This window comes from Clarias gariepinus, chromosome 14, assembly GCF_024256425.1.
Source record: "Clarias gariepinus isolate MV-2021 ecotype Netherlands chromosome 14, CGAR_prim_01v2, whole genome shotgun sequence".
Taxonomy (NCBI): domain Eukaryota; kingdom Metazoa; phylum Chordata; class Actinopteri; order Siluriformes; family Clariidae; genus Clarias; species Clarias gariepinus.
This window is the reverse complement of record NC_071113.1, coordinates 1,692,360-1,764,448: the sequence shown is the minus strand read 5'-3', so window position 1 is coordinate 1,764,448 and position 72,089 is coordinate 1,692,360. Positions and strand designations below refer to the sequence as shown.

At 42.1% G+C, this 72,089-nt stretch overlaps 2 protein-coding genes across 2 annotated transcripts; both read right to left on the bottom strand.

Moving 5' to 3' along the window:
• Positions 1 to 12,418: 12,418 nt before the first annotated feature.
• On the bottom strand, positions 12,419 to 48,874 carry LOC128540805 (SH3 and cysteine-rich domain-containing protein 2-like). Its single transcript, XM_053510786.1, has 11 exons — positions 48,574 to 48,874; positions 39,877 to 40,237; positions 36,366 to 36,460; positions 30,779 to 30,863; positions 30,571 to 30,683; positions 30,385 to 30,454; positions 29,769 to 29,824; positions 27,803 to 27,891; positions 26,302 to 26,353; positions 16,314 to 16,451; positions 12,419 to 14,225 (listed from the first exon to the last, which is right to left on the bottom strand). The coding sequence occupies exons 1-11, from the start codon at positions 48,664 to 48,666 to the stop codon at positions 14,127 to 14,129; spliced, it is 1,251 nt and encodes a 416-aa protein (XP_053366761.1). The 5' UTR covers positions 48,667 to 48,874; the 3' UTR covers positions 12,419 to 14,126.
• A 7,431-nt stretch (positions 48,875 to 56,305) lies between these two features.
• Positions 56,306 to 70,416, bottom strand: med1 (mediator complex subunit 1). The gene is made up of 16 exons (XM_053510777.1): positions 70,330 to 70,416; positions 69,593 to 69,699; positions 68,723 to 68,801; positions 68,543 to 68,597; positions 68,316 to 68,448; positions 67,479 to 67,507; positions 67,262 to 67,333; positions 67,088 to 67,162; positions 66,838 to 67,001; positions 66,340 to 66,451; positions 64,835 to 64,959; positions 64,307 to 64,431; positions 62,132 to 62,333; positions 61,849 to 61,944; positions 61,618 to 61,723; positions 56,306 to 61,430 (listed from the first exon to the last, which is right to left on the bottom strand). The coding sequence occupies exons 1-16, from the start codon at positions 70,409 to 70,411 to the stop codon at positions 57,665 to 57,667; spliced, it is 5,328 nt and encodes a 1,775-aa protein (XP_053366752.1). The 5' UTR covers positions 70,412 to 70,416; the 3' UTR covers positions 56,306 to 57,664.
• Between the last annotated feature and the right edge of the window lie 1,673 nt (positions 70,417 to 72,089).

Genomic DNA, 72,089 nt, shown 5'->3' with positions numbered 1-72,089 from the left:
GACTCAACAGGGAACCCATCCTCATCTGGGTGAAACAGAGAGCAGGGATTGATCTGCAATCATACTGTGTGTTAGGTGGCTGCCAGTTCAGCTATAACAGTTGATGTTAATTGATGTTAATATAAAAATATTTGCACCTACGATCCCCACAAACACACACACACACACACACACACAACCTGTGAGGTTTCTTTTCTCCACGCAAACGCTGAATCACTGCTGAGTCACTAGAGCGAGCTTTTATAACGCTTCCCTGGCTAATTAACTTTATTCATCGCTCCGAATGAAATCACGGTTCAGCCGAATGAAAAGAGCGGTGAGTGTTCGAGGAGTCGCCTGGACCCGCGGGAGTCTTTTAACATCCTCTCTAAAGGATGGAGGCTGTCCGCAGAATGGGCCTCTGTGGTGGAGCGGTTATTAGACGCTGTGCTGAAGAGAGAGAACACTTAAGGCACAGTGTGTGTGTGTGTGTGTGTGTGTTTTAGAAAACAGCAGAGTTGAGTAGCGTTAGTTTTCGAACTAACCAGCGTTTGATGTGTTTGAAAGCACATGGCTATTGTGTGTCCAGCTTTATTTTTATAATAATTTTACACTGACCAATACGCACGATCCACACTGTCTGCTACTGAACGGTGTCTGGGTCATTAAAGCTTAACGAGACTGCAGTTTGTTTGTTTATTTATTTATTTACGAGGTTTTATTTCAGCTGTGTTTGTTTCGGCGCTGTGATGATCCTGTGACAATAATTACCGTCTCGCCGTTCGAGCGCTCAGACTATTAAGCGTGCAATAAAGATGCAAATTTGTCGAGAGACCTGTCTCGTCTTCGTCGCAGATGCTAAACGTCGCTTTAGGAAACTAACTGACCTTGACTCTTTTTAGAAACTCGAGTGAGACGTGAAGTAAAGTGAACAGCCGCGACGCAGCCGAGAAACGCAGCGAGATCATAAAAGAGAACTTTTGCTGTGGAGAACTATAGCGGTTCTCAGAAAAGAAATCAACTGTGTGTGTGTGTGTGTGTGTCTCCTGGGGATTTCATTAATAGTATATAGAAAACAGCAGTGCGCAGACATTATTGAAACGTTAGCCGAGGGAACAGAACAGAAATAAAACTGCTTTTTCCCCTCTTTTGTACAAATATGTAATGTTTCCAGGAGCTCATGCTGCCACCAGCTTATTTATGTAACTCGTGCCCTTTTATTACCTCTTCTCAAGTTGAAAAAATATCAAAGCTTACATAAACTTCCCATGCACTTCATCAGGAACACCTGCACATATAATTAGTCTTTAAGTTTAAGTCTTTTTTGTTCCTAAAATCAGGTCGAGGGTTTCATCTTAATGTTCAACATCAAACATCAGAACCGGAGAGAAACACGACTTCAGTGACTCGATCAGACCCGGATTGAATAACCAGTCAGTGTCTCCGTGGTGAACAGAAAAGCATCTCAGAAAGCACCGGAGCTTCTGGATAAACCCACCATCAGTCATCATCAAAGCTGTTACACAAGGCCCCGCCTCCTACCCTGTACTAAACCAATCGTAACGTTTCTGAGCAGTGCTCCGTGGATGTACAACTGTCAGGTGTGGTGTGGGGGTAGTGCTGGGCGATATCACCTCAAATCAATTCGAGTTGAACATGTTACCCCCATTTAGCTACATCACACGAGAAGGCTATAGCACGGCCGCGACGCAAAGCACTGACGATATCACAGCCGTGCTATAACCAGCAATACAGCACGACCTCGAGTGTGATATCGCTTTTATACAACGGGTCCACAAACATCATTTATTATCAACAGATTAAGATTTGTTTCTTATTCAACCAGTTATTTTGCTCCGCCCACACATACCCTCAGGCACCGGGCAGAACTGACTAACCACCTGGTGGAGCTGAAGAGCGACAGTTTGTGAGCGACAGTTAAACTCTTAGCGGTACTCTGTAGCCATAAGGTGAGGAGAATAAACCTTGGAGCTGGTGGACAGTCCTGGGAAACTCACCAGATTTACTTTATATTTCAGCGTATTTCACTTTAGAATGTCAATAGTGTTAAATGGAAAGCTAGTGCACTATGTAGGGTGTACAATCCCTCTTGTTCCACACTCCAAGTAGTGCCCTTGATCAGGGGTTAGAGAGGGATTTGAGATTCAGCCTTGTGTTAGAGGCTAGTTAGCGTTGTAGCCAAGCGTTAGCCGTGAACAGAACGACGCGGACGGTTCCGAGGCGATTCAGAAGGACTTAGAAGTGATGAGTGCAAAGACGGCGTGTTGTTTAAGACGCCATAACGTTATCAGATGTGTGTTCTTACTGAAAGTGCTTCTGTGACTGGGTGTGAATGTGGGTTTAGTCAGACAGCTGCTCTCTCCTCAGTACTGCGGACCGTACAGACCTACTCTCACCCACGCTGAGACACACAGTTAGTGTCATTAACCACTGGACAACACCTGGGACACGACCACATGTCATAGTGCTGTTACTGTCTAATATCAGCACTCGTGTGGAATAACGCCTCTCGTCCAATCAGATCGCTCGATTTGAACTCACTGTTGTATAATTAGGTTTAATTGGTATTTTTGTTGTTCGTTTGTTGTTCTCCTCCATGTTGCAGACGGGAGGAGTCATATGACTACAGTATTATTAAATTTTGTAAGGGGACATTACATGAACACACAGATTCATAAAAAAGAAAGTATTGATGGAGGAGGGTACGACGTCGATTAGAGGTTCTGACTTTGATGAATGGCCCAGTTTTACGTGAGAGTATAGGGAAGTATCCAGGTTGACTCGGGTTAAAACAATGATAAGTTAATTTCTGATGAAGCAGCACTCCAGAGCCGGTGTTACTTTATGTTTCCTTTTTCTATCTAAAAAGAAAAAAGAAAGCAAGAAAAAGCTTGACGTCGTCTGAGATGAGCGTGCACTCGGCACACGGCGCTGACACAGCGGGAGGCAGCAAACACCTGCACTTTCAATTCATTTGCATAATAACCTTTAAAAATAACGAGCTAAAAGATGTCAGATTTTTTTCTGATTAATGCACTAGATGAACTTCAGCATTTAGGACTTTTTAAGCTCATTTTATTTCATTAAACCTTCATTAGTGTTAATCGGTTTTAGACGTAAAGCTACCTGATATATAATACGTGGATGACGACAAAAAAAATGTTTGTTTTTTTTCATTTCATTCACGCTCACTCGTTTAGCCGATGCTTTTATCTGGAGCAGCTTTTTCCTCTTACGCTCTTACGTAACAAGTTCCCTCTAATGGTTAGCTCTTCTGAGGATTATGAAAACTCTTCCTCAAATCACTGCGTGAATCCAAGCTCACATTTCTCTCCGGTGTTTCAGAGCGTGCAGTTTTTACTGCCACATCTCCATATAAATAAAAAATTCATACAAAGCTGCCTGCGATGAGAAGTGTCGGCTCAGAGCCCGTCATCTCCTCCTGTTCTCCTCTGGGATAATATTTACCTTTAATGGAAAGCAGCAGGAGGTGAAGAGGGGATGAATCCATGTCATGTTGTGAAGAAAAAGAAAAAAGGAGATTAAAAAAAAGGAAATGACAAAGAGCGGTTCAGCACAGTGTAACACATTTATTTGAGAGACAGTTCCACGTCTACAGCACATCAGCTGGTATGAAGACGTTTCGCTGATCTGCAGTGAACCTTTCAATATGTCAAGCGCAGCAGATCCCGAAAGCATAAACCGCTGATTTTTATCTGTGAGAGTCAATCTGTGTCTCTGTCTAGATTTGTATTCAACATTAAAGTGGGCGTGGCTAAAACGAAAACAATTTTGTTGCTGTTGTCGTTTACGAACTCTACCACCAGGGGTGCCAATACAGATTCTGGGCCTCTTGAAAACATAATACACTCACCAGCCATTTCATTAGGTACACTTGTTTGACTCCTCATTAATGCAATTATCTAATTAGCCAATCACATGGCAGCAGCTTGATGCAATGAGGCATGTTGACCCGGTCAAGATCATCGACTTAGGAGCATCAGAATGGAGAAAAAAGGTGATTTAAGTGATGTTGAACATGGTGGGTTGTTGATGACAGACAGACTGGGATACTGGGATTTTTACTTCCAACCATCTCTAGTTTTTACAAAGAATGGTGTAGAAAAACAAGAAATTACCCAGTGAGGGCAGTTCTCTTGGTGAAAATGTCTGGGTAAGAACGGCCAGACTGGTTCGAGCTGATAGAAAGGCAATGGGAACTTAAATAGCATCTTGTTACATCCGAGGTCTGCTGAAGAGCGTCTCTGAACTCATGACACACGGAACCTTGAAGCAGATGTGCTACAGCAGCAGAGGGAGTCGCTCTTGTCAGATAAGAACAGGAAACTGAGGTTTCAGGTCACACAGTCTCACCAAAACTGGACAACAGTAGACTGGAAAAACGTCACCTGTCGAGATTTCTGATGAGCTGGATGGTTGGGTCAGAATTTGCCGTAAATGACACAGAAGCATGGATCCATCCTGCCGTGTATCAGCGGTTCAGGCTGGTGGTGGTGGTGTGATGGTGTGGAGGAGACACTGTTTCCTGGTACACTTTGAGCTCTTTAGTACCATTTGATGATGGTTTAAACCCCACAGCCTACCTGAGTGATGTTGCTGACCGTGTCTATACCTTCATGATCACACACCATGTCACAAAGCTCAAACCATCCCACACTGGTTTCTTGAACATGAACTTTCACCAGATCACACTCCAGTGGAGCACCTTTGGGATGCGGTGGGACGGGAGAATCGCATCATAGACGTGCAGCTGACAAATCTGCAGTGACTACGTGATGCGCTCATGCATGCAATATATGTAGCAAAATCTCTAAGCGATGTTTGCAGCACCAGGTCGCATCTATGCCACAAAGAATAACATTCCCAATGCCCACAGAATGGTCCTTACTTATTCCCCTGCTTTACGTCGCCCCCTGTCTACAGAAAGCAATACCACAACCTGTACAGACCCGCTGATCTAAAGTATCTGCCCTCTTCTGCATACACGAGCTCTCAGACACTCATAACCACAGTTACTCTGACTGACATTGCTGGGAGACGGCTCCGTCCCTTCAGTCCAGATAGTTTGGACAATTCTGCATCAGGATTCAAAGCTTAAGTGGACATTTCTGAAAGGAAAAGCTCAGTATCTGTACAGTAATGTATGATGTTATTGTGCTCCAACAAATCAGCAGGAGACCAATGGTGCAGGACATCTACTCCATGTGATGTCTTTATTCCATAGTAAACTACAGCGTGTTAAATGAATGGATGGTGTTTGTAATTGCGTGTGTCATCTGGAGGTTGTTGACTGTGGAGATTCTGTAAACAGCACAACGTTGACTTGAATATTAATCAGCGTGCTGTACACCATCACGTCACAAAACCTACATTTAATGCTTTTTTTTTCACGTAGTGTTGATGCAAAACTTCACAAGGAACAGAATCTGTCTCGGAGGGAACAAAGAAGGCGGAGCAAATGCTGTTTTTTTTTTTCTCTTTCTCATTCCTTCTCTGATGTTTTGACATTTGAACAGCAAGAACGACAGAATTACTCCCCATGTGACATTTCTCGCCCGTGTTCCTTAGAAACAAGAGACTCGCAGATGATTTTTTTTTTCCCCATACAAAACAAATATATAATGAGAAACATAAGCTGACGGAGGTACAAAGGGGGCAGCGCTAATTGTTTGTCTTTCGCCAGGTGATGTAAAGAATCATTAGAGTGGTTTCAAGAGAGAGTTTTATTTCTGTGGTAATGAAGGCGCGACATGTGGTGGGATGGATACCTGGATACACCTGAAGAGAAGGAAAGACAGAAAAGAAACATTTACAGCTTCATTTAAATACAGCTCACTTTTAGTCATTTGTAGACATTCAGAGAGAAAAAAACAACAAATCCTCCCCGTTTTCCCAATATGACATCATATAAGATGAGCCCCTCCCCAGCTTGTTGCCTCAGTTCTGTTGTTCTCTAGGGGGGGCGGGGCTTGGCAGTAGCTAATTTACATAAATACTGAAATGACGCATTTTGAGGAGGAGTGAAAGAGAGGAATAAAAACATGCATTATTTGAGGGGGCAATTACATCTGAGACTTTAACACACACACACACACACACACACACTTTGAAGAGCTCTGAGAATTGTGTTAACTAAGAAATAGTACCATATGGGACCTTTAAGGCATTCGGATTAAACAGTGCCTATTTACATTCTGCATAAAATTGCAGTCAGTCCATTAGAACCGTTAGAACTTTATGATTGCTGATCCACTGTGATGATGAAATACCCTGGAGAAGGTTAGATCTCCCGCGGTGTAGCCCGGGCCACCCGGGTCACTCGGGGGAACGAGGAGCTTTAATAGTCCACTGGTGTAACTGATCATGTAATTAATACTGCACTGAGAAGTGAAGGTCAATCGGTGCACCTCTCAGTAATTTGCTATAATCACCCTCACATGCGCAGGCCCTGGGTTTTCTGTTCTCACTCACTGCCGGGAAACGTGGAACTTTTCGTCCTGTGTTAATCAAGCCTGTAGAGATCGGGGTGAAAAAAGGTGGCGTGTTCCTTTAAACACCAGACCTCCTCCAAGTGCAGCTCAGGGGAATGGAAAAATGATTAAACCCACGTAATAAATTAATGCGCTGAAGATGACTTTCCTCCGCGCTCTAGTTTCCGACCTTGACTGCTATCCTGACAGGAAAAGCAAATCTTCCAAAACATAATACGACTGATAAGCCCTCATGGGTCGTTTGTTTTTCGAAATGATTTCACGGCGGATGTCGACGCGTTCGTTAAGCTGTAAAGCTTCTGGTTTTACACTTTATATGAAGAATCCTCGTCATCGTCTCCGTACACTTTGCTATTCTCTTTGGTTTGTCACAAACGTATCGCAAGACAACAGATGTTTGATAAGTCTGGAGTGTAGCTCGTTGTTTCTGATGTTCATGCTCAGAGGTTTGTGGAATTATTTGTGCAGCGATCGTGATCTGTATTCCACCATTTCGCCAGAAGTTTGGAAATGTTACTGCTTATTCACTCCTCCATTGTGAACAGGAAGTGACGAACCGGGCTGACGACATCTTTTTCAGGTGACGTTTATTAAAGTTGGCGTTTTTCTGCATTATTGCCACCAACTGGACTGCAGGGCGGACTATTGTTCTCATGATGGTGGAAAAGTCAAGTGGATTTTATTACCGTATCATCCACATAGAGCAGAAGGAGCAGAAAAACTACACAGAACTACAAAAAAACTATAAACAAGGGCTGTCAATATTAGCGTAACAGCACATCTAATCAATGACAAATGGTACCTGCACTCATTCACTCTGGGCGTGTAATAAAACAGAAGAAAGACATTTTGCAGAAGCATGTGCTGGCCAGGGCGGCACGGTGGTGTAGTGGTTAGCACCGTTGCCTTGCACCTTCAGGGTCCAGGCTTGATTGCCATCTCTATGTGCATGGAGTTTGCATGTTCTCCTGTGGTTGGTGGGTTTCCTCCAGGTAGTCCGGTTTCCTTCAACAGTCCAAAGACCTGCAGATTAGGCTAATTGGCGTTCCCAAATTGCCCATAGTGTGTGTGGATGTGTGTGTGCCCTGCAGTGGATTGGCATGTCCAGGGTGTAGCGCGTCATGCCCTAAGTCTCCCGGGATCGGCTCCAGACCCCCCGTGACCCTGTATACAGAATTAAGTGGTATAGTGAGTGATGTGCTAGCCAGTTGCGCTAGTCAAGTTAAAAAGAAGGTAACAAACATGGTCACCACTGCAGGAGCAGACATGGCTCACAATATAGTTACTGTTGCAAGGAGTTTAACATTTGTTAAATATTCATGTTTGAGATATTATAAAACTGTGTAATCTGTTTCCTCTAACTAGTTTCTCGTGCATTTCTTTATTTCAATATTACAAGTTTTTAATACAAATAAATCTGAGTATCTTAAAAAGTTTGATTAATCACAAGCTATGACTAATAAATTAGATTCATTCTTTTAAACCCAATATAAACACAAGACTACATAAAGTGCTTAAGTTCAAGACAGTCCAAACCCACTAAACAAGCACAAACTGCGAAGGAGTTTAGGATGGAGGCGTGCAGTAAAGGGCTGCGCAGAACCACCTGCATGATGGTTTGTATAAGGGAACTCTCACGCAGTCTGGCTGTGTGGGCCAGAATGTTTTGGTACCTCGTTTTTCAGATGGCAGAAGGTTAAAGAGAGTGTGTGGTGTGTGTGGTCATGTGGTCCACGATGCTGGTGACTTTGTGGAGGCAGTGTGTGGTCTAAATGTCTTTGATGGAATGGAGGGAGGAGAAGCTCAGATGATCTTCTCAGTTGTCCTCTGGCCCTGTCCGCTGCAGGATGCTCTCTATGGTCTCTCTGTATAACATGGTGTGGATACGAATAGGGATGTGTGTGTGTGTGTGTGTGTGTGTGTGAAAGAGAGTGTGAGAAAGATAGATAGATGAGCTTTTTTCAGCATTTCAAGTCAAGTTGAAACAACGCTCCTCATACATAAAACATAAAATTAACAAAACTAACTAGCTAAGACATCTAATTAGCTGACTAGCTAAGACAACAAACGAATACCATAAATAAAAAAATCTATCTAAGAACTATAGAAAAAGACAACAAAAATGGCACATGCAAATGTGTGCAAACGAGTTGGCCGAAATTAGAGACGCTGCTAGACTTTCTTTGCTGGTGCTAAGGGAACAGTTGAGGTTCTCCTCCAGAAGAACACAGAGGAATCTGCTGGTGTTTGAGGGTCTGATGATCTCCACATGGGAGCGAGCAGGTTCATCGTTCTGTGAACAACCATCTCCCTTAGTCTTGTTCAGGTCGAGAGACTCTGCACCAGTGTGTTGTGGCGCTGCACCTCCTCATCGTTCCTTCAGATGAGATCCATCACAGTGATGTCATCGATCAACTTAGCGCTGTTCTGCATTAATCCGTTTTTTAAAATGTGTTTATGTATACTTCATCCTTCAAGGCTTGATTGAGATATTTCTCTGACGTATTTGGATATGGTTGAGGAAACACAACACAGAATGATGTTCTGATGGTTCAGATGTCATGCTGAAGGAAGGAAAGTTTCTGGCTCTCGTCTTCTTCTTCTTGGCGTTACGGCACTGAAGGGCACAAAGTGAACAACTCGCAAGTGTGTGTGCCCTGAATTGGGATTAATTCACTCAAATCTAATTAAAGGACTAATAGCTTAATTAAGGTTCATTTAAGGATCAGCAAGCTCTTCTAGATTTTACTAATGAAGAGGCAAATGTGTGACTGCCAAAACACACATCTCTCTCCCTCACACACACACACACACACACACACACACACACACACCACACGTGTATGCTTGTTAAGAAGTAGGAAGTGGGTCACATTAACAGCTCTAAGGCTGTAGAGAAACTTCTCCAGCATTTCAAGTCGAGAAAAACAGAGCCGGGAGCGGTGCTGAAGACGTCTCTCTGGGAAAGAACAACAAACCAGAAAACAAGATGATTCAGAGGAGAAAGTCGCTGACACTCGAGTCTCTTAACATTCTGTAAACGATCAACATGTCTTTACACAAAAGTGTCATGTTTTTGTTTTTCTTTATTACAAACTGTGCTTTTTATGACCTGATTTTAGAGACACGAATTCTCCACCGGGACAGAGATCTGCTCCGTGCGAGGTTCTTCTGCGCTTCTGATCTGTTGCTCTGGCCATAAATAATGGTTATTCCTGGGAGAGAGACACACTGTGTACGAGCGTCGAGCTTATAAATCCGCAAACTGAATCTTTAATGGATAAGTGTGTTATTTATGGATCAGCGTGTGAGGATGTGCCGTGTCTCACTGTGTGGCCGAGGCTTTATGGCAGCCAGATGTTCTGTTTAAAACGAATTGAAACGGTGCTGGTCATCTGTTTTATAGTCGCAGTGTGTGTGTGTCTGTGTGTGTGTTAACACTGTGTTAGAAGAATAGTGTGTGACTGTGTGAAGTGATGAGTCTGCTCCACATGAACCTGCAGGGGGTTTTATTGTATTGTAACTCAACACAATCTTAAATTGACTTGCAAAGTGTCTCATTTTGTGTGATCTCAAAGTGTGTGTACCCGTTCGACCTTATTAAAAAGTTCAATCATTGTGTCTGTGTTACACAGCAATACTGCAGCACGAAGAAAGAAAAAACAATAAAGACAGCAGGGTTCAGCAACCTGTAGTGAAGTGAAGTGGTCAGGGCCTGAACAAAGTGGGTGGGGCCAGATGATGGCTAAATGAAGTGGGTGGAGCCAGGTGATGGATGTCAGAAGTGGGTGGAGCTACTGATAGCTGCAAAGCAACTGACAGCTAAGTGGGTGTGGTAACTGATAACCAAGTGAAGTGGGTGGAGAAACTGATGAATAAGTGAAGTGGGCGGAGTAACTGATAACTAAATAAGGTGGGCAGAGAAAATATTGGCTAAATAAAGTGGGTTGAATAAATGATGCGGGTGAAGTAACTGATGCGGGTGAAGTAACTAATAATTAAATGAAATGGGTGGAGTCACCGAGGATTAATTGAAGTGGACGAAGTAACTGATGATTAAGTAAAGTGGGCGGAGTAACTGATGATTAAGTAAAGTGGGCGGAGTAACTGATGATTAAGTAAAGTGGGCGGAGTAACTGATAATTAAGTGAAATAGGTGGAGTCTCTGATGATTAAGTGAAGGCGGTAGACAAACTGATGATTATGTGGGTGGAGTAACTAATGATTAAGTAAAGTGGGTGGAGCCACTGATGAAAAATTTAAGTGGATGAAGTAACTGATGATTAAGTAAAGTGGGTGGAGCCAGTGATGATTAAGTGAAATGGGTGGAGTCACTGATAATTAAGTGAATTGGGTGAAGCCAGTGATGATTAAGTGAAACGGTAGACAAACTGATGATTAAGTGGGTGGAGTAACTAATGATTAAGTAAAGTGGGTGGAGCCACTGATGAAAATTCAAGTGGATGAAGTAACTGATGATTAAGTAAAGTGGGTGGAGTCACTGATGATTAAGTGAAGTGGGTGGAGTCACTGATGATTAAGTGAAGTGGGTGGAGTCACTGATGATTAAGTAAAGACGGTAGACAAACTGATGATTAAGTGGGTGGAGTAACTAATGATTAAGTAAAGTGGGTGGAGCCACTGATGAAAAATTTAAGTGGATGAAGTAACTGATGATTAAGTAAAGTAGGTGGAGCCAGTGATTATTAAATGAAATGGGTGGAGCCAGTGATTATTAAGTGAAGTGGGTGGAGCCAGTGATGATTAAGTGAAGTGGGTGGAGCCAGTGATGATTAAGTGAAGTGGGTGGAGCCACTGATAAAGTGAAATAGGTGGAGTCACTGATGATTAAGTGAAGTCGGTAGACAAACTGATTATGTGGGTGGAGTAACTAATGATTAAGTAAAGTGGGTGGAGCCACTGATGAAAAATTTAGGTGGATGAAGTAACTGATGATTAAGTAAAGTGGGTGGAGCCAGTGATGATTAAGTGAAGTAGGTGCAGCCACTGATGATTAAATGAAATGGGTGGAGCCACTGATGATTAATTGCAGTGGGTGGAGTCAGTGATCAGGCTGTGATGGTGATAAAGTGTAGCTCCGAGTTGCAATGCTTCTCCCTGCACGTCATGAATGACTCAGCAGTGAAACGGCTCGTGTCAACATGTTCATGCCATTAACAGGAAACTGTGAATTTTTCTACAATGCTAATGCTCTGCAGAAATGTTCTTCTAAATTTAGTGTTTTCAGTCCACAGCTGCATCACCGCCTCAGTCTAACGTTCCCTTTTTTTTAAATTCTCACACTGCCTCGGGCTGTGCCTAACAATTTATCTAACACAAAGCACAGAAATGAAACAGCTGCCTGTCCCTGTGTGTGTCCGTGTATGGCTGTGTGAGTGTCTGAGAATAAGGCTCTCCTTGAGAGGACGAGGAGCTCGGCAGTCTGGAAGCGCGTTACAACAGAGGACTTACTCCTGGGACTCACTAGGAACCAGCTGATGTTTCCTGGGCACCTCACGAGGACCACCACCGGCTGCACCCTGATACAGGTGTTTCTGCAGGAGAAGGTGCAGTCTGTAGCTGATGATAGAAAATTCTAGACTGACCTTCTCAGCCACCAGCAAAGGAAAAATGTCAAGATGAAAGAATAAATAGATCACTTACCTTAGATTAAACACTATCTATTTATCTACTCATCCTTCAAGCAATTCATCAATCTCTATTCATCTAACCTTTAATCTATCTATCTATCCATCCATCCATCCATCTATCTATCCTGATCAGTATCTGACAGATTCTCCTTTGCTGAAGTCATGAACATATTTATACAAGACAAATATAAATAAACACCAGTAAAAAGGAGAAAGCCAGAGTTCAGTGTGTAAAGTTTACGTCTTTTATTCTGCAGTTTGTCTCCAGATGTTCGGTTCAAGCTGAAACTGTAAAGTCAGGAGTAAAAAGACTCCCGTGAGTGGCATCACATTGAGATCCCTAAAGGTTTACACCGAGGTCAGAAAGTCCGGCACCAGCACAGATATAAATTTCAGTGTTTATCACAACCCATACAACAGTGCTGCAGAATTCTGGCTTCTGATTGGTCAGCAGGTGCTGACTGTACAGCTGGAATTCGTATGACAGATGCACACTTAGAATGGAAATGCACATTACGCGATTCATCCTCTTCAAGGCAGAGAAGAAGAAGACAGAGGCTGGAGAGGGAACCAGTGGAACCGGCTGGAACATTAGAACAGAACCTTGTTTTTTAGACGTAATCGCGAATTGCTGTGGCGTAAAACAGCCCGTGCATTCAGTGTACTCTGTGACGTTACAAGCTAGAGAGCTAGCTTGCTAAGATAACTGGCTGCTGAAAAAGAACAGCTAACATTAAAGAATCTAATTCTGATTTTGTGATCTTTTCCCCTGTCAGGCCAGTCGTTCCACTGAAGCTACTTACATGCTTTGGAGGGGTTTTTGCTATAACAGAGATTCAGCTTTTCAATTCTCAAACCACTCCTGTAATGCTAGCAGTTAGCACATAACATTATTGCAAAACAAGAATGCCAAAAACAAACAAACAAACAAACAAACAAACAAACAAACAAACTCCACCACTCATGGTTCACTCAATTTCTGGTAAATTCTACACAGATGACTTTAATGTGCATACGGTTATCTACAGTATATAAAGCGTATAACGGAGACGTTTAAACAGAGACGTTTGAGCCAATCAGCCAGTATACCTGAGGTCGCGTATCAGGCTCCGTTAAAACCATCGTCTAGTTTTCCGTAAGTTTTTTCTTGATCAAAAAGTAGTATTGTTTATTTTTTTTATTTCTCAAAAATCTGTAGTCTTTAGAAAATAGCTAATGCAGTTTAGCAGGAGCCCAAACGTTGGATGATGGTTGTAAGACAGTTGTAACTATGTTGTGATGGTAACACTGCTTTTGAAAGTTACAATAAGTTAAAATGATGTGGAAATCATTATTAATCAAGCATTATTAATACGGTGTTTAAACAGCATCCAGACCGCGTCATGTTCATACTCACAGAACAGATCTCGGTCCTTAAGTGTTGTTGTTGTTTATCCTTATGGTCATGAATTTACTAGCATCAACAGCACGCCCCCTAGTGGTCCCATGGTGGGCACGCGGTGCTCGATCACGCCGTCACTTTCGTTTAAAAAAACTAAAATAAATATGAACCCTATCACTCCTAGGCGTTTATGTTCAGTCTATGTTTTTCACAATGGGCTTCCCTTTAAGCCCCTCCCATTTCATGTTTTCCCATCATGCACCTATTAGTGCAAAAACAGTCCATGTATCTCTCTCTCTCTCTCTATGATGTTCACTCACACATGTGATTTGACGTGGATGCTGTTTGCTACTGTAATGTTACAGTGAACACACACACACATAAACACAAACACATGTCTAATCCAAAACTTGTCACATGCCGCTGAGGTCAGAGGTCAGAGTCAGTTGGTCTCAAAGCCGCGTGAAATGAAGTGAGCGAAGCGAGGGCACTTTCATTCCGGGATGCTTGCTGGTGTGTGAGAGTGTGTCCCTGCCGTTGTTGCGTGCGTGTGTGTGTGTGTCTGCATGGCAGGAAGGTTGTTCATATCTCCACTACACACTTGGAGGGTACGAGTCCTCTCTTCTTACCGCTGGTCAACTTGAAAAAGCCGTCCGTCTCCTCCGCTTTCCCGACGCAGATCTGAAACAGAACAAGTGCAGGTAGAGAGAGGAGGCTTATTGGAGTTCAGCGCACGCTCGTCCCTCACTTCCCCTAGGACAGGCTTCTCATTGTCGTGTCTAATCATTTATCAGCCTAAACATTTAGTGCATTAAGCACCGTTACAGATACTACAGTTACGTGTGCGGATCAGTCTGTTACATCATCATGCATGTCTTACTTTCTAAATAAGGGTATGCAAACTGAAGGAAATAAAGCTACTGTTCTTTCCTTCTGCACGCCAGCGGACGCATGTCGGAGCTGCACTAGCGCATGTTGTTCTCTTTATTCTCTTCATAATGAAAAATGAATAACCTAAAAGTCAAATATCCAAAAATAAGCAAGAGTCTGGAGAGAAACGCTGTGGCTCAGCGGGAAGACCTTCACTGCCACTTTAGGAGTTTTTAAGTGAAATCTCAGGCAGGATTCTGGGAAATCAATTTCAATTGAAAGAAAAACAGGATTATATAAAGGTTCACAGAAAGGCAAGTGTTTTCCTTTTAGCTGAGTTTATATTGTAACTAAATGGATGAATTCAATTGCTTGTACATGAAGAATTAAACACACTTTCTCCATAACTGTGAAAAGGGTTATTTTATTTTAAAAAGCAATGTAATAATTCTGTATAATAACTTAAAAAAATCACAAATTGTTAATATTTGGACCAAATCCCAAACTGTATACGATTGTACTTAACAGTGCATGATCACACCCTGAGTGTTATTGTGTTTTAGGTGAACTACAAGCATATAGCATTGACACCCTCACAGTTGTGAGATTAACCTGCATGGTGGAGACATGTTATAACTTGCAGTAACATTTCTACACCAGAGAGGGCGACATTTCAAAATCATAAGTTCTGTAGCTCTAATGGGAACTCCTTCGATGTTAAAATGCATGATCAAGCCATAGCACACTCGAGGTCGTGCTGAATATCAGCACGGCTATGATCTGGCCGTAGACACGAGGGTGCAGTGCGAGTACTAAAGATATCACAGCCGTGCTGATATTCAGTACAACAGCACGACCTCGAGTGTGATATCGCTTTTATACAACAGTTCCACAAACAATATTTATTACCAACAGATTATGATTTGTTTCTTTATTTAACCAGTTATTTAGCTCCACCCACACATCCTTCCGCACCTGGTGGAACTAACTAACCGCGACTGGCGGAACTGGCGACTGACAATTAGCGAGCAACAGTTAGTGTCATTAACAGGAGGTGAGAGTAGTTTTGAGCTCTTAACAGTACTACAGTCTGGAGCCAAAATAATAAACCATGGAGGTGGTGGACAGTCCTGAGAAACTTATCAGATTTACTTTACATTTCAACTTATTCCACTTTAGAATATGGAAAGCTAGTGCACTATGTAGAGTGTACAATCCCTTGTTCCACACACCAAGTAGTGCCCTTTAGGGGTTAGAGAGGGATTTGGAATTCAGCCTCGTGTTAGAAGCTAGTTAGCTTTGTAGCTAAGCGTTAGCCGTGAACAGAACGACACGGACGGTTCAGAGGCGATTCAGAAGGACTTAGAAGTGATGAGTGCAGAGACGGCGTGTTGTTTAAGACGCCATAACGTTATCAGATGTGTGTTCTTACTGAAAGTGCTTCTGTGACTGGGTGTGAATGTGGGTTTAGTCAGACAGCTGCTCTCTCCTCAGTACTGCGGACCGTACAGACCTACTCTCACCCACGCTGAGACACACAGGTAGTGTCATTAACCACTGGACAACACCTGGAACACGCCCACTCATACATATAGTTACACATCACAGTGCTGTTACTGTCTGTTATCAGCACTCGGAGAATAACGCCTCTCGTCCAATCAGATTACTTATTTAGAACTAATGATAATTAGACATACATTTCGTAATTTAATGTATGTACTTTATTTAGAAATTGATATAAGAGGAAATAGCTGATGCAGTGATGAAATAAAAAGATATTTGCCTCAAACATTAAACAAAGACTATAAGGAGAAAGGGAAAAGAATACCTGTTTAAAATTGTGTGTGTGATTGTGTGTGTATATATACACGTGAGAGAGAGATAAGAGAGAGCGCTCACCTGTAACTCTTTTACAGTCATTTGACCTATCTCACGGTTGCCTTGGAAACCCTGAGTGACCTTCCACACTCGTTCTCCAGGACGCACTCGCTGGACAAAGTTGGCGGGGAAAAATCCGACTTTGTCTCGACTCTTCCCCTGATAACCACGCATGCACGCACACACACACACAGACACACACACACGCACACACAAGATCAAGTAAGTCAGTCACCATAGCAATCCCCACCAGCAAGGTTCAGAGATGTTTTTTTGTTCTCTACACTGTATGAGTCACAACACACTCCGTCAAATTAAATAACCATCAAACAGGTCAGAGGAGCAGAGTTATGTTTTATTTCCGAGCATTTCCCAAGGTGAAGTTTTACTGTGTTTAGCAACATCTACACTTTTAGGGAGAATATTTCTTCGAATCAAATGAAGTAATTCTAATTGGAATAAAAGTAATATGTCTTTGAGAAATTCTAATCCATTCAATAGAAGATGATGAAATGGAGCCATGCTGTGTCATGGGAACAGTAATTGTGTTTCTGCTGCTCTCTCTAATTACCCATCAGGAGATGCTTCCTGCTAAGGGATGCTGGGAGATGAACCTTCCAGCTCTGTGTAAGGGAGTCGAATTTCCCTCACCATGGCTTCTTGGAAGATACAACACTACCCATGGCTCCACATCATGATGTCCTGGCTCACAAGCCTGCATGATTATGGATGGAAAGTCACCCAGAGACACACAAGTCAGGAAGACCTCCGGGAGCAGACACGATTTCCCAATTCAAAAGTAGGCTCAAGACGCATCTCTTTAATCTGGCATACGCGTAACACATCCCATAACCTCATACTCCAGTACACCTATCCTGAATGGCAACTACGCTAATTCTCTGCATCTTTTCTGTATTTTTCTACCCATCCTGAGACATCTGGAGATTGTGCCAGCTTCAGTAGACAAAGGCCAACCCTGCGAGGTTTCTAAAGCATCTTGAGAGGGACCTGCTCCAGCTAGATTCTGCTTTATGATGGCTGGAGCTACACATCCTGCTCCTGTGCTTCCAGTGATCTGACCCCATCTGCCCTCTGCACCTACTGCTGAACTGAATCTACACAACTTCTGATATATTGAACTTTCACCTGCACAACACACTTGATGTTATTTCTATCTGTTATCACCCAGATGAGGATGGGTTCCCTGTTGAGTCTGGTTCCTCTCAAGGTTTCTTCCTATTGCCATCTCAGGGAGTTTTTCCTTGCCACTGTCGCCGTCACCCTTGGCTTGCTCATCAGAGACATTTCATTCATCATTCATTCATTTAATTATTATCTAGACACATTTTTCTCACACATACACACTTCCAAATATTTTCTTTTCTTTTCTTTCTTAAAAAAAAAAAAAAAAAAAAAAATCTTTCATTTTTTTCTTGTGAAGCTGCTTTGGGACAATGACCATTGTTAAAAGCGCTATATAAATAAAATTGAATTAAATTGAATTGAACCTCGTTGAGTTCGTCAGGCTGCTCAAGGTCCCTCTTGAACACCTTTCAGAGGGGGGGGGGGGTCAATCTGGAAACCTCTACAGCCCAGCTCCCTGGAGAGGTCAACATGGCAACCTCCACTGCCTTGCTCCCTGAGGGGTTCCACCTGAGATCCTTCACAGAATTACTTTCTGTGGAGGTCAAGCTTATGAGAACACAATCAATGTTTCAAGTAGAGGTTGTTATGGCAGCCTCCATTTCATTTTTTTCAGGGGATAAATAAATTTACATTTGGGCATTTGGCAGACTTCCAGAGCGACTTACGGAAGTGCTTTGTAGTTTTCATTATTGTATAGATCCTAAATAACTGGCCTCTCCTGCCAGACTCCCACACTATGCACAAGCCACCTTACCATGTCATATTTCACGCAGGTGTCTGCCAGGGCCCCGCAAGGGTGGCTTCCTCAGCAAGATTTCCGCAAGACCCTGACAGTGTGCTCTCTTGTAGCCCATTCCAGCTAGACGTTGAAGAGGTTTCTGCCTTCCCACCCTGCTCTGTCAAAGACATCTTCTCAGTGTTGCCCCTCCATTGCTTCATTAAGAATTTAACTCCCAAGCTCGCCTTCCTATGGACTTTGCTTCCTTCTATGGCAGCCTTGTCATTGGGACAGCTGGCACCATGCTGTATAATGACTGTCTTGGACCACCTTTGGAGTTTGTTTGGTGCCTGAGGACTCATGTTTTAGATGGGAGAGATCAGTCAGATTAGCGCCTGCAGCTCCCAACCCTACAGGTCAGTAACCACTTACTTATGTTCTTTATATTCTGTGTTTTTGTTTGTCCTATATGTCATGATTTATACTGCTTTGGGGTTGGTCTCCTTTCTTTTTACTCTATGTCACTTATGCGCTCATGCTAGTAAGCCCTGTCTGAGTCTCACAGGGTTCACCATGCTGAATAGAATGAAGTTGTGTTTGGCTTGTGTACTTTGGTGTCTATGGGTCAAGTTTAGGATTAAAACATGGCGGTCAACATTGCATCTGAGAGGAGTCCGCTGTTGGGCCACGGCCTTTGTTACTGACCACCACTATCACACACTATTACTCTGGACTGCAATTGTTTCTCATCTTGCTCATCCTCTCAACACGACAGCGAAAATAACACGGCATAGATAAAAGTAAAGATGGCGACTGAAATATAATAGCTTTTTATTACCTTAAACCTTGGTTATAAAACCACAGTCAAGATTGTGAATCTCCCTAATTCTGTGGTTCCTGCCTGTGGTACATACTTTTATTTAAATATTTGTTGTAGGCTGACACATTTATTCCATGTTTCTAGAGCTCTTCATGTTATTCTGTACAAGAGAGAGACGTGGTACTGACTGGACTGTGCCCCTGGCCTGTTCTGTCAATCAACTGTCACTGTCTGTCTGTCTGAAATATCTGAACACGACTGGCATCCTTTATTTTTTGGCTGTATTGTACCTTTTATCAAACACAGGCTCAGTAACTGACACATTTTCTTATGCACAGCATACGACATACGTGGCCACATCATTTTCTATACTTCCGATCCTGCACCGGGTCATGGAAAGACTTGCGTCGGTCACACACACACACACTATGGGTAATTTGTAAATGGCAATTCTAAACATCTAATCTGCATGTCTATAGACTGCGAGAGGAAACCAGAGCACATGGAGGAAGCCCACCAAGCACGGAGAGAACCTACAAACTCCACACACACAAACCCAAAGCAGGAATCGAACCCTCTACCCTGGAGGTGCCAGGGCCCATACCGCCCCACCTAACAATATTTCAGTACATTTACTTTAGTATTGGGGTGGGTCACATTCCCAAACATCACATTGAAAAATGCTGGATGTAAATGCTGACGGGATGTACGGTACTACGAAGCTCTACCGAAGCTCTCTGTTTTTCCTTGTAATGATGTAGAATCATCATTTAAGTAAATAGGAACTTTGGACCAGTTTGTACAAATATACCATATATATCTATTGGAGCTCTGGATTATTTTTTAAAACATTTTAACGAATTTGGATCAAGTCCACATCCTCCCACAAGCTTTCTAAGAAAAATACAGCTGACAAGAAAACAGCACTTCCTATTTTTTTTCTGTATTTATATTTATTTTGTCCGGCATGTTCGTGACGTCTTTTCTGTGTAAAATATTAAATGAAAATAGAGTTGTACAAGGTGAAACACTTGATTTTTACTGAAAACCAGTAAAGTGCTTGTATTTAAGAGATAATAAATTACATTCCAGACTGAGGCAATGACGAAATAATAAATTAAACCCTCCACCATCAGCGCAAAGTCCTTGTAGAGCCGTGAGAGGCGCAAATATTTCCCTTGTTAAAGTCTTCATGAATAACGTGATGGAGGATGAAAAATATTTAAAGTGAAGAAGATATAATAATCTCCATTTAAAAGCAAAAATGTCTTTGTAACGAGTATCTATGAAATCATTTTCATTAAACAATGACAACTTCTGTTCAAATAATAAACTTAAGGAATCGTTTTCAGTACGAAAACCCACACAAGACTGTCAAAAAATCTGAAATCTTGCAGTCAGTATGGGAGTTTAAAATACTAAATACACATACTAAATCCTTAGCCTGACTTTGGAGCATTAATAAGTCAGGATTGACTGCCTTGTACAGTAGATTATTTTTCGGTGTGAAACAGACAGCCAGGTTTGGCCTTAGGGAGAGTTTACATCATGCTGAATGACTCATCTGGTAGTCTTGGTATATTTATAAGTAAAAATGTATTATTAATAATAATAATAATAATAATACTGTCCATCTAGTGAAAATGTGTGGAATTTATTATTTTTATAAAACATTTCATCTTCTGACGTCTTATCTTTTTACAGTTATAATAAAACTCCATAGCAGAAAGTTCCAGGCAGTTTGATTGACAGTTCTACATCTCTGGTGGTGAAAATGCGAATAAGACTTCAGAGACGCTGGATTTTTCCAGCATTAGGACAGGAAAAGTACAACACTGAAAGCTTGGTGGATGGATTTTATACACAGGGCCTGAGTATAAAACACAGAATTAGACTGTGAACATGAGTGTTCCCAAAAACCAACTCATTTAATAAGTACGGTACTGTATCTTGTGTTATATACAGATTATATAATGAGATCGATGCATTAGGAGAAAATAACTCAGTGTGTTGATTCTTTTAATGAGAATCCACACCTTAAAGCCTTTTATCTATTCAAGTTGAAGACAGGCTCATTAATTTTTCATAATGTACAGATTTATTCCTTTATGGTCTTTGTTCATGAATGAGGACTTAAAATACAGCAGAGACGGAGCAAAAGCGAAGAACGGACTCTAAAAGTCTTGCTTAAAACTCATTTTTTTTATATCACCAAAAGCCACCAAGAAGAAGCTGGATGATGACCATGAAAGGGGATTGGGATGAACAGCCCAGCAGGATGGAAACACAGAACACGGAGTAGGAGTGCAGCCTGATCTGCAAAAACCTGGCGAGACGCAGTTGGAGCCAGTAATGACGTCACCTCCAGTGCCAAGAACATTTGCATAGAACAGACATCAGCTCTAGGTAAAGTGGTTAAGTGCTAGCAAGGCGAAGACCTGATCCACATGATGAGAACATGTATAGAATCATTTGGAAGCCAACAGATTTGGAACAGAGGAGAGATCGACCAACAAGACCCCCTTGTAGGTTGAACCAGAGGGCAGCTAAGATCAGCCAACTATGGCGAGAGCTGAGATCACTGAAGTGCCAGCATAAGAGAGCAGGTAAACATGAGCTGAAGGAGTTGTTACATGGCTTTAACAACTACGTCAGTGCCGAGGTTCACTGCCAGTTGGATTTACAAGGGTATAGAGAGGTTTATGATCCGGGCTTGGGTGTGCTTTAAGGTCTCTGGTACTGTAAATCCTCTTCTTCTTTGGTAGGCACTCCAATGCCCAACTTTTTCTCAAATCTATTAATAGTCTAGGCAGAATGGTGGTGCAGTGGTTAGCACTGTCATCTTGCACCTCCAGATTCTGGGTTCGATTCCCACCTCAGGGTCTGCGTGCATGGGGTTTCTCCCTGTGCTTGGTGGGTTTACTCAGGATACTCAGGTTTCCTTCTACGGTCCAAAGACATGCAGGTTAGGCTAATTGGCGTTCTTGAAACTAGCCATAGTGTGTGATTGAGTGTGTGAGTGTGTGTTTGCCCTACAATGGACAGGCACCCTGTCCAAGGTGTACCCGGGTGTCCAAGGTGTATAAAACATCCGAGCACCTCATCCCCCCAACACTGTTCTCATACACCACAACACTCAAGGCCAGGTGCGGTAATGAGAACTTCTGTTTCAGAAATGAGAATTTAAACACAGTGTGTCTGATTTTTTAAGTATCTTTTATGAATTTAATATTAATTTAAAATGTACTAACTGTTGATATTTTGCTTAGTGGTTAGCACTGTCGCCTTGCACTTCCAGGGTCCGGGTTCGATTCCCGTCTCTGTGTGCATGGAGTTGGCATGTTCTCCCCGTGCTTGGTGGGTTTCCTCCGGGTACTCCGGGTTCCTGAATTCCCAAATTGCCCGTACTGTGCGAATGAGTGTGAGTGTATGTGTGTGTGCCCTGTGATGAATTGGCACCCTGTCCAGGGTGTACCCTGCCTCATGCCCTAAGCCTCCTGGGATAGGCTCCAAGCCCACTGCAACACTGAATACAGGATAAATCGGTAGACAGTGAGTGAGAGTGTGAGGGTGATATTTTGTTTTATGATTTGTTTCATTGTAGACAGTCAGCAAGTGAGAAAAAAAGCTTTAGCGAAGGCCAGATTAAATTATACAGCAGCCCAGAACTGCTTGAGGAGAACAGAAGGAAGAACCTGAGCAAATAATCAACAAACCCCCTACAGTGTTAAATTCATCATCTCTCTCCACCTGTCCCTATCTTCTGCATACTCAACACATGCACTCACTAGCCTCATATCTTCAGTTATTACTGTACATCCATATAAAGGCTCCCCGAGACCCTGCATACAGGATAAAGCAGAATAGATGATGAGTGAGTGAGTGAGTATTAATAGTGTTAATTGAATTGCTCCCTGAGGAACACTGTATCCGTTCAGCCATGACTGTAGTTTCTGGTCCCAGTGGACAAATCAAGTATGCCAGAGAAGTTCAAAGTTTGGATTTACCAGCATAGCATCCCATCACATTTCTTGCTGTCTGTGCTTGTGTACAGTTGAGAGCTTTAAGAAGGACCACTACTTCTTAGGGCACCCCTGCATAACAACAAATCCAACAACCCAAAAAAAGTTCAAATCAGCATCAAAGTGAGGACCAAGATCAAGTGGACAGGAAAGGAGCCAGTAGAACCGGTGAAGTTAGAAACAAGACAGTAGTTTGATCAGTTGTTTTAGACAGGGCTGGTCTCGGTAGCATCTCAATACCATGCTAGGGCAAGGAGAGCTGCAGGTTCCTAGGAGGAGGACCAGAAAAGGGATGGGCAAGGAGGAAGACAGCATGAAAGATGGACAAGAGTACACAGTCTAAACTCTGGCTGGCCAATACCCAATCCATATAGATCCTAGTCCAGTCTTAGCTGGTATACTGGGAGCAAAATGAAATGTAGACCAACTCAGGCTTTCTAAATACATTGCCATAACAGGAGCTTTATTTTCCAGAAAACAATGCTTAGGCTAGAAATGAGTCTCTGTCAGAAACAAACCAAATAGTCAGGCGAGAGCTGACGTCCTACATCCATAAAGGAAGATAATGAGCAAACCAGAGCAAACCAGTCTTGGTTCTTAAGTGCAGGGCTGAAGGACTTAATTTGGGTAAACAAACCTGACCGGGTCACCTGGATGGTATTTGATGCTGACCACAGGGGACATCAATAACAGCTCCTCTAACTGCATAAGAACTGTCATAGTTACACCACTTCGGACGCTGCTCCTATTTGATGTGCCACTGATTATGTCACTCTATCTCCTTGCTCAGCCAGAAACATCGCTCCTTCCCTACCATGCCAGAACCCCCTACCGCAAACTCCTCAGAGGACATCTCTCCTCCTTCTGGCGTTGCTATGCATGTTCCTCCTCCTCTGGTTCTGCCGTGGTGACCAACACTCTGCTCTCAGACTTCTTTCACTGACTTCCATACTGCAGGAAACTTCTCTTATTATTCCTGTGTACAGTGGTGTGAAAAACTATTTGCCCCTTTCCTGATTTCTTATTCTTTTGCATGTTTGTCACACAAAATGTTTCTGATCATCAAACACATTTAACTATTAGTCATAGATAACACAAGTAAACACAAAATGCAGTTTTTAAATGATGGTGTTTATTATTTAGGGAGAAAAAAAATCCAAACCTACATGGCCCTGTGTGAAAAAGTAATTGCCCCCTGAACCTAATAACTGGTTGGGCCACCCTTAGCAGCAATAACTGCAATCAAGCGTTTGCGATAACTTGCAACGAGTCTTTTACACCGCTCTGGAGGAATTTTGGCCCACTCATCTTTGCAGAATTGTTGTAATTTAGCTTTATTTGAGGGTTTTCTAGCATGAACCGCCTTTTTAAGGTCATGCCACAACATCTCAATAGGACTCAGGTCAGGACTTTGACTAGGCCACTCCAAAGTCTTCATTTTGTTTTTCTTCAGCCATTCAGAGGTGGATTTGCTGGTGTGTTTTGGGTCATTGTCCTGCTGCAGCACCCAAGATCGCTTCAGCTTGAGTTGACGAACAGATGGCCGGACATTCTCCTTCAGGATTTTTTGGTAGACAGTAGAATTCATGGTTCTATCTATTACAGCAAGCCTTCCAGGTCCTGAAGCAGCAAAACAACCCCAGACCATCACACTACCACCACCATATTTTACTGTTGGTATGATGTTCTTTTTCTGAAATGCTGTGTTACTTTTACGCCAGATGTAACGGGACACGCACCTTCCAAAAAGTTCAACTTTTGTCTCGTCGGTCCACAAGGTATTTTCCCAAAAGTCTTGGCAATCATTGAGATGTTTTTTAGCAAAATTGAGACGAGCCTTAATGTTCTTTTTGCTTAAAAGTGGTTTGGCCTTGAAAATCTGCCATGCAGGCCGTTTTTGCCCAGTCTCTTTCTTATGGTGGAGTCGTGAACACTGACCTTAATTGAGGCAAGTGAGGCCTGCAGTTCTTTAGATGTTGTCCTGGGGTCTTTTGTGGCCTCTCGGATGAGTTGTCTCTGCGCTCTTGGGGTAATTTTGGTCGGCCGGCCACTCCTGGGAAGGTTCACCACTGTTCCATGTTTTTGCCATTTGTGGATAATGGCTCTCACTGTGGTTCGCTGGAGTCCCAAAGCTTTAGAAATGGCTTTATAACCTTTACCAGACTGATAGATCTCAATTACTTTTGTTCTCATTTGTTCCTGAATTTCTTTGGATCTTGGCATGATGTCTAGCTTTTGAGGTGCTTTTGGTCTACTTCTCTGTGTCAGGTAGCTCCTATTTAAGTGATTTCTTAATTGAAACAGGTGTGGCAGTAATCAGGCCTGGGGGTGACTACAGAAATTGAACTCAGGTGTGATAAACCACAGTTAAGTTATTTTTTAACAAGGGGGGTAATCACTTTTTCACACAGGGCCATGTAGATTTGGAGTTTTTTTTCTCTCTTAATAACGTAAACCTTCATTTAAAAACTGCATTTTGTGTTCAATTATGTTATCTTTGACTAATAGTAAACGGTTTTTGATGAGCAGAAACATTTAAGTGTGACAAACATGCAAAAGAATAAGAAATCAGGAAGGGGGCAAATAGTTTTTCACACCACTGTATATAAATTGGCACTAGAGTAACAGACATGTTTACCGCTTTTGTGTTTTACGATTGTTTTAATGGCACCAGGACTGACCATTTTCATGCATACCTTGCAACCACGTCTAACAGAATAAACAAATTAATTAATAGATAACAGAAGATGTCATGGTAAAACTTTGTAGTTCTGAAAGTTTCTTCCAGAACACACAGGCTTTCTAAAGACGTCATCAGCTCCTGGGAATTAAAGCACTCTGGGAGTTGGCTCTGAAAATTCACTTCTCTATCGTCTAGTAATTACCATGGAACGTTTTTCTTTTTTTCTTTATTTCAAACCTCCAATAAGATTATACTAAATATTGAGAAAATGAGCTGCTTTTGGACCGATAATATCATGAAGTTTATTTTGGTCACGTTTGTGACTTTGAATGTTTGAAGTTTTTTCTTGTTAAAAGTAGAAAGATGGTGCTCTGGGAATTGAGCTCAGTGCGTTATGCTTATGTTCATTGCTTTAGTCCCCATGGCCCCTAGACAGTCTGTGTGACCTTTAAAATAATGGAGGAACAGAAATGGTCTCTTCGCTGTTGAGATCCTGAGGAAATCCTGCGAGTCCAACATGTTCACGTTGTGCTGTGAAAAGTTGTGACACCTTCAAAACAAGAGTTTTAAACACGGCATGTCAGTGGTGTTGAGACGAAGCTGTCTTGTGCTGGGCTTACCTTCCACCAGTCCTCGTTTGAGTCGTCGAGGACCTGGACACGATCGCCCGGCCTTTACGCAAACATCGAGAGAAAAGAGGAGGTATGTTTAAACATTACAGGAAAAATTATTACATCATAATTATAATTATAGTAATAAAAAAACTGATAGGAAAGATAGAAATCTGCAAAAATGCCCAAACACCAGTTGAAATGTGGGCGTGGTCTAATATTATACAAAAGTATTCGCACCCCTTGAACTTTCCCACATTTTATTACGTTACAACCACAAACGTAAAAGTGTTTTATTTTGGTTTTATGTGACAGACCAACACAAAGTGGCTCATAATTGTGAAAATGAAATAAAATGATAAATAGTTTTTTAAATGTTTTACGAATAAAAATCTGAAAAGTGTGACTAGCGTTGTGTTCAGCCCCCTTTACTCTGAGACCCCTAAATCCCGTTTGCAGTTTGTGACGAGCCATGTGGAACCACAAACTGGACTTCTTATGGCTTTCTTCTCGTCGCTCTTCCATGAAGGCCAGACTTGTGGAGGTCAGGACTAATAGTTGTGCTGTGGACAGATTGTCCCACCTGAGCTGTGGATCTCTGCAGCTCCTCCAGAGTTCCCATGAGCCTCTTGACTGCTCCTCTGATTAATGCTCTCCTTGCCCGGCCTGTCAGTTTAGGTGGACGTCCATGTCTTGGTAGGTTTGCAGTTGTGCCGTACTCTTTCTATTTTTGGATGATGGATTGAACGGCGCTCTGTGAGATGTTCAAAGCTTGGGATATTTTTTACAACCGAACCCTGCTTTAAACTTCTTCACACTTCATCCCTGACCTGTCTGGTGTGTTCCTTGGGCTTCATGATGCTGCTTGTTCACTAATGTTCTCTAACAAACCTCTGAGAGCTTCACAGAACAGCTGTGTTTATACTCAGGTTAAATTACTCACAGATGGACTCTAGTTACTAATTCGGTGACTTCTGAAGGTGATTGCTTCCACGGGATGTTAGTCAGGGGTGTCAGAATAAAGGGGGTGAATTCCATGTTGGTGGCTGTAACCTGACGAGATGTGGAGAAGTTTCTGTACACCGACTCTGTCCCTAATGACACCTTTGATTCACTCTGTGCAGGACGTTAACCGGATTTCATGAAGGAACTAAAGGAAAACACATTTAACAGTGAATACGTGTGATTTGGTGCCAACTGAGATGGTTCACAGGGTCTGATCATGTTGTGTTTTAGCAAAAGAGTTGAAGCCTGAAATGATGCGACGGTATTTTCGATGCAGAGCAGAAACACAGAAGAAGATCTTGTGGGATTTCAGTTGCTCTTTATTCCCTCATCAAAATTTCATAGTGCAGTGAGACCTGATAATGACTGTGTGTGTGTGTGTGTGTGTCAGTAACAGGAGGTGAAAACTAATCCACACAAGGACAGACAAAAAGACCACACACACCCACACACGCGCACACACACACACACACACACACACACACACACACACACAGTTACTTACTGAAGCTCGAGGTCGTTTTTCTCTTGAGGCAGGAACTTGTACAACACGACATAGGTGTGAATGGCTCGAAGCTCAACACGCTTGGGGGGCTGAAAACACACACACACACACACACACACACACACACACACACACACAGATATCTGTTGTATTTGTCTGTATGTAATGTCGAGTACACTCTACAAAAATCTCCCCTGCTCAGCTGTTGTAATCGCTCGTGTCGCATGAGTGGGTCAGTCCACGACTTTACGTCCGCGAGGTCTCTGTCTCTCTCACTGTCTCTCTCACTGTCTCCCTCACTGTCTCCCTCACTGTCTCTCTGTCCCTGTCTCTCTCTCTCACTGTCTCTCTGTCTCTCTCTTTCTCACTGTCTCTCTCTCACTGTCTCTCTCTTTCTCTGTCTTTCTCTCTGTCTCTTTCTCACTGTCTCTGTCTCTCTCTGTCTTTCTCACTGTCTCTCTCTCTCACTGTCTCTCTCTTTCTCTGTCTTTCTCTCTGTCTCTTTCTCACTGTCTCTGTCTCTCACTGTCTCTGTCTTTCTCACTGTCTCTCTCTCTCTTACTGTCTCTCTCACTGTCTCTCTCTCTCCCTCCCTATCTCTCTCACTGTCTCTCCTTTCTCTGTCTTTCTCTCTGTCTCTGTCTCTCTGTCTGTCTCTGTCTCTCTCAGTGTCTCTCTCTCTCTCTGGCTGAAGTTCTGGTATTTTCGAGTACGGTTGAGATTCTTGCCAATCAATCATCTAGCGGGCGGCACCTCTATGCCAATGCGGCACCTCTCCCCCTCTGCCGCTCCCTGACCCCACGTGTCCTGCCCCCAATCCTGCCGGGTGTGTGTGAGATCCTCAGGAGACTCTCTGCATGATATTAATATGTTTTACAAAATGCTCCTGATTAAGGCTGCATCAAACTACTAGTACATGTTTCTTGGTATTTCCTGAAACTGATTTAGACTTTGACTCTGAAATGAGTGACGTCACCACATGACTACAGCAGTGTCCTGGGTGTCTTCACAGTCTTCATGGGCAGCAAACGTGTGTGTTCATGCACTGAGGCTACATCTCTTAAAAAGCACAAAATCTTACAGTCATCACCTTGTGAAGTGACTAAAACTCACAGACTTACAGAACAAATCTCGGCCCCGAACAATCAAGACCCTGTCAATGATGATCCTGTCCTTCTTTATCCATTTGTTTTTCTTCTCTTTCACTGGACTGTTTGTTCTTTGGCTTTCCCATGATCAAAATGAAATGAATTATAATTAAACAAATAAATTATAATTCAATTTTGAAAATTAAATTTCGTTTGAATGCATTTTTAATACTTTGCACTCAAGTTACACTGCTGTTTCACCAGAACATAATAAATACACACACACACACACACACATATATACAGCTGTTTGAGTCAAACTGGGACTTCTGATGAGAAATCTGGAGAATTAAGTCGAGAAAGTGTTTGACATTAAAATAAAACTTCTTAGCTGCAGTAAAACATCTGGACGGCGCAAAAACGTCAGTGACTAGCGATCGCGGCCGAGGCGGCTCGGAGCTCATCACAGTCGTTCACGTGAACATTCAGCACCTGATCCCTGAAAACTGTACACACACATTCACCCACACCACTCGCACGTTACAGGAACCCTGGGAGGTATCGTCACGTCCCCCGTACAGTCTCTCGCTCCAAGACACTTTATCGTGAAGTTCCTGGGAGGCCAGCGTTTCAGACATAAAGCTGCAATCCAAAAAGAAAACGTTCTACCTCGATGGTGTCCGAACACTAGTCACACACTGGGATAAGTGCATTAGTGTAGCAGGGGATTATATAGAGAGATAATCAGAAAGTCAAAAGTCAAAATCAAGTCCCGGTTTGACTTGAACGCCCCTTGTGTTCGTGTTTTATATATACCTATAAAATAATCCCTGACTTTTTGACAAAGTAGATTATTTACACACAAAAAAAACTCTCACCTGTAAACTGAGCTTGTCCTCTGTCTCACTCTTCTCACTCTCAGTCAGAGACACAACTGCAGAGACAGAGAGAGACAGAGAGAGACAGAGAAAGGGGGAAAGACAGAGAGAGACAGAAAGAGACAGAGAGACAGGAAGAGAGAAAGAAAGCGAGAGAAAGACAGAGACAGAGAGATAGAAAGAGAGCGAAAGACAGACAGAGAGACAGAAAGAGAGCAAAAGAGAGAAAGAGACAGAGAGACAGAAAGAGAGCGAGAGAGACAGAAAGAGACAGAGAGAGAAAAAAACAGAGAGACAGAAAAAGACAGAGAGAGCGAGAGAAAGACAGACAGAGAGACAGAAAGAGAGCGAGAGAAAGACAGAGACAGAGAGACATAAAGAGAGCGAGAGAGACAGAAAGAGAGCGAGAGAGACAGAAAGAGACAGAGACACAGAGACAGGGGAGAGACAGACAGAAAGAGAGTAAGAGAGACAGAAAGAGACAGAGAGACAAAAAGAGAGTAAGAGAGACAGAAAGAAACAGGGACAGAGAGGGAAACAGAAAGTGGTCTCTGTGTTAACGAGGTTCTCTGAGTTCTGTGCGGTTCTGTGTGACTGGGTCATGTCGTTCCTTTACCCTCGGACTCAGGAGCACACTCTGCTTCAGCAACAGCTTCACTGTTTAACTTCTCCTGTCCCTCTTCAATCTGGACCAGACAGAGACATTTCATTACATCTAGTTTCCATTATTACAAAAATATTGTGATTGTAAAAATAATAAATATAAAACGTTGTTTATCTGCAGTTTGAAGGAGAATCTCACCTGTTGACCCGGCGTCTCTGAGATGCTGCTGAAATTCGTTCGGCTCATCTGCGCGAGAGACGTCCCGTATCGCAGCGCTTCATACACAGGGTCCACTGTACCTTTTCCCTGTTCTACACACACACACACACACACACAATTATAATCAATTTTTTATACACATGAAGAGAGCAGCGGTCAGGGACATCAGCAGTTAAAGATCTCTCACCTTGAGTGGGCGGGGCTTCTTTAACGACCGCAAACATCTCGTTAGTAAGCAGTGGAGAGCTGAAGTTCCGCTTGAATGCCCCGGACTGACAGAACAAATAGAGGACAGAGAGGATGTCAAGGGACGAGGAGGGACAGAGTGATAAAGAGACAGAAAGAGGACGCAATAAATAATAAATTCTGTATATTTTAGTGTGTGTGTGTGTGTGTGTTTCAGTCCAATTCTAGGCAGGTGTAATAAAGTACACACGCATCTGCATCAAGGATATACACCTGTTATTTTATTATGCAATTTTTTTAATATATTATAAACTCATCTTTATGCAGATAAACTCTCCACTTCCATTTCACAGTAAAGGGGCAGAACCGTCCGTGTCGTTCTCATCACGGCTAACGCTTAGCTACAACGCTAACCAGCTTCTAACACAAGGCTGAATCCCAAATCCCTCTCTAAGCCCTAATCAATGGCACTACTCACTGTACACCCTACATAGTGCACTAGCTTTCCATTTAACACTACTTGGGATTCGACCCCAGAACCCTGAAGTTAGCGGAGCTGATGAGTGTAAATATACAGTAAATCTGGTGAGTTTCTCAGGACTGTCCACCACCTCCATGGTTTCTTCTACAGAGTACTGTAGAATCACACTCGGGCTGCACCCTGGTGCCTACGACCGCATCACAGCCGCGTCATTTTGCTCAAGTAAGTTAACGTGTGACGGTGAATCACAGCAAAGATCCATCGGTATAGAGGAACATGACGTGGGCCGAATCTAAACAGGAACAAAAAAAACCCACAATTCCATTAAACGAATGAAGAACTTCTCTGGTGAGAAATAACAGCAGTGTTAGTGTACGCTCATCTAGAAACACACACACACACACACACACACACACTCTCTGGATTATCAGCACATGCACATGATTACTCAGCGGGTTACAGAAACAGTGTGAAATGATCTGGTGTAATAAGGGAAGAGAGAGAACGAGAGAGTAATAATAATAAGCGAGTGCGTAATATTGGAGCTCCGACCCTCACGTGTAAAGAAATAACGTCCGCGAGGGACGAGGGAAAAAAACAAGAAAAAAAAACACGAGGTGAGGTCAGCAGTGGTGTATTACTGCTGATACCTAGAAAAAAAAGTGTTTCGCAAAGCAGAAGAGAGAGAGAGAGAGAGAGAGAGATGTTTCTAGAAGCTCTTACTCAGCTCATTATAATCCTCACACTCGACAGCGTGAAAAATAACTTGTGCTCACTCGCTCGGTCCACGACTGCAGACTCCCTCACCGCGGTATTAGACTTAATACTCAAAACGTGTAGGACACGTCACTGTCAGATGAGCATAAAAACCAGGGACATGGACCGGCAATCAGGAGCGCGTGACACGCGGTGCTACACAAGTCAGGACGTCTGTGCGGTAGTGCTCGAACCGCCACCGCGTGATCCAGGTGCGCTCGATCCCGCACGTGCCTCACGTCACTGCTGCTGCTGGTTCAGTCGTGTGCCATCAATTTTATGTCTGTCTCTTCCACAACTAATTGCCTCCCTGGGAATAAACACATTTATTTAATTTAATACAATCGGACATGTTAATTTATGAATGTGGGCCATCTGTGAATTACAAGTGATACTGGAGACACTCTGTGCTGATAATGAGACAAGGAGAGAAAGGACACGGAGAGAGAGAGAGAGAGAGAGAAAGAGAGAGAGAGAGAGGGGTGAAAAAAGAGCATCAGAAACAGAGCCTCATTATCTGCCGTCTAACCTGCACCCGTCTGTCAGTCTCCTCTCAAACTCCTGCTCATTTCGGGGAATTCTATTCTTTTTTCCCTTCTTGCTGCCACTCTCCTGCTCCCTCTCTCTCTCTCTCTCTCTTTTATCTCACAAACATTGCATTGCACTGACTACATCATATATATATATATATATATGTGTGTGTGTAAGGGATTACACCATAATCAATGAGACAGTTTAAATCCTGCAGGTTTGTGTTTCCACACGCCAGCTCCATGTCTGTAAGTCCTCGTACGATCCTCATATGAGAAGACGGGATTCTTTCGCCACGCAAAGTTCATCGCAATCGGCTGCTTATAAAGAGAAACAGTGAGGAAAATCACACACCAATGTACACAACAGTAGAGTTCAGGTGTTAATGGGCTGTAAATCGATCGTTTAATCTGTTCATAATGTGAAGTTTCATATTGCGAGACAAATTGTCCCATAGGAAATAATGTAAATGCAGATAATTCGTGCCAGGCAACCAGAAATATTACCAATATTACCAGTTTCCAACACTAAATTCATATTTTTGCGTATTAAAAACAACCAAAACATGTATAAAAGTCATGTAAATGAAGTGAAATCTGAAATAAATAGACATTAAACCTCTCTTAACCCTAATCCATGATTCCTCTCGGCAGCGGCTGCTTTAAAAAACAAACTGAAAGCGGCTCCCTTTTCTTCTCACTACCGTCCTAGATGACATTATCGGGACCCGCGGTGCGACGTCTCACTAAATCTCGCACGAAATGTAAAAAAGTGAACTCTCTTCGCCCTGTCGTAAACTAGTTTTGATCGGCTCCTGGACGTACGTGTGACTTCAGTCACCTTTAATGCTGACATAAACATTTTCAGTTTTTAACGTGAAAATTCTTGGTGCTGTAATTGAGCTTAACAGCCACTAACACAAATCAACAGCTCAACAAAGACAATGCAGAATCAGGAGCGTCCACTGCATTAAGGCACTTAGGGAGCACTGAAGTGAGGTTCACACCAGTACACAGGTGACTAACCAGTACACTAACCAGTACACTAACCAGTACACTAACCAGATAAAATGCTCAATCCATGAAGGCACTGGTTGTGTGCACACTTGAGAAACACACAAAGGACTCAACAATGAAAAACAAAGAAAGGATTTAAATAGTCTGACAAATCAGGAACATGTCCAAATAATGAAGATGTTTAACACAAAAGCGGAATGTCTGCATTTTTCTCTCCATATTTCCTCCAGGTCTGACATCCAACAGGGTTTTAGGATTTCCTAGAAGAGAATCAGATCTGGAGGATTGGAAACGTGCTGAGGGCGGCAGCAGGTCTGAGCGCATCACATTAGTCCCGTTAACAGATGACAGCTTTATTCTGATTTTTTTACTTTATCAAGTCTTTGAGCTAGCATTTGTAATTTTTTTTTAGCTCAAAATCTTTGTAGCCTGATGTGAGAAGTGCTACGCTCCCTCCCCTAAACATGAGACACACTTTCTCAGCTTCTTTGTAAATGTCACTATGGATCTCTGGCATTATGGTTGCACTCTGTAAACACAGGATAACTGCGACCTTTACACTTCGGGCTTTTGGGAATCATTTTATCTTTGATTTAGGTCATGTTTCCCTTTATTCCCACCGGGACAAAAGCCCCATGTTAACTTTTTTTTTTTAGACATAAACTACCATTGTGAGATGCGAGGGTGGGGGGTAGGGGGGTTCAGGGGGCAAAGGAATCGTTTACATAATTCATGACAAATCTTTCTGCATTTTCTTGACTTTGGGGATGGCTTTGGGTTTCGTCAGGCCGAAGGGAAGGCGAGCTTGAAGAGACTTCTGCAGTTTTTATAAAGGATTAAATCATCAAACGTCAGACATTTCCTCTTAGAGCGGCAGCGTTAAGAAAAGCTGAATTTGAATCAAGTTGAATTTTTAGATAAACGAAGGTTCCCGCTATACTGAAAACACTGCTCCAGGTGCTGTTCCCCCTGAACTGCAGTGAACCATTCAAACACGGCGGCGCAAAACACGCAAATCCCGTCGTGTTCACCAAAGCGTTAGTGCATTCACCATCTGCTGCATGAATCCTAGCCGTGTCAGCCTGCTTTCATTTTTTAAATATAAATAAATCCTGTGATTTTGACTCTCGGTCCTGAATTCCGGATGCTGATTGGTCAGATGGTAGTAATTGTTTTGGTATTACTATGTTCTTAAGGTTTGATTTAGTTTGTTGACCCAGTTAGGTAGTAACCAATTTTCTTCTTTGACTCCTAATAAAGTCTTAGAAGCACACACACACATACTACACACACATACTGGTTATTGCAGCATCCATCTAAAATGGTGTTTCTAAAGACAAATAAAACACCAGTGTAGCGTAGTCAAGAAAAGAAGTGCGGCTCTGGAAACAGAATGCTGTTATTAATCATGCTATTTTAGGAGAGGGTGGAATATTAACATAAGAGACACGGAAAATAGACTGTTTCATGCATGAATGGGTGTGTGTGTGTGTGTGTGTGTGTGTGTGCCAGGAGTAAACCACTCTGGAGGATAATTTACTGTCAGTGCACAGAATAGAAGATGCTGATAAGGTCAAAAAGAGAGAAAGAGAGAGAGTCTTCATGGGAATGAAAAAATTCCCACATGGAGAGGGCATTAAATGTTCTAGACAGGCTTCATGCTTATTTTTAGATCCCTATTAGAACTATAAATAAACTTGCATTTTATACCCAATGCATTGAGATAAATAGACGTTTATATTCTGTTCATACGTACTCCAATCAGCCATGACATTACAACACAAAACATTAAGCCCAGTATTGTATAGGTTCTGCTTGTGCCACCTGGGTAGGTCTAGCCCCTTGGGGCATGAATCCATAAGACCACTAGGAGGTACTAAGCAGATCCTTTGGGTGCTGTGCGTTGCAGGGTGGGGCCGTAGTGGATCAGACTTGTTTGTCTAGTGTATCTCATTGCGCTCGACTGGATTGTAATCTGGTGTGTTTGGAGGCTGGGTCTGCGGCAAGAAGTGGGCAAATGTAAAGATCTAAACGTTTAGGAACGGCTCCAAAAAAATGAGTTCAATGTGACTCGGCCTCCAAATTCTCCAGATCTCAATCTGATTGACATGTCTTTGGGTTGTGCTGGACAAAGTAGTCCGATCCATAAAGGCTCCATCTTGGCCCTGTTAGAACTTAAAGGATTTGCTGCTGACGACTTGGTGCCAGATACCACACACACACACACACACACTCACACACACACCTAAAGAGGTCTATTGGACTCTTCAATGGTCAGGGATGTTTGGGCACTACAAGGAGACACATTTAATATTTAGGAGGTGGTTTTAAGGTTACAATTTGTTTATCTTCCTGATACTGGAACATAAGGAACTAATGAGGTGTCTCTTAAACAAGGTCAGTAAATATGACGGGAAAAAATGCATGTAAAGGCGAGAAAAGAACAAGAGAAAACATAAGCTTTCTGAGCTCGTGAACCGCTGAGCGAGTCCGCTCGAAAAGGTGGCCTCCCACAGTATGGCGTAATCGTGCACGGATCGAACCAGATGTGGAAGCAAAGTGTACCTGAACACGAAAATGTTTAGACATTTCTTCTGACATATCAATAATATTACACATGCATGAAGGATGAAGTTCTTGTTCTCTTCTTCTCTTTGTGTTTACTGGAGGCACACAAACCAACAAGGTGCATACTGCAAACCTGCTGTGTTAAATACCAGTGTGAGAGCAGGGAGGGAGGATCAATTGTTCCTGGGCATGGTATTAACCCATCATACATAGTGTGAAAACTCTCAGAGACTCACCTTTCCATTGCACACCTGCTGTGAAAGTTCCGACGAGCACCACAGATGAGCCGCTATTTTACACGTCCTGCACCGCAAACCCTGCTTTGAATTCCCTAAAACAGAGACAGAAAGAATGGTGTGGGGTTTACTTCCAGATGCCCCCTCCATTTTTCTCCCCAATTTAGTCATGTCTAATTCCTCCCCGTCACTAGGGGGCTCCCACATAAAGGCTTCTACTACAACTCAGTCGGAAGGGCTTTCCCGTGTTTCCTCTGAACCATGTGAAGCCAGCTGACCGCATCTTTTCAAACTGCTCGCTCACGCATTGTTGGGGACGGCGTAACACACTCGGAGGACAGCGCTATCCGCTCCTTCTGCTTACGTGAGCTCACAGACGCCCCTGATTGGCTGTAGAGCCGTGATTGATGTGGGAGCACAAAGTACCTCTCATCCCTCCCCTCTGAGAGCGATCACCAGCGATCTCCAGATGATAGTGCAAGCCCTTTACCACTGCGCCACTCGCTTCCAGATGATTAACAAACTTAAAATAGCAATCATATTCAAATGTTGAAATATTTTGAAGATATTTAGTTAAACACGCTTTCAGGACTGGGTTTATTTTAGATTGTGTTCATCAGGACTATCCAAATTGCCTTTTTTATTTTTATTACTCAAAGAACAAAGAATAGGAGAGGTGTGCACCGCAGCTTTAGTATTTTTTTGTGTCTTCTATTACTTTGGAGGGTTTTCTACTTTCAGTATCCTTCTCACAACGTGAAATACATGTTTAACTGGGTTACGGTCAGAGATCTCCAGGTTTCGAATCCTTCGCCACGGGTCTCTTGTTTCTATTGACATTTAAATTATAATGTTTCTGCTTTTTTTATCAACAGGCTGTGTGCTTTCACTTTGTTTTAGCATCTTTCATTTTCCCCTCCTGCCATGTTTTCATTTTAGTTTGTGAAAGAATGCATGAGTTTCTCAGTCTAAAGACATCAAGCGCAATCCATCCACCGCAGATCCTTCTGGAATAATATCATCAAAACCCCAAATTAAAGCAAATGTTCAGCTCGTTCAGTGTGTGGCGTGTAGAATGTTTAGTCACTTTTCCTTTGTCGTTAGTAATAACTTTATCTGTGATAGGTCCATAAATTTCGGAACAAATGTAAATGTTTTGGCATTTGTCCTCTATACACGACCACCATTGAATTTGAAATGAAACACTCACGATATGAGCCAAGATGAGTCAAGACTTTCAGCTTTAATTCATTGTGGTGGTGTACAGAGGACAAATATCTAAGAACCTATCTTTGTTCCAAAATTTCTGGGCCTGGCTGTATATTGGCTGGCACTCTGACAGAGAAGATTGTAGCACTGGAGCGCAGCCAGACTTCAGGGAGGGTTAAAGCGAGTAATAGCAGTGTAACTTCTGTAAGGAAAAGTAGGGCCCTCACAGCAGGGCGAGTGGGTGACGGTACAGCTACAGTTAAATGAGCCGCATCATACTGGTAGACCAGGTGCAGCAAGTATTAATAATGATAATCTAACCATCACACAAAAACACAGACACAAATTTAATGCATTCAAGGTTCTAATACTGAAGCAAAATGATCTAGGAATAAGACCAGCACAGACACATGGACATCAATAACATGTAGCAGTGATGCCCTTATGATTTTTTTTCCTTGTGCCATTGTACCTAAGTAAACTGAATCTTCGATCAGAAGGTGCAGACTATTTGTTGGTGCCTTATACAATAAAATAAACAAACACATTTATACAAAGTTTAACCATCCCGATGTTTAGGTCCTTACTGTTGTTTCACTTTCTCTCTCTCTCCATCAAGCTAAATTTGATGCTATTGAGCTCCCAACCCCTTCTGCCTTCCACCCAGTCTGGTGCATCCTGGTGCCCAACTTCTGGTTGGAGTTCTCATCACACAAACAGTGTCTGCTGCTTCCTCATGCCTCATCTCTGGTTGCATAGTATACATTTATGATGAATTGCATTGATACAAACTATTTCACTATGATGACTTATGACTGCAATCGCTTGGCTTATACAGTTATTTTAGACAGTTAGCGTTATAAACGTGAACAAGCGGATGAAGTTGCTGTGGTGTTGGTAGTGAATGTAGGCTTTGAGGTTCTTGGGTGAGAATGCGTCAGCTATAGGAGGGGTGTTTGGTCAGGTCTGTGGTCTCAACATTGAATTCCAAAAGGACTGGACAGACACAGATGAAGCCATTCCATTTCTATTGAGCTTGGAGAAACATGCTTACCTCATATTCACATGCTGAGAAACAAACTCTTGTTGCCACAGAGACTCTTTTTTGTGTCTGACACACTGGGGGAAAACGGTTTGTCTTTGCTAGTTTTAAAAACTGGTTATGATATTGTAATATAAAAGAATCAGTAAGAGACTGAATAAAGGCTTTTTAAAGTAATGTTTGTGTGTTTTAAGTGTTGGAGTGTTGTTAGGCCAACAATAATATACCAACTTCATCAATGGGCTACAATGGAAAACAACTTACTGTTTTGAGTTAAGAGAAAGTTGGGGTAAGTCAAAGGTGGAGAAATCTAATTAATTGAGCCTGACTTAAAAATTTTAATTACAAGTTGAGTCAACTTAAGATTTTGAACTGGATACATGTTGTGTCAACTAAACAGCATTATAAAATATTTAGTTTGGCCAGCACATTCCTCTAAAAGTTGAGTAAATTAAAAAATAAATTATTGTTCTTCAATTGTACTTTCAACCTCAGAACTTGGCCGGTCTTTCCACAAATGAAGTGTATTTGGATAGTTGTCTTGCTGCATGACGAAGTACCAATTCTTACTGCTAATTATTTATTTGTATCTTTGTGTTATTTTGTCTATATTTTTGCTCTTGAGGTTTTTTAAATTGAAAAATTTAACCCCCGGCGTTAAAATCGAGCATTTTTCTTGCGTTCGTAGCGTCCGGTGAGCGCGGATCAAGCGCAGAGTGTTTTCTACACATAGGAGTCAATGAGAGTGTTCACACGGGCTTTGGTGATGTGCGTTTGTCTGGCTGCTTGTTTATACGGCATTAAAAAAACGTTGCATGCAGCTTTTTCATGGCGTTCAAAACCCAACGAACGCAAGGAAACCGCTTCTAGTGCGTTTTCCTAACATTAATTTTACGCTTCCTTTAATCCGACGTTGTGCAGTCAAAGAGTGAACCCAGTAGCGGCGGGCTTTCATATCCAGTTCCCGACACACTGCCCCCACAGGTTAAAACACAAACTACAATTTGGGCTGCAGGCTGACGTTAGACAGAGACAAACGAACGCCGGTGTAAAAGTCAATCAAGCGCCTACAAAACGCAACATAAACGTCTAGGACGTCCAGAGCACGTCCGTTTATCCAAAAATTTAACGCCCGCTTAATGTAATACAATTTGAGTATACGTTACACATTATGATAAAATACGATATTTTTCTCAGTGATGATGTTTAGTATTTTTTAATGTAATTGTCAATTTTACTGTAAATAGTAAGCATGTATACCTGTTATCATTTGCTTGCACTGCTGACAGACAGTGGGTCGGCGAAACACATATTCCAGAAAACAGTGTGTTTTCTGTACGCGTGGCTGAGGAGGAGGCGGAGTGTTGGAGTTAGCTGACAGGGATGGGCTTGAGGAAGGTGAAAGCGAAGTCAGAGACAAGTTCGGACTGATGGATGGGGACCGGTCGAGGGTCAGAGTGCAGTCACAGAAGGGAGACTCAATGATTGAGGAAGGATCCTCAGTAGTGATGACACTGTCATCAGGGGGCAGGATCTCGATGTTTGACCGCTGGAAGAAGTTCTCCACGCTTTTGCTCCGCATCATTGTCTTGAATGACAGGGAGCGCTTCAGTTTCTGGAGCTGGAGAAAGATGGAGAGAGACAGAGAGATAGAGATTTGAAAATGCATTAATAAACTGTTCTATAGTAACAAGACAGTGCTGGATAAGGTAAGAAACGCCCAGCTACTGGCTCTGAGTTGAGTCTAAGGCTTGGTTAATGAAAAAGTTCAGGTCCTGATGGTTATTAGTTCGTAACTGGTAATAATGTCATCTTCGTGGTTCCACAGGTGTCTCCTTTAGGTCCATTGCTTTTTCCAAATAAATACTACATTAGGTTGTTATCCATTTTTCCATCTAGGAACTTTAAGGCCAGTGGTTAGCATTTTATTTATTCCTATTTCAGACTGTGGTATGACCTCAGTAAGAACATTCACACACACACACACACACATTAGGGGCAATTTGGGAACAGAAATTCAGCTAATCTGTATGAAACCCACCAAACAAACAAGATGTACCCCGAGGTGGGAATTGAACACGGACCCTGGTGGTGGAAGGCGATAGCACTAACCTCTACACAACCATAATCAAATATTTTTTTGTGTGTGTGTGTGTGTGTCCCAGTACACCCTGTTTATTAATTCCGCTTATAAAGTGACAAAAGAGAGAGAGAGGCAAAATCCTGAAATACAAGCTGCAAATCAGTTTCATTACAGGTTTTTTTAATACCAAAACAATTATTCCAAGCCCATGTGCACGTATAAGCACACACACACACACACACACACACGCGTTGTTTGCAGCTGCTTTTAAAACAGAAGCTCTAAAAATAGAGTCAGAGATGCACAGATAAATTAATGATAGCGTGGCAGGCTTTTTAAATTGTGCACGTGCACACAGAAGCACACACACACACACACACACACAGAGAAGTGTATGTAAAAGGAGTTCGAAAAAGATTAAGCTTTAATCCACTCTAATCCTCTTCTATGATCCTGAAATATAAAAACAGCTGAAGGAGGTTTTCATCCTAAACTCAGTGTGACACCACGAAGATGTGGAGGTCTCTCTCACACACACACACACACACACACACACACACACACACACTGTCTCCCTCAGACATAAACGTTTAAAAATCTACAGTAAAATAAACCAGAGGTTCTCAGATGGCAAACGTGTAAATAAAAACTCCACTCTCATGCGAAAAGAAAGCAAGATGTTTCAGAGTCTCTGTAGAAAGAAGGAGTGTGTGTGAGTGTGTGTGGATACTGAAGGGTTCGAAGCTTCGTATAAAGCGCTCTTACTGAAAGGAGCATTTCACTCTGGATGAGAAACTCTTGGTGTTCTAAAGAGGCACGCATTAGAGAACCCTTAAAAAAGTGAAACACGTGAAACTAAATCAGCTGCCTCGTGAGGTCGCGCAGCTACAACCGGGTCGCTAACGTGTAGCAGCTCCTCCGCACAGAACTTAGCATTCGAGCGCATTAATTACACTGTAGGAATTTAATGAACAAATTTATTCTGACTCAAGGTCGCATGCTGGGTTAAGCTACACTAATTACCCCAAATCCCTGCAAATTACACAATATAACAGACTACAATAGAACTTCTCCAAACAACTTATAAGATACTAACTATTACACAAACATGATGAAATGATCATGTTTAAAGGTGCAGTAGGTGAGTTTATTATAATAACAGATATTAAATGTCTCCTTTTGCTCTGCGAGCTTTCTGCGTCCTATCCTGGGACATGGACATGAGTCATGGACATGAGCTGTCTCTGTATATGGGAATCAAACATCGAAAAAAAATTACACTGTACAGTACATGTGACAAATAACTGAATATTATTTGTTATTAAATACATATACACAAACACGACGTTGTCGAGTCCAGTCCTCCGGTGTGGCGTAAAAACCCTGAACTGGTGCAGAACGACTCCCTGAGTATCCTTCCTAAAAGATGAGTGTGATTATCAATCATTACATCATACAGGTGTGGAAAAGTGAAGACGTTTACTGAGTGTGTTGGGAGGATGATTTATACGAGCGAGTCTGGAATTCCTGCACTCACTCCTGGGACGTCCTGTACAGCTCGACACCCCTGTGTGTGTTCCGGTGTCAGTGGGAGGTCCCGGCACCCGGCCACCGGCCACCGATGGAGTAGGTATAGGGGTGCCAACACTTTGTGAAACATAACAAATGGGTTGAAATCAATATGTGTACACACAGAAAAGTGACCCGTATGTCAGGTGCGGATTTGTTTCAGTGTGTAATGGCCGTCATTACTTTATCTGTGTGTGTGTGTGTGTGTGTGTGTGTGTGTCGGGTTACATCTCGGCTGAAACAACAACATCAGTTACCATCATTCAGGCTGGCAGGAGCTGTGTATGGTTGTGTGTGTGTGTGTGTGTGTGTGTATGAGTGTGTGTGTGTGTGTGTGTGTGAAAGTGAGGGAGATTTTGTGGGTAACGTTAAATGTGTATTTTTGTACAATATGGTGAAGGATAAAACAACTGTGTTATTAAAACTGGGATCCACATTATTCTGATTGTTGATTATTTTCCGTAAAGGAATCAGATGTCACGAGTAAAACGTCACAATATCTTCATGAGGAAATGAACATTGGAGAGTGGTTTCATGTTTCAGTAATTCCACCTAAATCCATAACCTGCATGTGGAGAAACAGACCAGATAAAAGAGACGAGCACAGTTTCCCTAAAAAAAATCGGGGCTGTAAATATAAATACATGTCACAGATGAGACAATAAATCCTCCCATCAGCCCCCCGAGAGACATCGGATTTGATTAGATAAGATTTCTTTTCCCTGGAGCTCCAGTCTGATTTCTTCATTATCACTGAAGAAAAAAGAAAGGAACCTTGCAACAAGGACGAAAACAATGATGAAAAAAAAAGAGGATTATAAAGGACATGAAATGTCACCCAGTCGCAGGGGAACAAAAGATATCACTCCATCCGTCTCCGTCTGCTGTCCAGATTATTCGGTGTCTGAAACTGTGCTGTGAACAAAACACTCGCTCTGGTTGCATCACCCAGTGTCCCGACCTTAACGGCTTTTATTATACCAACCAAATGAATAAGCTGCTGAACGACCTTTATCGTACCGCTTTTCTTTCACTGCATATTAGGAGTATGCTGATTATTGAATCATACTCACTATTAATTATAATAAAAAAGAATTTCATTCATATTTCATCATAAAACCACTACAACAACCGTCTGTACGTTTCGCGGCGTCTCTGTGACTTATATGGTAAGGACTTTTGTTCTTTTGACCAAAAGCTTACATATACTCTCACTTTGCTGATAAGAAACAGAGAACTTTAAATTCACCATGCATGTGTGTGTGTGTGGTGTGTGTGTGTCAGTGTATCGAGGTATAAACTGTTAAACTAAATAAAATGGGAGAGTTGCATCAGGAAGAGCACCGGTGTAAAACCTGAGCCAAGTTGTTGTGCGGATCAAATGGTCCGCTTTAGACAACACCAACAACAACAACAACACCAGCAAACCAAGGACAGGATCATGGGCACCCGAGGCACACCCATGCCCGTGAGGACCAAAGATCAGACCCTCAAGTCTCATTCCACAGAAAAGCCAATGCGGCACCAATCACCAAAAAATCCTCAGTGCTGCCTATGATAGTAAGCCACCACGCAAGGGGCGGGGCAGGCACATGTTGCTCACCCAGCTTCCAAACACCTGAGATCCCAATCTGATGGAGCATCCATAGGATACACCGGAAAAACAAGTCACAGAGGGCCCAGACTGCAACCCAAAGCACCCATATAACTGGCTGCCAGTGTCCTCGTGCTGGACACCAGTGATGTTGTGGATCTTTGTTGTAGCAGTTTCTGGCTTTGAACTGCTGAAGTGAAACCTGATGATGAAACATGTTTCTGGTCCAAATGGATGGTGGTGTGAAAGGGATCTTCTGCTGCGATGATAATTAAACTTACTCATTTAAAACTCTTATTTTATTTGTTTTAGAAGTTGTTAGAACATGAAAATATATCTACGGTCATGTACATATAATTGTCATATAATAATATAAGCTTGAAAAAAGGGTTCGGAGTCTTGCACTGTGTAGTACACTCGTAGATATATACTGATCCATATTACAGTCGTGAAACCTCCAGTGTAGTTGTGAAAATCAATACAATGCACAAACTGACAGATTTTCAACCATAGTCATGAAATACCGAAGCTGCTGCTGAAATAGGGCTTGGCCGCTCCAAATCAGCACTTCTCTGTAGCACGCTCATAGAAAAAATCTTGTGTTGTGCAAGAAATAAATAACCGAAGCGTACACTCGCAAATCCTCTATCATCCTCTTGTCACCATGTCTGAAAGGTTTTCTAGGGGAAACACAGGAGGTCTGTGGCTTCACGCGCAGATCATTGTGCAGCTTGGTTACTTGATTATTCCCACAGTAGACATAAACACAATTCAGATGTCTGTATACAACACGAATTAGCACAATTTTGTTCCCGGAGTGGCCGCGGTGTGCCGGTACCATGCCCTCTTGTACGTTAGCAATTTTTATCAAAAAGGGTTAGACTGATATTAAGTGGGGTTTAGAAAGTCGATGCGGTACCTATCAGTCCGACGCTTCATGTTGATGAACTGCTTGATGGGTTGGACTTAATCAAATGGTATCGGCTAATTCCCTCCACTCCAATGTCTCACACAAAACAGACAGAAACTCCCAATCCATTTGGGTAGCGCTTAGTTATCACTCTTAAATTTGGGTTGTTTGGCACTTCAAAGACGTAGTGGTTTGCACTGGGGCCTCGTGCATCCAGGGTATGAGGTACCCTGCCTCGAATAGTCTCCAGACCCCCAGCGACCCGGTACAGGATAAGCGGTTTAGAAGATGAATGTATGAATCAATGCTGTTGCTTATTTAGGTGACATGACTGTTTATAGTAATAATTGGTAGCAGCATTTAGGGCTATCCTGAGATAGAAGGGACTCACAGCAAACCCAATAAAATGTGCAACTGGAGGGGTGGACATTTGGAATCTGGGCTCCACATGGGCCATGGACAGATGTGTCCACAAACAGAAACAATTAGCACCTGCTCTAAACCCAAAGCCAAAAAAGCGCGTGAGGTGGATGAGAATTGGAGATCCACTGTGGTATTCTCCTGACTTTTATTTCCCTTTTTTTTCTGCATACTGATAAACGAGGCGGGACAAACCAGCAGACAGTGTACGACGATTCTCAAAGATGTCCTTGTCCTGCACCCATACTCATTTGTGTCTCTTTGTGCTTTCAGGGACTCCAGTAACCAGCGAGTCAGAGATCGATCCTCGATCCACCAGTTCCTTGGTAAATCATGGCCTTCCATGGTGTTTAAGAACAATTTCAGTAGACTGATAATGAAAGCTGGTGCATAATGTTAGACTGCCTGATGGTCTCCAAGCTCCTTCACTAAAGTGCCGTTACAGTTCTGCTGATTTCATGATGATCTAGGGACAATATGATAAACATCTTTTATTGTACTGTAGCAAGGATCCAGTTTTCACATCTGCAGCTGGACACAAGATTAACGGTTTATAGTTTTCCTGCACTTGGAGAAGTTTGCGTGGTTGAAATCACCCAGAATAATGATAGGAGAGTTAAGGTGGTAATTTACCAGCTGTGTGACTTGATCAGACAGCTGCTGGTGTGCTTCTGAGGAGCAATGTACACACACATACACACACAAACACCAGCTACAATTACAGGAGAGACCTTTCAAGGAGAGAAGGATGGAATACAAACTGATGGCGTGGACCTGCTGGCCATCAGAGCTTCATTGTGGACCAATTACTGTTCACATGGAAAACACACTCCACTATATTTTGACTTGTTTGTGAATCTCTCTCATCTTAAACAAGTGTAGTCCTGGTAGATCCAGCAAACAACACAGGGCTTTCAGGAATCAGCCATGTCGCGACAATTCAGATAGAAGAGGAACGTTAAACTCCTGCTTTGTCTGGAGGACTGTTCGGAGTATTTGGTCGCTTTCTTTGACAGACCCGTTCTTTCCTCTTTACATTTGTTTTGTACTGGTTCTGCTCATTGCTTGTACCACGGCTCCTGTACAATACCACGTTCTCTCTTTTATTCTCTTCAATTGGTCTTGCGCGGCTTCGACAGACAGCTGCATGTTGGTTTATCATGAACGGCAAAAAGGTATAACAAAAATATTTAAATGTTCACCCGCGTACAGGTTTTGTCAGGAACACCAGCACACACTCTGAAGCCCCGTGACTAGACATTGCTCTATTCATGGTTTTTTTTATGTCTGTTCCACAAAACCCTTCATATCTCAGCACAGAGCAAACCGACAATCACTTCTGAGATCTCTGTCACAGTGTTTTATTCAGTTCAATCTATAAATAATATTATTCTCTTCCAGATTCTGTGCACGACTTTCTTTCAAGGCACATAACACACACACACACACTCACACAAAATAAAAACCTTTCCATTAAAATACACATGAAAATGACACACAATTCGTTTTCTTTAAGGTATTCCTGAATCATGTTCTTCCTTTAATTCTTCAATCTCTTAATCCCTGATTCTTTCTTGCAGTTTTTTTCTTGCCGTCCTGCTTCCTTCCCTACGTCACCTTCAGCTCAATCTAGTTCTGTACTTCTGTACACTAGCTGTGTTTACATGCACCATACTTCTTCCATCTGATATACATCTCTCTGATTAGAGATTCTGATGTGTATTTTCATGCTGAAAGCATTTAATCAGAATATAACAGCGGTTTCATTCGTGTTTAATCTGTCAGAAATATAAAGGAACAGCAGACAAGTTTCTCCCGACTTTGAGTTGAAGTTGTCTGTACTCGTATTGTAACTTGCACACGGTTATATTTCACATCTTTACCAGCATTATGGCTGATTAAGAGAATCAGCGCTTATCTGTGACTGAAATGTACATAAACTGTGAGCTAATCAGTAGGAATGGGAATCGCCAGGGATCACACAATATGTAATTTACAAATATTCTGATTAAATATTTAACTTTTTTTTTTTAGATTTCATTTTAATTCTAAAAAAATTTAGCAAATAATTTGCTTCAAGATGCTGTGCTGCCAGCCAATGGGTGAAATGTAGATTATAGAGGAAGTATGTGAATTGCCACATGAAAGAATTGTGATATATAACTGTAACGATTTTTTCCCATCTCTACTAATCAGCCCTCCTTCCTCTTCTAAAATCTCATGTAGCAGAACTGGCTGGTTTTCAGTGCGATTGGCCGTGAACGGTGATCAGATGATCAGCCACAGATATAAACCGTTCTGTACCGGAGCTTCAGAGTGACGCAACAGAGACACATTGTTATGGCGTTACATCATCAAGGAATTGTGTGCACTAAAAGCCTCCGATCTGCCTTTATCTCCAAACTCTGTGAGCGAATTAGTCTCAAACCCACGTATTACACACACTTACACCAGCAAGAGCGCTAATTAATCTTAAATTTAATCGGAGAGTTTTGAGACTTTAGGGGCGTTCGAGGGATTAAATAACCACCTCGTCACAATTTCTTCATAATCCTGCAGTGGATTTATGAATCTTGTTTATAATCCATTTCCCTCCCGTGTGGAAGGAGTGAATTATTTGCTAAGTTTGTTTAGAAATAATAATGATGGTGGAAGTTTTGTGTTGAATTTTATGACAAGTTAAATGTTAAACTCTTGTATTTGAAGTTAGTGTTTAAATGCTGCGCTTGGGTTTTAAGTGGAAAAAACTAATGATATAATGTTAATTACACATTAAACTTGTTTAAAGGATATAATCGAGGGAAATTTAATATTGCATTGGGATATTTATAAAATCGTGATATAGAATTGAAATTTTAATGGAATCAGCAGCGAGGTATCGCGATAATATCGTATCAGGAGGTGATTCCCGTCCCTGAGAGTTATTTGACAGGTTTCCAGCTGGAGGTTCAGTGCGATCGGGCCGGATCGGGTCAGACTGATCGAGGTGGGTACAGGACACACTTCTCTTCACACTGCACTATTGTTCTCATTATTTCGACCACATTGTCTTATTGCTGGTCAGGTCAGTCGGTGCTGCAGTCCATCAGTGCAGCCTCACACACTGACTGTTCTGCTCCTGATCTAACACTCAGACACAAAAGATAAAAAGATCTAATTCACATCTTATTCAGTCAAGAAAGTAAATTGTAAAAATAAAATAACTGATGCTCCATGGTGTAAACCATCAACACCACACACACACACACACACACACAGGTCTAACTGAATGAAACCCTTACATTTTTATCAGTATTTATTTTAACGTGAAAACGACACTGTCGCGTCTTAACGAGTCCCGGTTCGTAAAGGCGCGCTCTCCCGCCCGCGCGCTCTCCTTACCTTGGACTCGGGCCGGTCGGTACCGGAGCCCGGGGAGCGCTGCGGGACCCGGTGCTGCTGCTGCTCGCTCTCCTTCTCTCCGTTCTCCGTCATCTTTATTCTTCTTCTTCCCGAACGCGAGACGACGCGTTCCTTTTTCTGTTGAATTAACGGAAAGAGCGCGCGCTCTGACGCAGTTTCACCTCCTAACGTCACCGGGCTGCGCGCGAGACTCGCTTTAAACACAAAGCCAAAGCGCCATAAAGTCCGTTAATAGGGGAAGATCAAAGTCTTCGTGACGTCATCGGAGATAAATACATGTGTCTCTTTAATGCTTCATTGTAGCGGCTGCTTTAAAAAAACAAACAAACAAACAAACAAACAATTATTCCGTCCTTTGATGAGACCAACTGCTAAAATATTTCGCGTTAAAGAGGCAAAGTGCACACACACACACACACACACACACACCACTACTCTACTCGCCTCTCGCGCTCTCAGAACTTTCAGCACGCGCCCTTCGCTGGTAATTGGACACAGTAATGTGATGACGTCAGAAAACGAGGCGGGGCTTCGCTTCCAAACCGCACGCGCTGCTAATATACTGCACGTCCATCCATCTGAAACCCTTCTGTAGTCTAGAGACCGTGCTGCTGATGGGGATGATTGTATTTATTCACATCTTTTCACCACCGTTCCATCAACACACACACACTACCAGAAATTTGGAAACAGCAGTTAGACTAACCTGTCTGTTTTTGGACTGTTGGAGAAAACCTGAGTACCCGAAGGAAACCCGAGGAGAACACGCAAACTCCATGCACACAGACCCCCAGGCAGGAATCGAACCCTCAACCCTGGAGGTGCAAGATGACAGTGCTAAGCACGTCGCAACCACGCCGCCAATATGCAGCGCTAGCTCGGGAAAAATTAAGGCTAAGTGAGGTTTAATATCTATTTATTTCATATTTTACTTCATTTACATGTCTTTTCTAAATGTTTTGCTTGTTTTAACATGCAAAAATACGATTATAGTGTTGGGAATTGGTAATATTGGTAATAATTTTGGGTGGCTGGAACGGATTATCTGCATTTACATTGTTTCCGATGGGACAATCCGCTTCACAATACGATATTTCACCTTAATATATTTCACCTCTGGAATGGATTCAATTTGTATGCTGAGGTACCGCTGTAACTACATAACACAAAAATGGGTTACATCATAAAATGGGTTATGTGCTAAAGTCCCAACCCACCTGTCTCACCCTAACCTGCTGTCAGGCCCTGGTGGCTGAGAGGGTTTGTAGCCCCCCGAGACACCCCCCAAACACCCCTCCAAACAAAGTCTCACAATGAAACTGTATTAACTGTGTGCGTCACCAGCGAGAAACATATCAGTGTCTCTCAGGACACACAAAGGTGACCTGTCTCTCTCTGAGCCAGAAAACACAACAATATTTTTATTATGAGATGACCAAATCACTTAAGCCTACGTGAGCATAAACACACAAGTCAGTCTAATCACTTTAATAGCAACCACACACACATACACACACACATTAACTTATATATTAAAGGACTAGCCGAGGTGATTATAAAACCAAGATGCGTGAAAGTTTGATTCCAGTCTGTCTGCAGAAACACTAATAATAACAGCACACAAGACAACACATCAAAAGAATAGCTTCATCTCTGTCCCCAGTGGACCCTGTGAATCACACACACACACACACACACACACACACACACACACACACACACAAACATCTCATCTTCTCCAGCTCCTCCAGGTAATGTTCCCCCTGTCTCCCCTTCTATTTTCTCTCCATAGCGAGTGGAACCCAACGTACTTGTCTCCGAGGCCCCGTGACCGGGGGTGACCTCACCGTAGCAAAAATGTATGGCTCTGCCTCCACCGTCCTTCACATTTACAGCTTCTGATTCTTTTTTTTTCTTTAACCAATTCCGAACCACAAAGCTCCTTCTCATGTAACATTTACCTTGTATGAGCATCATTATCACTTCATCTTTTCTGACTCTGTCTCTTCACAACAATTATTTCCATCCAGAGTTACATCAATTTTTGGCTGGGATCTTGTATTAATGATGAGAGGTCAAACCACTTTTCCAACATCCCAAAGACTTCCAGTGTGGTTAACGTCCAAACCCATGAAAATGATTCCTCATGCTCACAGAAGCACTCTTTCACTGTCTAGGAATATGTTCGTTTCATCAGAGGAAAAAAAAAACCCCAGATAACCTGGTGATTCAGTACATTCAGGTGGTCAGCTGACTTAATTTCATAGCCACATCACGGTGCTGAGTCTAGACCCGAGCGCCTGAAGCAACCCCAGATCATAACACTGTCTCAAGAGGCTTGTACAGACATCTAATCAGGAAGAGGTTTTGTTTCAGTATACTGTATTCTTCTGTAGATTTGTTTGTTTTATTTAATTACTCTGATACGGTCATAGGATGAAGCGGTGCATCATTAACCTTATTTAAAAAAAAAAAACCTCATCTGGCCTGTGAGTGTATGATTATACCAATTATTCTCACATGAGCGATTAAAACCCAAGAGACAGGTTGTGTAATTCATGTCTAGGATTCATGTCTGTTAGTGTTCTGACTAGGACCATTTTAATGAGCGTCCCAAATGCTAATCGCATCAAATCCCTTCTAGCAAGACCAAGGTGGCTGAGCGTATTCACCATAATTCATTGCAAACGTATATCACAGCTCTTTGATTCTGGCGCTCTATATTCCCAGGGACGTACACTAGATGCTATTATTTAAAGGAACATGGGTCGGCTCACGAGTGCTGCAACAGGAAAGTGTTTGCCTGATTGTAGAGAGAGGATAGCGCGGCCATCCGTGCACGCAAAACCAGAAGGGGCGGCGGGTATACTCTGTCCTACGATCAATCACTGTTACACCTGCACATCGTGGGCATCTATTTTTTCGATGTGGTAGAGGGCAGATAATGCTTTCCTCTGGGTGTGTTGTGCTGCCCTGTGATGCAGCATTTGGACAAGATGTCATAAAGGTTGCCTGGCTTCGTGTGTCTCAGAGAAAGCATGTGAAAGGCAGTTGATAGCAGTTCTGTGAGACGGGATAGGGACAGATGATTAGATTTGGGAAAAAAAAAAAAAAACAGAGTTCATGATCAAAATCTATACTTATTTGATACACATTGATGTTGGGAGATACTTTAGTCATTTGTGAGGTTGTAACATTGGGAGCCGGGATAATTTGGATTTATTATTTTATAGCCCATGGAGGTTATAGTTCCCTAGAAACTGTGACTTCGGGAACATTGAAGTCTAACACCAGACGAAGTAATACAAATCTGCAGCTTTTAATGTAACAATAAATATCCCACTAAAGCAATATTACATTGGTGGGAAGTTAGTACAGTTTTGAAAGCTGAAGCATTTGCACCTTCCCACAAACTTAACAGATCCCTAATAGCCCTAATTTATTGCATTTGTTGAATTATTACATTAAAAGCTGCGGATTTATCACGAGTGAGTTTTCAGGTCCTGCGTCAAACAAGAAAAACAAATTAGTGAAATTATTAGAATTGGGTTAAGAACCGATAACACATTGTTACAGCCTGGAAGGATGGTGCAGAACCATCAGCTTTGTGGTTGGAAAAAATGTAAACATAAATGGATCACTTAAATGCTTGATGAAATTGCATCGTAGAAAATGGACAAGCAGGACTATGTTTAATGGACATGAGAAAACCACTTGTTAGTGAGACTCAGCAGAAAAAAGGGCTTCAGTTTGATAGAGAGAGCACAGACTGGACTTTGGAGTGATGGAGAAAGGTCATGTGACCTGATGAGTCCAGACTGACCCTATCCCAGAGTGATGGGCGTGTCAGGGTGAGAAGGGAGGGACATGAAGCGATGCTCCCATCATGCATAGTGTCCACTGTACAAGCCTCTGGAGACAGTGTTATGATCTGGGGTTGATCAGTTACTCAGGTCGAGACTCAGTAACGTTATGGGGCAATAAAATGAAGTCAGCTGACCACCTGAATGTACTGAATCACCAGAGGATCACATCTATGGAGGGTTTCTTCTGTATTCCAGAACTTTAAGTGTGAAAAAGTGCTTGTGAGTGTGTGATTATTATTATCGTTGGCCAGGTGGTGTTTCTTATCCTATATATAAGGTACAGTATATAATCATGTAAAACAAGGTGATCTAGGGAGTTCAAAATATGCAAAACAATTTACTGATCAACAATTAGCCACAATCTGCTTCCACAACATGTATGTCCTCTAAATCACGCTGTATACCTGTAACTCACTTCAAATCTCATGAACATCTTCCATTAAGCTAGTGCAGATAAATGAATTAATGAATATGAAGCAAACAAATCAAGCTGTTAGTAATGTAGTCGACACAGCGTTAATATAAAATGCTAATTTCAGGCGTTGATTTGGGTCGGGGGAGGGGGTGGGGGTGATGATGGGGAGGTGGGGTGGATTTGAGAGGAGCCTTTGTGACGAGCAGCACTTTTGCTCTTTGTGATGAATTGCCTGTTTGTTCACCATCTGATTAATTTAACATTTGTATACAGGTCACGCTAATCAGGTTTATTTTCAGCATTCGCGCAGCATCAGGACTCGCACACGGCCGTGACGGATGTGTTTAGTGCTGTTTGGAGGGAAAAAGGTCAGCGTTAATCCAGCGCATCATTAAAGCCATCACAAGTGTTTTAGCATGGCCTCGTCCGTGTCCCCTCCGGCAGGACGGTCCACTTCATTACACCACCGTGCAATCAAGACTTTTTTTCAGCAGGAGCACACTCGACTGAGACACATCCCTGCTTCACACAACCTCACTTCCTGATGTAGACAGAAAAGGTACTAAAGACAAATGAAGAGTGGCAGAGAAGGAAACAAACAGCGTAGCAGAGAAAGTGAGAGTAAAGAAAAAAGAGACGAGTGGAGAGAGAGAGAGAGAGAGAGAGAGAGGAGGCATTATGCAAATTCGACAAAAAAATTGAAGATCAGGTGATTTCAGTGCTGAGCTGAGAGCCTAATCCACCATGCACCTGCCCCCACACACACACACACACATGCACGCACACACAACTCCTTCAGACATAACAGAAGACTGCTTCTCTTGGTAAGCTGATCATCTCTCATGAGTGTTTGTGTGTGTGTGTGTGTGTGGTGGTGGTTGGGGGGTGAAAAAGGGATTAAAAGAAACTAAATCCCATCCAGTAGGCTATGCTGCATGACACACACATACACTCACACATCAGGCTAATATGAATAAGAGATCTTACAAAATTGTTCATGTAAAACAGGTCTGTGTGTGTGTGTGTGTGTGTGTGTGTATATTTACATATATATATATATATATATATATAGCGTCAGCCAAATGTATACACACTTCGGGAAAATATATTTAAAAAAAATATTTTTTATATTTAAACACTAAATTTGTTGTTATACATTTTACATAGTATAACAGTATATATACAGCCGTGCTGATATTCAGCACAACAGCAAGCGTGATATTGCTTTCATAGAACAAACATCTTTTATTATCAATTGATTATGATTTGTTTTTTTAATTTAAAACACACACCCTTCTGCGCCTGGCGGAACCAACTAACCATGACTGGCGAAGCTGGTGAGCGACAGTTAGCGAGCGACAGTTAGCTCCACTATGTTCCATGGGGTTGAATCCCAAATATAAATGTGCACTATGTAGGGTGTACAATTCGTTTTACACACAAAGTAGTGCGCTTGATCAAGGCATTTGGGATTCAGCCTTGAGTCCAGACCTTAACCCTATTGTCCGACTCTCTCATCATCTATACAAGATCTTGGAGAGAAATTAGTGTGATTCTGGATGGGAATAAATGATGTGTCTCTGCATAGGGGACCAAACGGACAGCACATGATTAAAATATGATTATAAATAGTTTAATAGCTGAGAATTCTGGCTTTGTGAAACATAAAAAACAAAATGGAATCATTTCGTAGCTTGCATTTCTAAAACATAAACCAGCACCTGATATAGTCTGCAGGTAAATGTTAACAAGACGCCCATAATTTAAGTTAATTGAAGGGGAAAATTGTTCAGTCGCCAGTTTAAGCATTTGAAAGAATAAGAACTTCTTTCAAAAAAAGGAAATCCAGCACAGACTTTTTGGTTTTTCCAGTGAGTAGGAAGAAGGAAGGTTTAAAAGAAAAATATACTGTAGGTGGACAAAGAAGAGAAAACAAAGCAATATTCCTCGAAAATAGAAAACGCAGAACAAAACAATTGAAAAACAAAAGGGGTAAAAAACAGGCATCAATGTTTAGGACAGAACTGTAGGAAATCAGCAGAATGAAATGGGATGCACATACACTCTAAATAAACCGAATGGAAACCAGCACTGACACATCAACAGAAGAAAACACTGCGACACTGGGCTGAAGGGAAGCAATCAAGGAGTGCTGGATGAAAGTGATATCCAGTGATAAACCAGGAATCTGCATTAGCTGAGGAGATGATGCTGGAGCTGTGGTCTGGTGCTGTTCTAATGAACCATGTAAAAGCGACTGCCTGAGGAAAACAATCAAATTCTCCCACTCGTTTATGGTATGGGTTGGCGTGGCAGGTAAACGAGCAGGGGGACGGCAATCAGTACCTCAACAGCCAATGCACAATTTAATTTCGTACACTTTGTTTATTCCGTTACTATATATAAAAAAAAGTTTTTGTGATGATGAAGTCATTTCTCAGTGTTAAAGCTTTTCTTCAGGAAACGCAGATCGACTCAATGTCATGGGCAGCGAACAGCCCGGATTCCATCTGATTAAAAATTTATTGTGAAAAAATGAAGGTCAATGACAAGCTGCCTTTGTGCAAAGCTGATCTGTTAAACACTGAGAAGACTGAGGAGGATTGTTTTATCAATAGCAAAATCCGTGGCTGGAAAAGCCAGAGAAGGAGCAAACAACAACAACAACAACAAAAAGAAAGTACAAATTGTTGGTTATTTTTCCTTGACATGAAGTGATTCCATAGATTTGGAATTCCCTCTACTTGATCCGGACAAAAATATTGCATTAAGTAAAATACATTTGTTTATAGTAAATTTATAAACTGGTGAACAGCCTGTAAATGTGGTGATTTCATCATTTTTGCCACGGGTTGTAGAAATTTTATTGTGATATCATCTAAGATCTGTATTCAGAGCTGATGGGTTAGGTAAAAAAAAAAAAAGCAAATGTTTTTGAAAAGAAAACTAGTAACACGTTTATTTTCTACATCCTAGAACGATACTGGATTTTTTCAAAACTATTAAATAACATGGCATCATATTAAATAACAGCAACAATTTTACAACACAAAGGTCAGCTGTTCTGGAACAGTTTTAGTAAGAACTGTCTCTCCTCTGGCTCTCATTCAGACCTTCCCAGGAAAGCAAGACCAAAACTGAGCTCTGCTACAGAGGAGAAGTTCATTTAGAGTCACCAGCCTCAGAAATCACCAATTAACAACCAGCACCTCAGATTAGAGGCGTTATGAAGCTTTACAGAGCAGAAGGAGCAGATATACCTCTCAATATCAACTGTTCAGAGGAGATTATTGTGTATTTTGAAAAAATGCCTTCAGTATTGTTAAGTAGAAGGAAATATAAATCAGAAAAGACTATGGAGTTAGAAGGCATGTTCACATTTTAATTGGTAGTGAAAAGGCAAGAGAATAATACAAACATTATCTCACAGAAATGCCGATGCAGCAAAGCCGAAAAAAAAAAGCAGCTGAAATAAAGCAAATGCTGCCCACAGTAGAAGGTATCAGAACACTCAGCGCACCACGTGCTATGCCATGCACCGGGGCCCAGCAGGGTAAAGAACCCAAAGCTGCCGACCCGGCCTTCGAATTCCCCAGACCCCAATCTGATTGAGAAACCATGGGATCCACGGAGGCCCCGCCCACTAAACACCACGATGGCTTACCGGTGGTACAAGGGGAACATAAAACCTAGATGGCTATAATGTTAATGCTTTTTAAATGTTATTACAGATTGGACTATACTGCTGTATTGATCTCTTTAAATGTCTCCCACCTTCATTATCCAGCCCATCATATTATTTTGCACTGTATTATATTTTACATTGCTAATTGGAACAACTTAAGCCTGTACTTACTTTTGAATACACTACTAGTGCTTCCAACCAGTGACAATGTAGCAGGTGGTGTAAAAACAGTTTATAATGAACAGTGTTGTAATTAGTTTCTTAAATGAAGGTGCAAGTTATTTTAATTACAGCATCGAAGAACGTTCAAGCTTTAGGGGGCTGTTTGACACACTGGGTGTGCAAATATCTTTTATTTTACATATATTAGGCTGTGGTGTGCCAATGTATAACCACATAATATAACCACACAACTGTACAACAGTACAGTACAACTATAAGGTCTGATATTGTTAATTACTGAAAGACTTTCAGGTTTCCTCACTAGGCAGCGTTATTGAAGTGCTTGAGTACTTGAGTAATATTGGCATAAAGACCATACTGACCCCTATTGGTGGAGCGGTCTAACACTTCCAAAGACACATGTTTCATATTTAAAATGAAAGTTTAATTCACCAGTAAAGTTTATGTTAATTAATCATGTATAATGAACAACATTGTACAAATATTTACATATGATTAGGGAAATTTTAACCAGCTAAAAGCAAGTGACATAATGAATAAAATATTTTAATAAAATGTTTTAAGAAAATAACAACGCTTACAAAAAACATGATTTCAGCAAACAAGCGCTTCAAGAGAAAATACTTTTTTTTTTTAACACATCATCTTTTAAAAACAGCACATTTCTCTTTAGTTACATAATAAAAACAAAATGAAACTTAAAAGTTATGAAATAATTTAGATCCTTTTAGACAAGTTACAAATATAAACCGTAATGCGTAACGTGTCACCTCACTATTCTAAAAGTAGGGTCTCCATCTGATCTTAAAAATCTTCATTTAAAAAGAATGGAGCAATACATTTTACATGATAAAACCATGACAGAGGTACCAAAAAACAAACAAACCAGTGAAAAAGATGGTAAAAACGTGTGGGACAATCTTACTTGAACGGTTCCAAGTTAGAGCCGGTTAGAGCAGAGTCCATCAGATCATCGTCCTCAGTGTGCATGTAGGGAGGACTCTGTCGTAAGGTACGCTCAGAGCTGTGCAAAGATATAGAGGGTTCTGAAGATGACATTGGAGACCTGGACCAGCTCTCTGCCTTCATTTGGTGTGAAGAAGGACCGCAGGACATTGCAGATTTTTTCTTCTCCTTCTCTCGATCCCTGTCCCTATCTCGATCCCTTTCCCGCTCTCTTTCTTTCTGCTTTTTCTTTTCTTTCTTGTGCTTCTTGTGTTTCTCTCCCAAGCTGACCGACATGTAGTCCTGTGGCGGTTGCAGCGGCCTCATAGTCTGATCGTCATCAGAGCTGGGGCTGTTCTGGTGAGATTTCTCTGCCACTGAACTACTACCAGATTCGCTCCCACTGTCCTGGAGCAGAGGTGTATATCCAGGCGAGCGGCTGTGGCTTGGGGAACTGCGATCATGCTTTGGTGTTGAGCCACTGAAAAGAGGAGATGCTTTTAAGCTTGAATGCTGGGAGCGCATGGAACCTTCAGATGAGCCATCACCAGCTTTCTGGAGAGTTACTTTGGACTTGATGCTTGGAGAACCTCCGTCTGGTTTGCTTATGATAATCTTAGCCACACCAGTACTGCTCACACCACTACCTTTACTGTCCATCATCTTTTTATCCCCCGAATTTCCTGTTGAAAGAGATCCTTTAGATTTTCCTTCTTTTTCAACCTTGTCTCGCTTTGGAGGACCAACATTTGAAGGTACTGCTCCACCTCCAGTCCCTGCATTGCTGCCAGGACCACCCGCTCCTCCACCTCCTTCACATTCCTCTCCACCAATGCTACCACCTACACTCTTCAGCTTGTCTATGACTGCTGTAAGGGAAGGTTTTTTGTTTCGGCTAGGAGACTTTCCTTTGGCATTAGGGTTGTTCCCCCCACCTCCTCCACTGCCTCCTCCACCGCCACCACCCCCACTTCCTCCATATTGTGACTGACCACCAGAGGAAAATGACATAGAGCCTGATGAAGAGGAGGAGCTAGCAGATGAAGTGGAAGAGGAGGAAGAACCAGAGGAAGAGCCACTACTTAACTGTTTCTGGGAACTCATTCCACTGCCAGAGGAGGACTTTGAGCCCCCGGAACTCCCACTTCCAGAACCAATTGGCGACTTAGCTTTTGAGGACGGTGGGGTACCTGGAACCTGACCTTGCCCAAGCTTCATCGGGGAGGAAAGTTTGTCAGAACTCCCAGAACGAGAGTGTGAAGGAGAGATGTTAGGCTTAATGCTAGGGTTTATCAGTGATCCAGGGGGCTTGCCTCCTTGAGGCCTTATTTTATTCCCACTAATTGACCCACTGCTGCCACTGCTACCTGAACCCGACATACCATGCTTGGTAATGGGGGAAGAGCCTGGTTTACCTGAACCTATCCCAAGGGAAGAGCTTTTGGACTGAGGGGGCATGCCACTACCACTTCCGCCAGTACTTTGTTGCTTAGAACTGTTACCTTGTCCCATGGAGCCTTCCATCTTACTGGTCTTTATTTTTCCTGACAACGAAGAAGAGTGAGAATGGTGGCTTTTGCTGCTGCTCGTGCCACTTGCACCACCAGTACTTCCAGCTGCTGAACTGCTTGACGTATAACCTCCAAGAGATGATGTTTTTCCTTTGGGAAGCTGTATTGTGATTTTAGGTATGGGAGGGGTGGCACCTCCTGGTGGGGTCTGAGAACGACCTGAGCTGCCTGGGGATTTAGACCCACCTCCACTTATTGAACCTCCTGAACTGACACTTCCACTTGGAGGGGTATAAGGTCGACCCCCAGAGCTGTGTGAGGGAGACTTGCCGTCTGGATCGAGCTTTTTACGCTTAGGTGGCTTTTCTTTTGATTTTCCCTCACTAGAAGGTGTGCGACTACGTTTTATCTGCTTTCCTTCAGCAGAGCCTGTTCCTCCCATCATCATCCCAGAGTTACCTCCCCCATTATCCTCCTTTGGTCGCATCTGCTGCTGTTTGACCTTTACTTCACTACTTTTAAAATCACTGCTAAGTCCTGCAATGCCCATTGTGAGTGGACTCTGACTGCCACCTCCATGAGAATGTGAATCACCCAAATCTGGCCCTGGGCCTAGCAATGGTTTTCCTCCTCCACTGTTCCCACTAAAAACCATGCTAACATCAAACGGATCCTTTAGAGGGGCATCAGGTGTGCTACGACCATGCGAAGTTGGATTCTGAGGGGTGCCTGAAGGCGTGTTCTGTTGACTTCCCCCACTGAAACTCTTAACAAGGTCAATATCTGGCTCTGAACTAGGTGAACTGTCAAAGTAATTTGCATGTGCAAAGGTTCCCTGTTCATGCAGCAATTCATGGCCAAAGTCTGCATCTGTATAAAAATTATTCATTGACCCATCACTATTTGGAGTTGCTGCAGTAGCGGCCTCTGCAATCAGATCTGCTGGATCAGTGTAAGTGTTTTCATTGCTGTTGGTGTTAAAAAGGTCAGCCTCGAATACTGCACTACCCTGACCTGAGCTAGAAGAATCCCTTAGTGGAGTGTCTAGGGAACCTCCTTCTTCCCCACCCATGTGATGCTGCCCATGGCTGCCGCCACTCCCTTTGGTGGCTGGATCAGGAATATCAGAGAGAATGTCATGTATATCCGTAGGAATGCTTTCAGAGCTAGAGAGCCGCCCCATACGAGATATAGACCCTGGTGGTTGCGCCTGAATTTGCGTCTGAGACTGACCGTGTGACTGTGGATGGTAAGACATTCCAGAACCAGGTGGTGGGGTCCCGCATTGACTTGGAGCTGGGGTGATACTGTGAGGAGTGTCTAACCCATCACCTGGAAGATTGATATCAAAAATGGGATTCTGAGAGGCATCAGCATCCATGGAAAAGAGGGCACGATGGAAATCATCTTCAGGGGCAGGGTGTGTGTGATGGTGCTGGTGGCTTACGCCTCCCAACTGCTGTTGTTGGGCCTGCTGTTTCATTCCCATCCCTCCTCCTGTTCCCATTATACCCTTATCAGTGCCCCTTGGCCGTTTCTTCTTGCCTTTGGTGCTTCCCCCAGGACAGGGTTGACCCTGGCTGTCCGTTCGGGGAGAACCAGAGGAATTTTGTCTTTCTAGAGGGCTGCTACCATAAAGGGCTGCAAAGTCCTGTGAAGGGTTGTCCTTTAACAAGTTCATCAGCATGGGATGGTTTTTGGTATTGCTAGCAGGTGAGGTGGTTGGTGGTGGGGTCTGGTGTGGCTGTGAACCAGCAGAACCCTGGGGAGTGGGACTAGATCCTACACTTCCTGTTATCTTCAGAAGGCTCGTGAGTATCGGGTTCTGAGTCACCTTGCTAAAATCATCCGAACCATGGCTGTGCTGTGGTTGGAGCTGCTGCTGTAGCTGTTGCGGCTGACTTCCCATCTGTCCCATAGTTTCTACAACAGAACCTCCCTGGTGGTTCATGCTGAAAAGTGAGCCTTGGAAAGGCCCACCTGCACCCAAATTTCCAGCGGTACTGCCTCCTGTAGGTGTAGCAGCTTCCCCGACACATGGTAGCCCCACTGTGTTGCTCCCATCAGGTCCCGCACCCATCCCCAGGTAACCAGGGCTACCTGTTGGGGGAAGGTTCTTTTTTACCATTATCTCCACAGTTTCAGCTATTAGGGATAAGGCTGGGGTGTCCGCCTGTATCGTTTCTGCTTTGCGACGAATTGCACGCATTGTCACAGGGATAGACATGCATCTGTGGATGTAAAAGTTGCAAAAAATATTGTGTTTTTGATATTCGTTCCTGTACAAACATTTATCATCTCTCTGATGAACAGCAAATCATGTTCCAAGTATGTCATGTTTATACAAATACTTGCAGGTTATTTGTTTAGAAAGTATGACAAGGTTAAAATCCAACAGGGGTATACTACTGGACTTACCTCTGAACCACCTTGGTAATGAACTCATCTGTGCAAATCAAAGCATCAGACAAACCCTTATACAGCTTACACGCAATCTGCCGTGAGTCGATTACGTCCATTACAACTGAGAGACAGAAGAAGACAGACGGACCGGGAGAAAGAAAGGCCAACAAAATAGTTTAAGTTGAGTTCAAGTAAAGGGGTCAATTTAAATCTAATCTTTGAAATTTCATTAAAATCGACCCTTACCACATACGAGAGACTCATTGACAGGATGCTGGAAGGACACGCTGAAGCTGGAGTCCGTCAACGGACAGACCTCGAACTGCAGCAGCCCAGGGGCATCTATAGAAACAACAGTACCACTTAACATAACTTTGCTTAAATGGGGTAATTAACCCCATATGAACCATATTATGTAGAATTTGCAGAATTTTCCGAATGTTCGGCAACGCGTTGACCAATCCAGGTCAGGGGTTAACTCATTAAACGCACAAGTTTTTCTTAAATACTTGGGAGGCGTCAGACTCACCTTCCTTTATGTAGGTCTTTTTTACACAGCTTCCAATCAGTGTGTTATAAGCTGCCTGGTGACGTATTATATCCAGCAGAGCGGGCACATGAGCAGGGTGTCGAAATGGGATTTTGGACACCAGTGCCCCCTGCAGAGAGTTCCCATCCTGCACTGGGGCATCTCCGTTCAGAAAGTAGCAGTGCTGCTGTCCAGGCAGAGACTTAAGAAAACAAAGCGACGTAAACTGTTAAACATTAAAGTACAAAGACACGTAGTTGTAATAACCTAAAAGACCAAATGTACGACTTGGAACAGAAAGGAGTGTGGACTCTCACATCAGGGACAAGGTGTCCAGCATGTTTAAAGGCCACCATAGGCCGAATCACCCAGCTGTTTTTAAATGAGAGCACCCATTGTGCTCAATAAGTCACGGGTAAGATGACCACTTGCCAAGTAGTTCAAATAGTTCCTTCAGGCTTGTACGGCACATGTCCTGCAGATAGCCAGGCAGGTTCACAGGACATTACCTGGTTTACAAATTTAGCTTTCATCTATTTTGTTTTAGCTACCTACTAAAGACATTTAGGTTTGAACTTAAAATAATAATACGAGAAAGATCAGGACAAATTTGAATACTTGAATCTACACATGTTAAACAACTTATAACATAGTGGCTTTTGTTGAAACACAAATATTGGAACACACGCCTGACTGGTGCTTTCTATTGCCCAGGAGCGGCCCTGTTAGACCGAATGTTTAACTGGATGATTTCCCTGAAGGTCTGCTCTTGGTCTAGGCATTCTCTTGTGAAAACTGCATGTTGTTAAAAAGGATAAACCAACGTAAAGACCTGAAAGCAGTATTAAAGAAAATCAAGCCATTTTAAAGCAAAGAAAATAGAGAGAGAAAGAAAATCTATCCAAGCCATTAACAAGCATTTGGCCTGACAGCAATTTAAAAAGGTCCAGAACAAGAAGGAAACCCCCGTCTTACCAACAACCAAACATAAAACAGATTGGGTAGCGAAATCATCTGCAGTAGGTGACAACACTGACAAAAATAAAAAAATAAAATAATGGCTTGATGTGTATATTGCAAAAAAGCAAAACATTACAATTAAATATTAAGATTTTTGTTCTTACTTTAATATTGTCTGTTCATTTAATTTCACATCTAAAAAATTAAATGGTCTGACACTGGAGGTGTAATGTTCAGTTTAACTTGAAAATATCAGGAAATTAACGCTAAAATTCTGATCCATCGTCTAGCCACCTGATCTTAAACCCAAATGTCTCTAATGCAGAACACAAAGTACCAAAGTCTCACCATTCAGTACTTTCAGAGTAGAATGTTTTTTTTATTTTAGATAAAATAAAGGCACTAAACAGTGTTTTTCTGCATCTGAAGTTTATCCGTTAGAGTTATATTTCATGAAAAGTCAGGTCCATAGGGATGTGGACAAATTTCAGTTTTTTTTGTGCGATTGTTTCCAACAAAGTGCCTCCAATCATACCAGCTCGAAAGATTTAAAACAGATTAAAAGAGATAAAATAATTTCTTTTTTCAATATAAAATTAAATATTAAAAAAGACAAAAAACATTTCTTTTGTGAACATTTGTTTCCAAAACCCAAAAAAAACAACTCTTATTTAATTTCAGATTTTAGTGCTCAAATCAATAATAAAATAAAACAAAACACTTATTCAGTCCAGAGGCAGGACCTGAACCATCCACCCTGGAGGTGCGAGGCCACGGTCCTCACCACTGTGCCACAATTTTTGTCTTACTGAAGGGAGAGAAATAGGAGCTCGAGGGAGAAAACTTGCATTTGGTGATGTCTGTGGGTTTCAGACTTCAGGCAGTTAATAACTGCAAAGGATTTATTATAATTATATATTATATATTATATATTAGTATTATATTAAATATAATATTATATTATATACTATATAATTATTTTATGAATCACTTATTCATGTAAAAAACAGCGTAATTTATAAATATTCTATTCACTGCTCGCTTGCTGAATCAACCAATAATCGCTCTCCGTAACTTAAAGAAAATAACGTATTGTGGATAATTACATCACTGACAGCGGCGACCTCACCAGTCTGCGAACTCGGTCAAATCTCAGGCATGTTGTGTTAGATGGAAATCTCAGATTAATTCATTTACATTTCACATGTTACTCACTGCGTAAAATCTCATGGATCGGGCCGATGCTAAGGCGCTGTTTCCGTCTTCTTCACCGAGCTGGCTCTTAATGATGAGGTCATAGAGGGTGGACAGGGCAGGAACTGACTCAAACACTGGGATACCTATAACACCGGACACGCACATCAGTTTCTCCTTGTCGTACATGTGATGTGTTGTTAATACGTGCTTGGAGACATTATAAGCACAGGTAAAGTACAGTGTACTTGCAGCGTACGTAAGCCACTAACATTAACACTGGTACACCACCCTTCAAAACTTGTAAATTGGACTTTTTTGTGCCCTCAGTTTCATTGTTTTTCGAATAAAGAAAGAGAGACGTTCTTTCCACGGAGTTACTGTTTTGTTTTTTATTTTTTAAATGATGTATGTTTAAGCTATTTTTTTTTGTTTATTGCCTTGCGTTACTAATTTGTTGAGATTGTACGACTATAACTATTCAAAAAAAAAAAAAAAGTGCATCTAGACATTGCTAAGCATTAAGCCAAGTGTGTCTCTCAGTCTCACCTGTAATGTTGCCCATTCTGTGGATGAAGGACAGCGAGAAGGGAATGGGCCGCTTCATCTTTAGGAAGAAACACGCTGGCAGGTCTACGCAGTTAGAGCTCGACGCTGGGGAAAACGTCGGCGTCCTGAAATGGAAAACATGAAAACGATGGATTTAACAAAGACACGCCACATTCCTTCACAAAGTGTAGACGAGATTACAGTCACAGACATTGTATTAAAAGGCCCCTATTGTGCAAATTTTACTTTATACTCATGTTTAGACATCCAGATGGAACTCTGCTCCATGTGAACAAACACACAGACACACACACAGAACAAAACAAAAAACAAGCATAAAAAAAATTCCCTGCTGCTTGATCTTTTTTTTTTTACTTGTTTTTATTATGTTTGTATTGGCCAGGGCTTTAAAACCTTCAGGGGTCGACGATGCCAATCACTTTCTTTTTCTCTTTGCAAGTGTTTTTTGTCAATTAAACTACATTGTGTCACACATAAAACAAATCTGTGCATAAACAATAGACAAGTCTCTTTCCGAAAAATTTATTTACCCAAAAAATGTGAGATTAAATTAATGTAAAAAAACAAAAGAGCACATGTCAGATTCTCGTCTCCACACGCGTCCGAGACTCCATTCACTTGCAAGATTTATGTAAACAACTCTATTTAGATGCGAGTGAATGCTAATTGCTTTGTTGTTTTGTGTGTGTGTGTGTGTGTGGGTGGAGGGGGTAATCTGATGTTTTTGTCCAACAGAACAGGAAGGGCTTGTATGAAGAAACAAAAAAAAAAAAAGTTAAATATTTTCACGTAAATATTCTTATCTGCACGGAAGAATCTTGTCTTGACAACATACAATAATAATCATGTTTTTTGCTGTTTGTATCCAGCATTGAATAATCATTGGACCACAAATGGTTGTTAATTTATGACTGAAATAAAGCTGCTTAGTCGGCACCACATCAGTCACTTTACCCCAAATAAAAGGTCTTTCTGGGTGTTATAAGTTTCTGAGTATATTTCTGAGTTTTTGTTGTTTTGCTGTGGACAAACACCTAAGAATTCATGAACTCAGTTTGTTTATTCTCCATTTCCACTCATTTCCTGCTAGAGTTTAAAATAATTTTTTTGGGTGTATTTCGACACAAGTTTCAAAGTTGCATCTGATGTATTTACATCAGACACATTATGAAAGTCCAGTTTGTGCTCTACATAAATAAGTAAAACGTATTAGCTACTAAATTGGTAAGATTTAAAATTTACACACATTTTAAAAGAGCCCCCAATCAGTGCAGGTCTTCAGAAAGGCCTGAGACGCCCAAGACATTTGTTTTAACAAGAAAGTTTTTTTTTTTTTTTGTTGCTGATTATTGAGAACATTATTGTCAATTAACGACCATTACATACATTTCCCAGGATCCGAGCTGCATTTCAGCTGGAACGTATTTTATCTTGGGTTATGTTAATTAAATGCAACATGTGACCTCTTAAGAATTACAACGTACCCTTTGTTATCCACTGGGTGAGAGCCGGTGATGAGAGGAGCGATGGGAAGTTTGTAGATGGACGAGGTTCCCTCCACAGTCACAGACACGCACACTCCGAGAGAACGAGGGACTGAAAAATGAAATGAGTAAATAAATTCGGAGAATGGTCCGGAAATGATAAATCTCTTGTTTAAAATAAAATATATCTAATTTTTTTAAATCTACGTATAAAATGAGTTAATCTAATACAGGTAGTCCTCGACTTACAAACAACTACTGTTCCGGGAGCACGTTGTTCGTAAGTCGGATTTGTTCTTAAGTCCGACAAAGTGAGTCTTATACGCCTTTAATACGAATACACAATGTAAATCATACCAATCCACTGACTAAAACTCTGACCCCTTTCCCCACACTGCCACCATGTGGCCAAAAACCATAATCGCGCATTAAGAAATTAATCTTACATGTCAAACGTAACAGTGTAACGAATGTGTGTGTTTGCGGGTGTGTGCTCACTGGTTGCGTCGGTGTAGTTGAGCTGAGCGCCGGTCTCCTCCTCGAAAATGTCGTAAGGTGAGACGTAACACTGCAGAGACAGGAGATGTCCGCCACTCCTCGGGGTGAGCAGACCCACGCCGCCGTGCAGGATCGTCTCCACTGTGTTAGCCTTCGTGGTTATCCTGCAGGAAACAACGCACTTGAAGGATTTTGCAGTAATAATAGTGTTTTAGCTCCACGTTATGGATGGTAATGAACTTTTCCACACCTGAACATGTGCATCATCTTGGTGAGGTCGAGCTCCAAAGACTGCAGGGCCAGGTACATCTTAGTCTTCAGTTTACTTTAGGGGAAAAACACATTTATATAATAAAATTGTATTATTACACTTGTTAATCCTATTTTTTTTTCATTACTTTATTAAACACAAACAATGTCTCACTTGTCTCCGGGAAGCTTGTACAGGTTCACAAGACCCTTCAGGTGTTTGGAGAACTCCTCAAAGTTTTTCTCTCTATAAGATTGTTTTTATTTTCATTAAAAAGAAAAACAAACACACACAGTGTGACATGTAAGGACAGGGTTACGCAGCAACACAGCCGCATTTCGTGTCAGAGTACGTCCGAAGTGTGTGTGTGTGTGTGTGTGTGTGTCCTTACCTCAGGTGCTGGATGAGCTCGGGACAGCTCTACACAGGACAGAGAAAAGGAAGAGGGAACGTTGGTTAATCAGCACAGAGCATTCGCTTTATCAGACTGAAGAAGACGAGATTTTTGTTGATGATTGAGGAAAAGGGCGGAGCACTGCTTTAGGGAATGTGTTGGATCTGATTTATTAAATGTAACGATAACTGAATTATTTCACCAAACTTCACAAACTAACAGCTGAATTTTATAATGGAGCTGGGAATGTTTCTGACTCATAAAGCTGAAGTTCAAAATCTCTTTTCTCTCATCTCTTTCTCCCTCATTCCTGGTTTTGGTCTCTCGTTGTCTCCCTCATTCTCTCCCCATCTCTTTTTCTCCTTTGGTTTCTCTCTCTCACTCTCCCACTGTTACCTCCCTTTCTATTTAATTTTTCTTGCCATACTTCTCTTTATTTACTCTGTCTCCCTGTCCATTACACTCTACCTCATCTCTAATCCCCAGTTTCTCTCTCTTTCTTGCTCCCCCATCTCTCTCTCGCTCTTGTTCTCCCTGTTTTTTCCTCTCTCATGTTTTCAATCTCTGTTGTCTTTTTCCCCCCATCTCTCTCTCCCTCTTTCCTTTTTGGTCTCTGTCTCTCTCCCTTTCTCTCTCACCCTATTACTTCCCTTCTTGTTTCTTTTTTCTCTCTCCACCTCTTGCTTTCTCTCTCTTTCACCCTTTGCCTTCCTCTCTATTATGTCCTTTAACCTTACCCCCCCTTCTCTCCCGTTTTTTCTATCCTAGTACCGCCCCCCTACCTTATCTCCCATACTGTTCGCCTGTTTCTCCCCGTCTCTCTCTTTCTCTCACCGCAGGGTTTTCTCCATGATGAGCCACTTTGACATCGATCAGTTGTCCCATGTTGTCAAGCTGCACCTCTACGTAGAACATGTCAGAGGTGATGTAGCACTCTGTCTCTGAGGGACTCAGATGTGACCCCAACCTGCAGGACAAAACCGGAAGAAGGCCTGAGTGACCGTTTGACATGATCGCGTGATGTTAGGGCTAAAATGCGGTTAATTCGCAGGGACACTCACATGTTCTGACGGGCGATAGACTCCAAACGGTCGGTCATAGACGCCAGCGAGGACACTGTAACGAAAACACACACACATCAGCGGGTACCTGAGACAGCGTCAGAACACGACACTGCTGTAGTGCAGTAATAAAACTTAGAGTGTTTAATTACTGATGATTGATGGGTGTGGCGCTCTCACCTTTAAGTGCCCTCTGAAGCGTCTCTAAACAGTTGAGTAGAAGTTGGTGACCGGCCGAGTTCATCACACCACGCTTTTCCTTCACACAGATTTACTCAGTCAGCAAAATTCCATCAATTTTTGGTGTAAGTAAACACAATAATGTTTTTTTTGTGGGCGGAGCTACACCAGAACCAACCGTACAGCTACCTTACTTAACGGGCAACAGGACAAGATAAACTCCTGTGGATTAACACAGCTTTACACACCTACCTGACAGAAAACCCAGGCATGTTTGCTAAACAACATGATGTCTAGATGATGTATTTTTCTTTCTTTTGTTATGGAATTTGAGGTACAATGTTGCAGTTCCTCTATAATCCTGCAGATGGTGCTCTAAACTACTCACACGTTAGTTGGCAGCACAGCATCCTGTGTGCTAAGAGCAAATTATTTGCCAAATTTGTTCAGAATTGCGCCAAAATGAAAAAAAAAAAAAAAACATAATATTTTATCAAATCACGATACACACTAAAATGCGAGGTATTTCAAGATATCGTGATGTTATTGTATCGCTGGTGATTCCCGTCCCGACTAAACACGTCCATATTGTTCTACACCATAAATCGATAACTCTGTCTATGTGTCATCTGTTCAGTCTGTGTATTTGAAGTCTTGTGCACATAATCCTTTAGGACATAGTTATATATACCTAAAAGTTTATACACTCTCAGTTCTACTACTAGAATGACTACTTCAGACACTGTCTGTCATTTAGATCTAGTAAATAAAGATATAAAAAGTAACTCTAAACAGCTCCATGTAGAGATAAATATCTTACAGAGTACAGTACTCAATAAAGCCTCTTACCACACACACACGAACACATACCATGGCGGTGCGGACGACTTTGCTGGTTTCCTGCCATGGCCGTGAGGCGTTGTGTTTGGCGTGCAGCCTCTCCAGCAGGGCAGAAACACGGCTCTGCTTCTCCGCTTCTGTAAACGCAAATTCGTTTAAAACAGGGGGTACAGGGAAACCATTCACAATTCAAGTTATAATAATAATGTTACAGCGTTTAATACGCTACAGAATATTAAGGATGGGAAGAAATCTCTCTCTCTCTCTTTCCTCCATCACATCTCACACACACTCTTTACTGTAACACTAACACGTATACAACACCAATGTTTCACATACAAAAAACATTCACACTTGTCACAGGAATATTTTAACAACACAACACATCCTAGACTCCCAGTCTATCACGTGACCTCTCAGGAGTCTGTTCCAGATCATTCCTCACCAACACTCTACTCTTAAATAAAGCCTCCCCGCTCTGCAGTGCACATGATTACAGATTCACTTCCTCACTCATTAGATGTCCTACACATAACCTTTTTTATAATAAGCTGCTTTTTATAATAGTTTTAAGGCTGTACTGTACACTTTACTCCATCAGGAGTCAACGCTCGGCTGTAAGCAGCCATTCAAAACAAAACCGCTAGCTCTGAAGCTAATGCTAACGCAGCCTAAGTGTTGTTTGCAGCACATTGACTAAACAAACTCGGGTTTATATCGAGTCGAATGAATCTTAGATGTTAAAAACCATCCCCCGTGATGCATACCGGTGCCTTCCTCCACTTTAACCCGCTCCGAACCGGGATCTCGTACCGGACTGGCGCTCCGTAGCGTCGCCGCCGCCGCCATCTTCCCTGTTTAAAGCGTCGCGTTTCTGATGACGTAACGCGGCTGAAGCGCTCTGTCGCTTTGTTATGTCGTTCCCTCTGCACGCTGGATTAGCATATCGGGGGATGCTAGGCTAAATAAAAACAAGGCTAAGTTTAAATAATATAAAGAATATAATATAATATTTGTAATGAAACATATTAAAAAAACAACTTATTCACACACACACACATATATGAATATATACAGAATAAGCAATAAATAAACAAAATTATACACACTTCAGTAAAAGAAACGTGTATAAATATTTAAAAACTTATTGTATTGCTATAAGTTATATATTGATATATACGATAACATTATGATAAAAGTATAATATATTTAATTAATATAGAACATGTCATACTATTGTTCGTTTCCTAAAGAGTGTATACTTTTTTCGGGCCGACTACACTGTATATAACAAATAGCTTAATATCCTTAATAGAATCAAGCGCAACAGCACCACCCAATGGTGATAAGTAAAAATACACACACACAGTGTTATGATTTAGGTCAGGATTTAAGGCTGAGGCTGAGTTCTTTCCAGCCCAGACTGTGGAATCATACCAGTGGTCCCCAACCTTTCCCCCCACAAAATGGACCAGCATAATAAAGCGCATAATATGAAGAAAAGTTTTGAGATTAGTTCTGTAACTCACCAACAGATGGCAGCACAAATCTGCGCACACAGTCACAGGGAGCACCTACGTAAGTCTGTGTGCCAAAAAGACATCGTCCTGTGTACATCGGGAGCTGGGAAACTGGTGCTATTCTGAACATGTGCATTCCCACATCTGCTATTACATCACGAACAGCGAGCAAATGTAAAATTCTGTATTAAATAGGGCAACTCTGCTACAGAGATGCTTGGCATAATTCGGCAAGTTTGTGGCAATGCTCCAATGAGTTGTTTAAGAAGTGGCACGCACTGGGACATCACTGAAAAATGACGAGAGATCAGGAAGACCTTCAACAAGCTCAATCGTGGCAAATCAAAAATGGCAAAACTGTTGCAACTTGTGCGTGATGATCGCCGGAGAACACTCCACAACACTGCTGCCGTTGTTGGTGTGTCATACGGAACAGTCCAGGCGGTCCTCATGTGTGATTTAAACATGTGCTATATTGCTGCCAAGGACATCCTTAGGCTGCTGACCCAGGAGGAGAAGGAACATCGCATCAACGTCAGCCAACTCAAAACTTTTTGATACCACCTTGTAAATACATTGTACCATAACACTGAATCTGTGTGGGCCCTGAGCTTGTCTCCCTGCAATAAGACAGTCCCATTTAGAAACGATGGGAGACAATCACACCTGAAGGGTAGACCTTATGTTCGGTCTTAATTTTTATCTCACTGCAGACAACCCCACTTCACAGGTTGTTGGAAATGGAAGCAGCATTTTCAGTGCTTTTGTGGTGATCTCAGAATATTCTGCTTTGATTCGAATCCAGATGTTATCTCAGACATACGATTAAGGGCAGATCTATTATTCAGAGCGTGTGAATCACCTGTTTAGACTGTTTTGAATTAGACATTGGCTTAATTTTATTGGACATTGAAACAGATATAGAGAAATTTTGTTAAAGAGGTACAGATGGAAATGAACAGGAGACGATCTGATTATTTTTCAAAATAAAATACTCCGATTGTCTA

Bases quoted from the DNA above. Each gene is read 5' to 3' on its own strand.
- LOC128540805 (XM_053510786.1), bottom strand. From the start codon at position 48,666: ATGACGGAGAACGGAGAGAAGGAGAGCGAGCAGCAGCAGCACCGGGTC. The intron at 27,892-29,768 runs GTGAGAGTTTTT...GTGTGTTTTCAG, and splicing joins AGGACAAGCTCAGTTTACAG to CCCCCCAAGCGTGTTGAGCT. The intron at 26,354-27,802 runs GTAAGTAACTGT...GTTTGCGTAAAG, and splicing joins AAAAACGACCTCGAGCTTCA to GCCGGGCGATCGTGTCCAGG.
- med1 (XM_053510777.1), bottom strand. From the start codon at position 70,411: ATGGCGGCGGCGGCGACGCTACGGAGCGCCAGTCCGGTACGAGATCCC. The intron at 67,334-67,478 runs GTAAGGACACAC...ACAATCTTATAG, and splicing joins GAGCTCATCCAGCACCTGAG to AGAGAAAAACTTTGAGGAGT. The intron at 62,334-64,306 runs GTGAGTAACATG...TGTTTTCTTAAG, and splicing joins GATCCATGAGATTTTACGCA to TCTCTGCCTGGACAGCAGCA.